Here is a 63,174-nt window from a genome sequence, read left to right as displayed (position 1 = left end):
TTTCTAATAAAAAGAAGAGGTGAGGATTCTGGCATGGGACTCAGTAGTAGAGTGCTTGTCTCACGTGTGAGGCCCTAGATTTGGCGTCCAATACTACAAAAAAGAGGGTAGGTAGCAAGCTCTTATTTTAGATTTCTGAGCATCAGGTATAAAGCATTAAAATAAATTAAAAAAAAATAAATTGTTAAAGAAATAAACTGACCTCAGAATTTTTGTTTGGCATTGTTACCTTGTCTGCCATCCCTAGTGAAAGGCACACCTCAGAGGAAGCACCTCAGACCCTGTCCACAGACACCACCTATCTGCAGAGAAAGCACTCTTGCGCCTTGTGCATCACTGCCGGGAGGGGGTACAGGGACGAGCCTTACTGGGGGGAGTCCTGGGAGGAGACTGCCTCTGCCTCAGCCTCAGCCTTACACCATCTGCTGGCACTTGTAGGTCCCACAGGGAAACCACGCTCTCTTGGATCCCTCCCAGGTGGTCTGGGAAGGCTGCTTCCAGAAGGTCCAGAAGTGGACGGGAGAATTGAGTGGTTTCTGAGAGACTAGAATTAGAAGGGATTAGCTAATTAATCTTTACTTCACCTTTAAAGGAGAATTTTGTGTTCTGTCCAAACATCTCATGAAAATGAATACCTTAATTACATTAGGAACTCAGGCTTCAATTACCACACATCCTCACAACTGGCTGTGGTTTGGGAAGACACCACCCTGGAATGTTATTTGGGGCAGAATTACAATCTAGGGAAAATTTTTGCATAACAGTTATCCTTCGGTGTCCAGCAAATAGACTGGTTGTACTGTAACTGTGGCCCCTTCCATCCATATTTTCTTTCTTCCAGCTCAATACTCCTCTTACATTCACACCCAGAAACTCACTTTCTCTTTTCTCAATATATGGTACAATTCTTTTGGAAACCTTTCCTCATTTTAGAACGAGTCTTTGCTCCTTCTTGGGTTAGCTCATGCTGCCTCCCCCCAAATCCCATACAGCTTATGCAGAGGTCCTTGCTTGCCCTCTGCTGGGGGAACTCTCTGTCATTCTTTACCTCTTTCTCTTTAATGTGCTTAATCCTTCCCTTTCTCCCATCACATTTCACTGTTGCTCGGACTCCAGTTCTCATCCTTGTTTTTCAAGAATTAATCCTAGAGAGTATATAACTTGCTCCATTATTCTTCAGCTTTTAGTGAATAGTTATTTGTATCAGAGTACTGTATTGGGCTCTGTGAGGAAATGACGAGACATGCATCCTTCCCACTGGGGAGATTATATTCTACCTCGAGACAGGACATATAGAGGCTAGACTGAGTAAACGTGGGTGAAAGGGATTTGAAAGATAACTTGAGACATATTTAAGAAAAACCAAGGCTCACAGAATACATGCAAGTGTACTCTAGGCAAAATGTATCAGACAGTACTATTCTGAGGAGATGCAGCTCGATCCAGTCTCCACAAAGAACTGGCAGCAAGTGGGAAAGAGGCAGGAGGGAAGAAAAGGTTCCCTGTGTTTTCCTACTTTTGTCCTACACAGGAGTCACCCAGCTTTCCTTTTGCATGTGCATTTATATAGCCCACGGAAGCATAGAGTCTGGTGCACTAAATGGAATTCTCTTCAACCCTGTGGTAGTGGTGCTGGAACTTCCCCATGAGTATCTCCCTTTAGTAGCCACCCCAGATAGTCAGCAGTTTGCCCTCTCTCCCACACGTTTGTTCTCCTGCCGGGCAAGCATACAGCTAGACGCCAGCTGAAAGCTGGGGACATGCAGCAGACCACTCTTTGACAAGTCGTATTTTTAAGTGTGCAAAATTGACTCCAGATAATGGTACAATTTTTTCTAAAGTTAAGACAGAACTTTCTCTCTAAATGAAAAGGATTAGTGGGATTGAATTTTTCACTTAGCTGCAGTCCCATACAGACCAAGTGACAGTCTATCATAAAGAATGTAGGAATCCTGGTGGATACTATTATCTTGACTCATTGGTATCTGGCTTCTAATTATTTAATTCATAAAGTATACTTTATGTTGCAATGTTTGTTTTTCAGGGGGAGAAAATTCCTCTCATTTTTTGCTGGTTGTGGAATTTTTCTCATTTTAGCAGGTGATGGTTTTAGCATGCTAAAATTGAGTTGGTTCAGCAAGAAATGTAGTTGGTGGGGTTAATAGATATAGGTAACACTCCTCTTCTGTGGCTTCTGGATGTAGGATTTGGGACCTGTTAGATTTTTGGTGGAGGTAGAATAAAGGAGAATTTTCATACCATGAAGGTGGATGAAAAAACGTGTTTACAGTGGAAAAGTACTTGGCAGACTTAAAAAACTACTTTTGAAATAAAGAGGTGATTTTTATGTATAGTAGCTACCTGGCGTCAGAAGAAAGATGAGGCAATGGTGTATTGGTCAGGAACAGTAAGCAATAGAGTTTTACTTGACAATGTAATCCACTCTGATAGTCTTCTCTAAGAAATAGTATGTGTTTAGAGAAAAATTAGTTTTAAAAATTATTTGGATAATCTCAATGACACCAGGCTTTCCCTTTTACATGCTTCAGTTATCTGATATTATTGGGGAATGAAATTCTCTCTACAAGAAAATCTATTAAATAACCATTTTAAAATGAGAAAATTTGTTAGTTTTGAACTGAGAACTCTCCAGCAGTGATTTAGCCGTTCATTGATTCAGCAAAATCATGTTAAGCCCTCACTCCAGGTACAAATGCCTTTGAATGATGGAAAATGATGGTGATGAGGCAGGCGAGGTTCCTGTTTGCTTGGAAGTTATATTCTAGAAGGGAAGGAGCAGACAATAGAGAGGAAACAGCAACAGGATAATTGCAAGAAGCCCTAAGAACTGGAATGAAAGTAACAGAGTGATATGATAGTTACTGAGTGGCTCCTATAGTCTGGAACACCAGTCTGTATTTGTAGTGCTTCAGCTGAACCTCAAGACCAAGAAGGAACCAGCTCTACTAGGATCTATGCAGAACAGTCCTGGCAAAGGCTGTAAGGCAGGGATAAACTTGGCGACTTGAATAGACTAGTTTTGGGGTATACTTTTTAGGGTATGCTGATTCCATCTTAACCTTTCATTAGTAATTTGTACCTCTGATCTTCTCCTGGTGTTCTTCCTTTTCTGTTTACCATCTCTGTGAATCACCCTCAGGTGCCCTTCCTCCCTTCTTGGTGGTACAGCCAGGAAAGAACCACAGAGGTCTCAGATAAATTTGTTGTATCAGTGAAATCAGTCTACACATACCCTCCAAATATGGGGAAGGGCCTGCAAAGAGGAGGCCATGGGGGCTCTTAGGGGTTAACTTAGATAGACCTAACTCCTTTGTCTTTGCCCACATTTTAAAGTTCAGGGCCCAGGTACAGATCCAGATACTTAGAGTTAACATCTTCCACCTCCCGCCTCCCCCATCTCATACCAGTTGCTTTCACACAGGACTGTCCTTTGTTAGTCTTTACACACAGTGCCCTATCTGGGCGTGTCTCTCAGTGGGTTAGTATTAGGATGTACAGACCAGTGCAAGCTGTTCCACTTTCATCATTTTACCATGCACTTGGACTACAAGTAGTGATAGCATTGAGTAAGTACAGACTCTTTTCTGGCCTCTTCTCCCTTGGTCTGTCAAAAGAGGATATTACTATGAAAAGGTTTAAAAGGGTCTGGATAACTTCAAGAGTTTCATTCTTTAAGCCCTAGAAAGTGAATAAATTTATTCCAGAATTGGCATTTTCCAATGAGATGCTGAGTAGATTGAGCACATGTAAAAATTTGTTTAAGGCCCTTGGTATGCAGTAAACATTTAGACATTGCCTGCAAATAACATTTTGTCAATATTGCAGAAAAGCCAACCCGAGCTTTATGCTTGGTTCAGATGACAGAATGTGGTCCACTTGTGACACTGGTGCCCCTAGGTCAGCTTCTGATGGTGCTGCCAGAATACTGGACAGTTGATAAAAGAGTACATCAGTCAAGCAGGTGTGCGTGTACATGTATGTATATAGAGAAATTATCATTGTTAAAATAGTATCTAGTCATTATTTCACAACGGAAAACTCCCCACTTTTCCACAACCACTAGCCAAGTCTCTATTCTGTTTAATATATAAAATAAAATAGTTCAGCTCTCTTGGGACTGTGGGACTTCCCCAGTGCCACAGAGTGTGAGGTGCCTTTTCAAAATACCTCTAGGCTGGGGAAACCCCACTCTGGGCAGAGGGCCAATTTTAGAGCCAGCAACTCATTAAAGAGATTCAGAATAAGGAGCCACAAAGTGACAATTACAGGAAGAACACAAGTAAAGGAAAATAATACCTGAAGCTGGTCCTCTGGCCACGTTTAGAGTTATCTTAATATCTTAGAAAGAGGCACAGTGATTAGTGGATGAAACAATAGAGGAATTGGGAAAGGGCGCTAATCCTCATTTGTGAAAGGGAATGTGTCATGGGCAACAATCTTTGAAGTAGGATAGGACCCCCCCCCCATGACACAAAAAGATGGCTTATGAACTATGAGAAGAAAATTAGTCTCAAAACTTCATAGTCACAACACTTGGGAATAAAAACCAACTATAACAGTGAAATGGGGTTCTTCCAAGTCTGAATCCAGCAGCAGGAATGTCTCTCTCTCAGGTGTTCTGTGGCTGATGGTTCCTTGACTTCCATCTACCCCTGGTGGTGCTGGAGTGCCCATTACTGGTCCCACATTGGAGAGGTGGCCATGCCTCAACTGGATAATGTGATTGCTAAGAGAGTTCTTCAAGATGAAACTAGCTTCCTCTAATCTGCAGCAAGAGCTCTTCCTCTTGACATACAACATATTGTCTCTCCTTTTCTCATAACTTACCTAAATATTTGAAGACAGCTAACCATCCTATGATATCTTAAGTTTTTTCTTGTACAGGGTAAGCATGCCAGATACTCCAGCTTTCCTATTTCTTACTTTCACAGTTCTGGTTACCTTTCCCTCCAGAGTATTTATCTTGAACCTTTTCTAGGCAGAAAAGCTTTGTGATGTTTGAAATGTGCTAAGAGGCTTTGTGTTGACTTCCCAGGGCATCCTGAACTATAGTGGCTGAAAGTTTTTTTTTTTTTTTTTTTTTTTGGTATGGAAAAAAGCTTTCAATTGTAACATTTCTATCTAGAAGGGGGCCCAGTTTCTACTCTGTTTTGTGTTTACATCAGTTCTGACCTCAGCTGTTTGAATCTGCAGGTAGCCGGAACAGATGGGACCTAATTAGCATCTTTGGTAACCTGTCTGTTCCTTTCTGGCCTGTTAGATTCTAAATGCTTTTGACAATCTCATTTGATCCCCTACATTATTCTTTAATATAAAAAATATTTAAAATGTGAATGTGTGAAGGCACTAGTTTTAGAAATATGTGGAGAACTTTGCTATAAAGGTATAATGTGTTTTGCTCCATTTTAGTTGGTAGTCAGGTCCCAAATCCTCATAACACTAAGTCACGCTAAGGCCCTGTAAGCAAGAAAAATTTGATTTTTCGGTTTTTCTCCGGTACCAGGAACCGAACTCACGACCTTGCGCTTGCCAGGCAGGCGCTTTTGCCGCTGAGCTAAATCCCCAGCCCCGCAAGAAAAATTTGAGATAGAAATGTACAATGCACTTTTCCCCTGACAAGGTAAGAAAATTTATTCAGAGCCCTTTTCTATGTCCTCGTGCAAGAAGGAGTGAGCAGACATTTTTAAACAGCCCTGAAATGTGGCTCCGGAATGATGTGGATAAGAGTGACATCAGAGTCACTAAACCTCAGGTGGTACTGAAGTTTTAGGAGGCCTGGATGTTAAGGACCATACATGACTGTCTTTTAAGGTTTCTTTCAAAATAAGCATGTGGCTCTGCACTTTATTTCTGGGAAGAAAAAAGTGTGTGTGTGCATTGACATTTTTAGACATTTAACCACATTTTAAGTCTTTTCTATAAAAAGATAATTTAGGATAAATCATTTAATAAAACCAAATATGTTTTTCAATTTATAATATATCTACATCTGGATATATCTTTGTGTGTTCACAGCTTTTTCTTCTTTTCATATAATTTGTGCACGAGACATGTTGGCTTATAGGTATTAAAGCCTAAACTCAAAGAAGATTTTTAATAGACAAGCCTCTTTGTTCCTGTCTATTTCATTGTTCTCCTAAATCTTTTCCCTTAAGCCCAGGTGTTCTCTGCCCAAGAGTTCACGAGCAGTGTGTGTGGCCACTTTTGCAATTAATAAGGTACCTCAGGAATGGCAGGTTGTGGGTGGCCAAAAGAAAATAGAGAACCTTACATGATGAAGCTGGGAGCCCCAGAGCCTGCTGTCACACAGCCGAGGTTGAATTTTCTGGCCATATCGACTTTAGAATATCTGTATCTGCCACGGCTGATGTGGCAGGTGGGAGCCTGGTGAAAAGCCCACTTTTTAGCTTATCAAAGAACTATCCTATAGATAGCTGAGCATCTGTAGGAGGTTGATGTATTGATGAAATAAGCTTGTTAATAGAAGTATATAGCCTGGGATGTATGCTAACATTGATAATACAATGTCTGTGAGAATGCTTGGGGCTCAGAAAACAAATTCTTAAGTCTCTTACATGAGGAGCCATTTATTTTGTACAGTATTAAGCTTAAAGGGAAGGTAGTTTCAGGATTGGTAAATTCAGTGATTCAACTGTGATATCAAGGTCCCAGTTTTTGTTTTAATATTCTCAGCATGTTAGCTTTTTCCTAGGTTTGTTCACCCATGATTGCAAAATGGCTGCTGCTGCTCCAGGCAGCATATTCCCACCTATTGTCTTTGAGATGAAGAAAGGGACAATTTTCCCATTTGTCTGTTTCTTTATCAAGGAAGAAAAAAATTCCTGGAAGGTTCTCCAGAGACCTCTCCTCACAAGTCATTGGCCAGAATGATGTTGTGTGCTTTAGTCTAAAACAACTGCTAATTTGGAAAATAGAATTATGATGCTTGGCATAAATAAGGACTCATGCCCTAGAACTATAAAGGGGCACCTCAACAACATATTATCAGACAGATGGTGATCAAGAGCAGGGCTTCGGTAACAAAGAAGAACTGGGATAGAAGAGTGGTTGTAAGGAACGTAGACAGTGTGGCAGTGGCAGCGGACTGTTGCCTGCGTGCTGCAATTGGCTCTTTGTTAGCAGTGAAAGCTACATAAGGTTCACCATCACTACGACAGTGTCTTCCACAAGCTCTTTGTGTTTAAATACTGTGTCTCCTTTTTCATTTGTTAAAATGATTTGTGGCATTGAAAGAGAAAAGTTGCTTAGATGATCTCTACCATCATTGGAAACAAAAGAGACATTCCACATGAAAAGTAGAAGTCATGTTTTGGCGTCTTTGTAATGCTAAAAAGAAAAGCTTAATCTTTTCATCAAGATAGAAAATGAAAGCAGGGGACATGGGACACATTAGTATTTGACTGCTCCGCTGCCATTTTCACAGTCTTGCCTCTTTGTTCCTTGCTGATGAAACTTGGTTTCTTCTGGCAGTGTTATGCTCGCTGAATCATGATTATCAAGCTTATCACAGCAGTCTTCCCAGATATGTACATTTTTAGTTTTCCTTAGCATATGATAAACTTCTGACCAATAAGTGGAAATCCTGTGGGAGTTTCTGGGAAAGCATTTGCTTAACTGGTAAACAAGGGACAAAGTTTAGAGGAGAGAGCTTATTGGAACCTCCCCTGGCATCTTCTTACCACAGTATAAATGTGATATCAGGTGCCCGTAGCAGCTTTCTTGACATGAGACAACATTCATGGGGGAGAAACATGCACATTAGAGAATGATGGAATGAAAAACACGGAAAGGTCATGAGTCTTGAGGCCAAGACTGGAACTACTTGCTTTCTAATTTCTGTGTATGGGAGGGAACCGAATAGCCTTAATATTCAAATAATTGAAGTTGGGTATCTCATTACTTCTAATTTAATGGACACTAACTGGTACAAACTGTGATGCGTGTTTATGTTTAAAAAATTATTACAGTGAAAGACACATTATCATGAATCCTGCTCATAATACTTCCCCTTGCTTCAAGCATATTTACCCTTTGTTCTTACACTTTCTTTCATCCAGGTACTAACCAGGCCTGACCCTGGTTAGCTCCTGAGAGCAGATGAAACTGGGCTTGGTCAGGGTGGTACGGCTGGTGGATGACTCTTGCCACTTTCTGAAGCACTTCTGGAATTACTCTTTCATGTCTTTGGTTGCACTGTGGTCACTACCTCAATGTCTTGAATTGATCCAAAATATTTATCTTTTATGGTTGTTTTGATTTTGGGAAAGAGCTTGAAGCTGCAAGGTGCCAGACCTGGTAAATAAGATGGCTAATGATATACTGTAAAGTTTCTGTGATCTTGCCTTTCCACTGGAGTCACGAGGGATCAACATTCACCATGTTTTTTATCACACCTTGTCAAGACACATGAGAGATTTCAGAACTGCTTCAGAAAGTGGTAAGAATGAGAGGATATGCGTGTTGGAAGTGAAGGTGAGTATTTTGAGCATGATTAATAATGATGTATCTTTGACTGCAATACATCTCTAAAACTTTAAACATTAACCATATATTTTGATCACCTTTTGGTGATACTGCAAATATCTTAGCATTTCTCTTCCTCTAACATTTCAGTTATATTTTAACTCTGAGATTAGAACAACTGCATACCAGACCACAGCTAGCCCTTCTGCTCATCTCTCTCAGACTTACACCATTCTGATACACTGTCAACGTTTTAGGATCTTGATTTTCTGCTTTTTTTTCTGAACCTATTTATGTTTTCTTGCCTAACGACTTGAAATTCTTTCATGTCAGAGGCTAGATGTTTTACTCTGATAGGGCCCATTCCTGAACAGCTATAGAGAGGACTTTCAATGACAGAGAAGTGATTGAATATTCTGGCACCTTCCCTTCATCCAAGTTGGCAGGGGAGAAGCACAAGGCTTATCTTTAGTAGCGCATTTGCTACTTGCTTGGTTTTTAACTTGGGAAACAGAAACCATGTATTATCCTACAGAGATCTCTTCATGCTATATCTCTAATCAGGATTTAAATTTTGGCTCCATATCAATATTTTGATTTCTTTTAAACAACTTAGAGTCAAAACTATGTGGAAGCCTGAGATGGTTGCTTGAAACAAAGCGTTTTAGAGAAGCCCTGTTGTGCATTTGAGTTGTAGCTGGCACTTGTGGAGTAAGGGAACTTCATAGCTTTAGGGCTCCCGTGTACATTTTGTTTTGGGGGCAGTTGGATTGCTACAGCTAAAAAATTCCCTTGCATGAGTCTGTCAGTTCAGGGGATTTTATCATGATTCAGTGAAGTGGAACTTTAGGTTGAAATGAGAATCTCATGGCTTTTGTGTATCTTCACTTGTGGCCAGGGTGATATCTTGAATGTGTTAATGTCCACCACAGCATTGCCCATGCCCTGCTGATGGCACATGCCCTTGCTGGGTCACCTTCCCATCTAAAGCCTGTGCTGCTGTTTCTTTCTCTCCAAGCACAAGTGCCTTTTGTGACACGAAGATGTAATTCCAATGCAGTGCTTTGTACCAATAACTGTGGGTTTTCCTTAAGGTAACTGTGGGTGGCCCCTCCATTTATTTTCTTGCTTCCTTTTTGTTTTTGTAAATTCTGCCCTCTACTTTCCCCTGAAGCACATGCTGTTCATGTAATCTGAATGGCCATTTAGAGGAAAGATCAGAAGTTTGTTGTTTCATTACCAACATAAATCAAAACTTTGTGTTCGCACTGCAATCTGAGTGAGTCCAGGAATAGCTTTGGGATTGCTAAGTGTCTGGGGATCACTGACTACACAGACATGTTTTGAAGCCCGCTATAATAGTTTCTACAGCTGTTAACAGTTCGTAGAAGAATGGCAGTATTATATATCAGCGTTTAAAATGTGCATGACTCGCATTGCACAGAAGTCAGATTGGGATAGAATCAGATTTTTTTCTGAAACTTGGCCAGGAAAGTCTTCAATAACTAGAGAAATTCTTTTCACTGCTGAAATCAACATGAAGGACATTGTGTTATTATAATTGCTTATAGCTCACCATGAAAGTTGTCATTGTATGAGTGGATGTACGGGCTGTACTGTTTTGTTTTTATTTATTCTGCATTCTTTATTCTAATGTCCTTTCCTTTTCCCTGACCAGAAAGATTGTTATTGAGCCCTTCACAAAGCTGAAATAATGCAGTGTGTTAAAAAATGTTAACAATTCAAAGAAGTTATAAAAATTTATAAGTTGGCTGAATGCTTGGGAAATTTCTGCATATTTTAATATAAATAGGTAATGCAAATATTTGTTCTTTGCATTGAGAGGTGAGTCTCTGTTTTCCAAAAAACCCTACTATTTAAATTAGATTTGTTTGACTGCACTCAAATAAAGACACTTTCCATTTTGAACGATGCCAAAGATTAAATACCACCATTGTTACCAAATACAAAAAATAAGTTTCAGAGAGTTAAACAATTTCCAGAAAACAGTAGGAATTACTTCATGATTAGAATTCTTACGAAGGTAGCTTGCTTTTTTTGTTTTGTTTTGCTTTTGGCACTGGGTATTGAATCCAGGGCCTTCAGACTGAGTTACCTTCCCAACCCTTTCTAATTTTTTCTTATATTTTGAATCAGTGTCTCACTGAGTGACTAAATTGCTCAGGCTGGGCTCAAACTTGCAGTTCTCCTGCTTCAGCTTTCCAGAGTTCTGGAATTACAGGGTTTTAATAATTTTTTTGTTGTTGAGATTTCCAAATCGAGATTGAGATTCTATGTATAAGAATTCTTTGGATCATCTTTGTATTCTGCCAGTTTTGCTTCTTTTTGAAAATTAACTGACAAGAAAGTTCAAGGTAGGTATGGGATGTATATCTTGGGGCAGGAGGTAAACATAAATAAAAAAATTGAGTATAAATTATAAGAAAATAAAATTATGAGAGGGGTGCCTTTGACTGAATTATGTAATTAAAATATACATGCTTTTTATGACTCCCAGTCAAGGCTCTTTGCAGTAAGGTTAAAATCCAAGGTTCTAGATCTTTCTGAAGTGCTGAGACTCACTCAATGGGAGGCCAGGGATGGGTAAAGTTACAGTAGGGGAAACTAACCCAGTGGAGTGGACTTCCAGAAATGGAATTAAAATGCCGTGGGGATCAAATCCAAGGCCTGGGCTATCCAGTATTCTGAAAAAGTTGGGGGCAGCTTCTTGGGTAGCCATAGGGACTATGGGACTCAGCTTGATGATCTGAGAAAACCTCAGCCCAGACTGGGGTGATCTTTGAAAGCACTGATGAACAATCACACCTCACCTTTCTCTCTTCTTACCAGCTAATGCTTTAGCTTTTAGTTATCAGGTTGAAAGGGGCAAAAGAAGACCCTAGGAAAGGATGGGGAGTCCCAGGGTAGAGCAGGCATATTCCTATGAACTTCACAAACTATGGCATCATGTGGTTTGGACAGGCATTGGCTGCCAGGTCTACCGCCTTCACACATACTGCCATAGGACCGTGAACATCTTCTCTGGGGCCAGGCAGCACTTTATCCCTGGCTGTACCTCTCTGAGGCTGTGGGACACCTGGAAATATGGGCTTCCTTAGGAAAAGTAACTTAAATAAGAATGAAAGTGATAATGTCTTCCAGGGAGAAGAACCAGGAGAATATGAACTTCTGCTTTCTTAAACTAAGAGGCTCTCCTTGATTGAGAAATCTCAGCAGCTGATATTTGTTGAGTGGTTACAAGGTGCCAAATACTCATTTACATAGAGATGTTGGCACCCAGTGGTATAGTCCATGCCTGTAATCCCTTAATTCAGCTCTCAGGGACACTGAGGCAGGAGGATATTAAATTGGAGGCCACTCAGGGCAACTTAGTGAGAGCTTGTCTAAAAAAAAAGAGCTGAGCTGAGGTTGAAGCTCAGTGGTAGAGCATTTGACTAATATGTGCATTGGGCAGAGGCCCTGGGTTCAACCCCCACCACAATAAAAACAAAAACGAAACAGGGAGATGATTGCAGGTAGCATGACCAGCAGAGGGAAATGTAGAAGTGGTCTGAAGGAACACCGTGGACTGGCCACAAATGAACAAGAGAAGATACAGAATCAGACTTAAATTCCAGTTTCTCCAGACCCTCGGGACTCTTGATAGATGCTTCCTCTTCATTAAATCCTTGCTTCCTTGTAAAATATAATGATATCAGCCTGGAATGTATGATTCTCATTTCTCAGTCAGGAAATGGCCCTTAATCAAGGGACTTTGTTTTAGTGTTTGGTTTCTCAGAGTCATGGAACTCTTTGAGAGGCTGAGAAATGCTAAGGGCTCTCTCTCCACAAAAACATATACACATGTATGTATGCATATAAAATGCTTCACACTACACAGTACTTCTGGCTCCGTGGAGGGAGCCAGTCTTTAGTAGGTGGAATAACATCAGCAAGGGTCTGCTAACAGGAAGCGCTTGTAGGTGTGAGCAGAGAGGCTGGTTGGTGGGAGGTTCAGAGCAAGGCTGCCAGGGGCTTCCCTGCTGTAGGAAGGGGAGTAAGCAACTGATCATGTATGTCCCTTCTATGTGGGAGTGAGTACTGGGAATGCCTAGATGTAGGTGTTGGAATCTAGGAATGGGGACTGAGATTTAAGGGTAAAATTCCCATCCTGGAGGCTCTTGGGCCATTGGGAAAGGAACCATAAAAAGGCATCAGGAATTATATAAGAAGAAAGTAGCTGAAACAGAGCTAGAGAATGTAGTCTGGTTCACTAAGGAAGGCCAGTCACCAAAAGTAGAGTCAGAGCTGACTTGTTTGGGTTTAGGATGACTGAGCAAGATTTTCCTGTTTCTGAGATGATCAGCAGTGGACCCTGGTAGGGACTCAGCCCTTAGGTAGGCAGTGAGGGCCTGTCACTGAAGACTGTGTGTGTGTGTGTGTGTGTGTGTGTGTGGTAGCTGAGGAGGGACCTGGGAAAAGGGTTCCAGTTATTACAATAATGTTCCCTCTCATCAGTTGTGAATGTACCTGCATTACCCCTTTCAAATCCTTGTAACATTTAATTTTGAGATCAGAGAGTGTTCTTTTGTTTTTGTAGTTCTATTATCTTGCATATTTGCCTACTTATTTACAGTTACCTTTGTTCTGCCACTGAGAGTCCATCAGCCACCTACCTCTATTCTTTTAAGTGGGATACCCACGGATCAGCAGGTATTTGCTTTCTCAGGGAGATAAAAAGTTGGAGCCAGGCCTGGTGATACTTGATCAACACCTAGGAAGCTGAGGCAAGAGGACTGGAAGTTTGAAGCCAGACTTGGTAACTTAGTAATTTGTTAACTTGAGAAGAGCCTGTCTCAACATAAAATTAAAAAAGGGCTCAGTGCAAATGTTCTGGGTTCAATCCCCAGTTCTTAAAAAACAAAACAGGTTAGTAGCATTTGTTAATCCATCAAATAATTCTGAAATTTTACTGATCTATGAAGTTTAAATGTTGGAAACTACTGGATTATATTATCCTTAGTTTTGTAGGGCAGATGAGAAAGAAATATTGATTAAATGAGGCATTAATTGTGTCATACAAAGCTGGGAGGAACCAGTTGGCTGATGGAGCGAGTAGAGATAGCAGGGTTTCCATTCTCACCACAGCATTGCAACCTGTGATGGAGTTCTGTTACGGACAGTGGTTCTGAGACTTCAGTCATGAACATTTATAGGCAATTGATTAAACTGCCTTAGAAGCTCAGTTTCTTAGTGGGAAATTTAAGATGTGTTATTTGCAAAGTTACAAGCACAGTGATGATTGGAAGAAGCAAGAAGTGAGAAATGAACAGTATTCTGACAAAAAGGTCAGGCCAAATACTGCCTGACAGCTTTTGTGCTTAAAAAGATGAGAGCTTTTTTTTTTTTTTCTCAGATTAGATTAAGATTACAAAGAGTATAAGGTGGGTAGGAGTTTTCTCCTCTTTGATTGCTATTTTAGTAGATTAGTCCTCACATTTACCCTTTAGTCCAACAGAAGGAAACATAATATACTTTAGAATAAATTCTAGGGCCAGAGATTTAGCTCAACTGTGCAGTGCCTGCCTGGCAAGCTCAAAGTCCTGAGTTCAATTCCTGATACCAATAAATAAATAAATAAATAAAGAGACTTCTACGTGAAGATAATTTAAAATATAATTGTGCATGTCCTGGAATATCCATGGGGACTTAGGTGAATGTGGTTCAAAAAAAAGGAATAGGGGATGGCGCCCGGAAAGACAGGCAGCAGGCACCCGGGAAGCGGCATGGAGATGCACGCTGGCCCTCGGGCCGGCCGACGCCATGCGGTTGAGAACCACCATGCCACAGAGAGGCACCAACACAAGAGACCCACCCGGAGAGGCGCGTGAACCATCCTGACATGGAGAAACCTCTGGGAAAACATGCCACACGGCGGATCTCTCTTGGCCGTGCCCTTGAGAGCCACAAAGGTCTGGAGTCGGGAGGAGCAGCTGATGAACAAGGACTCAGAGAACACGAGGGTACTGATGCCTGACGACTCAGAGGTCGAGCTGACTGGGGACATGAGAGCCATTCGGGAGCTGGAAACCAGGAGGACCTTGTGCAATAGCCGGGGAGACCACCCCTGGAAGCCATTCTTCCCCTAACTGTACAGGCTGCGGTGGAGGAGCGAGTGGAGCTCCGGAGAGGTCTGCACCGTGACTTCATGGATTACGTGGGTGCCCAATACTCAGATTCTGTAGAACTCGCTTCATGGAGAAGGTGGAGTCCCGCGAAAGCATGAGTATAGAGGAAAAAGTGGATGGCCCGTTGCTGTACCCTGGTGCTGGTTTCTCCGTCTTTCTTTTCAGTCCTGGCCTTCCTTCCAGCCCTCACACCTCAGTGAGGGGAGTCATTGATGAGGTAACCCGCTATTTTTCGCAACCCTTGGGCTGTAACTACTTGTTGGATCTTTCTTGCATATCTTTGTTTTCCTGAGAAACCACTTTGAGGATGCCAACATGTATTGCAGCAGCCACTGATGATTTCCTACCAATTTGTCCATAACTTTGTAATGTTTGTATTGTTCCTATGCTATTTTGTAAATGAATGTATGTTTGTTTTATGTGTTTTCAACAACACCCATTGAGAATAGTCAATGATTATCTGATTGATCACTCATGTATAGCTCTATTTGTTTTCCTTAGAGACCACTTTGGAGAAACCAGGGTATAGTACAACTACCATTGATAATTTCCTGCCATTTTTGTCTGTATGTCACTATTATTTGTCTATTTGTTTTCCTGAGAAACTATCTTGAAGATACCAATAGATACAATAACAACCATTAATAATGTCCTACCACTTTGTCTGTAATTCGTTGAATCCCCCTATTGCTATATTGTCCTTCTTTTACTCTTCAAAATTAAAAAAAAAAAAAAAAAAAAAAGGAACAGGAACCCAGGAATGAAAAGATTCTCATCAAATAGGATAGAATCAATAGGTACACAAATTTCCTTATGAAAAAGTTGATCTCATCCAGGTATAGTGGTGCATAGCAGTAATACTAGGACTCTGTGAGGTTGAAGCCAGAGGATAGAAAGTTGAACCCACCCTGGAGCAACTTTATGAGTGAGAAAGAGCCTGTTTCAAAAGAAAAAAGGGGAGGAGTCTAGTTATGTAAGCTATATGATCAAAATATGAATATTTAAATTTTTAAAACTTTATTACAGTAAATGAACATTGCCACTAATCCACTCAAAATATTCCCCCTTGATTCAAACACTTATTCCATCATTCTTGCTGCTTTCTGAAGTAGTTTTGGGTGTTCTCTTTGATGTATTTAGTTGTGCTATGATGACTGCCTCAATGTCTTGAATTGACTAAAATATTTACCTTTCACGGTTATTTTGACTTTGGGAAGAACCAAAAGTTGCATGGTGTCAAATACAGTGGATAAGGTGGATGAGAACACACTGTAATGTTTTTTTTTGTTGTTTGTTTTTTTTTTGTTTGTTTGTTTTTGTTTTTCTCTGGTACCGGGAACCAAACTCACGACCTTGCGCTTGCCAGGCAGGCGCTTTGCCGCTGAGCTAAATCCCCAGCCTCAAATTTTTTTTTTTTTTTTTTTTTTTTTTTTTGGTTTTTCTCCAGTACCAGGAACTGAACTCATGACCTTGCGCTTGCCAAGCAGGCGCTTTTGCCACTGAGCTAAATCCCCAGCCCCTCACTGTAATGTTCTTAATCTTCTTAATGTTCTTATGTCCTGGTTTTCTGTTGGATGGCATTTGGCAGTAGCTTTCACTGTATTTTTGATCACACCTTATAAAGGCATTCAGGAAGGAGGACATCCAGAACTGTTTCAGAATGTGATAAGGACAGCAGGATAAGTGTGTCTAAAATAAAGATTTTTTTTTTTTCTTTTTGAGACAGAATCTCACTATGCAGTGCAGGATGGCCTTGAGCTCACTTTGTAGCCCAGGCTGGCCTCAAATCCACAACAATCTTCTTGCCTCAGCCTCCCGAGTGCTGGGATTATAGATGTGCCCCACCCTGCCCGGCCTAAGATGGGGATATTTTGAGGGAAAAATAACGGCAATGTGTCTTTTATTGTAATAAATTTCTCTTATTCATATGCATACCATAGTTTTTCATCAGTTCTTGTAGTTTAGTGCGAAGGCTCTGGGTTCATTCTCCAGTACTGAATAAAAAGTGGATCTCTACAAATGTGAGATAAGCAATTACTTGAAGTGATGTAAAAATTTAACAATCACAGGGTCTCATAATTCTAATGACTATGTATGGGGTGTGCATGTATGTCTATAGTAGTATAAAGTAGTGTAGTGAGAGAGAAGCAATCATGAGGGACATGTAAGTGAGATCGTGCGCCTTGGGGGAATCACACCTGTTCCAGCTCCACTTCCTATTGGCTCCTTGATTCCTTACCATCTCTCGAAGTCCACACTCTCTGGCCAGGTGAGCACGCAGTTCCTTTCAAAATGGTGAGTCACTTTAATCTCGCTTTCTTCTTAGTAATAGTGAAGGGTGGGGCTCGGGTAGAGGGAAAGAATGAAGTGCGGGAGTAATCTGAATCTTGGGAAATGGCAACATTTATTAGAGATAGAAAGTATTAGAAATGAAAAAAAGGATATAAATAAAGCTCTCTAGAAGCTCTGAAGGAGAGGGTTATCTTTTGGGGGCAATGAGGAAAGTCTTTGTAGAGAAGATGACGTATAAACTGGGCCTGAAAGGATGGATGGGGTTTTGATAAGTAGGCACAGGCAGGAAAATATTCTTTGAAGAGGCAAATAGCCCAACAGAGGTGTCACAGCACAAAATGCAAGCCTGTTCTGGGAAAGATAGGTCATTCAGTGTTGCTGTAGTTAAAATGAAGAGGGTGGGTAGATGCCAAGTAATAAGAGGCTCTAAATGCTAGGATGGGATTTCATTTGGTGTACACAACCCACCAAATATGCATGGGCATGTCTTAAGGCTTTTACTTTCTATGGTTTGATTTTTTTTTTTTTTAGCATCTGAAGTCTTCTAAGAATGGGCTATTACACTATTGATAAGCCAATTATTTGTGTTTTAAAGGCAAGGGTGTGGCCAGCTTCAGGAGATTCAGAGGATCACAGACATCACTGGACTTTTGACATATTATATGTAGTAATTTCTTTTCTTTTTTATTCACCCATTTTTATCCCCATGGTTAGTTACACAGTAAGTGTAGAAGATTGTGTTTTCATAAATGACCAAATCAAGATCTCCCATCTACATACTCTCTTTACACAGTGTCTTTGACATTTGTCATTTTAATGAGCCTTGAGCCTGAGACCCAGTGCCCGATACCCACAGTTTAATTTACTCATGGTTTCAGTCCTTTGTCATGGCTCCAAAGCAGAGACATCACAGTAGAAGAGTGTGGCAGAACAAAACTGATTAGTTCATGGCAGCAGAGTAGGGCAGCACTGCCAGCAGAGCAGGGGACCAGACATAAACCCCAAGGCCAGGCCTCCAGGCCACCCAGACACACCTAGAAGTGTGATCCCCTAGTCTCCAGGGCAGACTTTCAAAGCAAATCAAGTTGAAACTTCACCCTAATCATCAACTTGTCTTGTCCTGAAGTGATTTCTATGTTCTCCTCCTTAGGTTGGTACATGACCGCAGTGGTAGTGACCCCAGTTGACTTTCAAGGCTAGGCCATAGACACCGTGAAGCTTCCTCCTGGTTCTTGTGGGGTACTCACCTTTGGAACCTTAACCACAGTGGAGGAAGTGAGAGACCTCTGTGCTGTCATGAACCCAGGCAGTGCCTACCAGAAAGGTGAGTGAGACATGCTCTTCGGTGATTCTGGTGCCCAGAGGCTGAAACACTCCCATGCCTTCAAGTCCTTCCTGCTGAGTCCCCAGATACTGCAGCAAGTCATCTTCATAGTATCCCTTTCAAATTCTTGACACATAAAGTCAGTGAAATAGTAAATGGTTCTCTTTGCCTCTTGATATGGGGCAATTTGTATTTACATCGGTAGTAACTTGCTTTAGTCACTTTTCTCATTGCCAGACAGTACCTGACACTTGGAACTCAAAGGGAAGAGGTGTTCAGGCTATGGTTTTTAGGTGTTTCGATCCATAGTTGTCTGGCTCCAAGGTAGAAATGACATGGGGGAAGGGTCTGGGTGGAGGAAAGCTGCTCATGTCATGGTGACCAGGAAGCAGAGAGAGGAAAGGGAGGAACCAGAGCGGGAGGTGCACTCTTCTAGGTCACAGCCTTAGTGACCTGCCTCTTCCCTCCAGTCCCTACCTCCTAATAGCACATGCAGTTTCCTCATCCTAACAGTGGAGGAGTCCACTTAGGAGTACAGTGGCCCCTAAGCCAGTGGCCTTCCAAAGACCTGCCTCTGAGGTGTGAACATTTGGAGGGACATTCTAGATCTGAACGTAACATAACTGTAACAGTGAACGGAGATACCCTTTGCTGGTTCATCTATTTCTATTTAGCAATAACAGAATAGCAGGGAGGGGAGGTAGGGAATTCCTAATTGTTGATGCCTGGTTGGGTGACTTATATGTATTGCTTTATTTACTCTTCTAAACAGTATGAGGTAAATATCATCAACCCTATTGTAGAGAGAACTGAGGTTCAGATAGATTAAGTGATTTCTCTAAGGTTACATGGTTAGAACACAAACCTAGTTTTCCTCATGGCTCTATAGTTAAAGGACTTTTCCCTACCGTGTGGGACACCGTACTAAATGTAAGCCTCTAAATTATCATAAATAGTAAATTTTGACACCAACCCTGTTCTCTATCTGATAGCCAGGTGCTAAGTATCTAGGTCAGGAGCTAGGAGGGAGATGAAGAGAGAGGCATATTTCCCAGTTCTAGACCATCTTGGCTAATTGGTTTACACCTGAAGTCCCAGTCAAATTATTAATATTTCCACATAGTGTCACAAGAGGCCCATTTTTGATGATAAATTACAGCGTTATAGGTGGCATTTCCCAAACTTTCAGAAGGAAATAGGGAGACGTATTTGTCTTGCTGAATAACTGTGTGAAGTGGCAGGCAGGCAGTGACTAATGGCCCAAAACAAGTAGTAGAATCTGTTGAGTCAGTAAGAACCTTGTTCATTGACTGTTCAACAACAGCAAAAGATCAAATGGTGATTTTGTTCATCGTAAATGTATGTTTATTGCACCTCATTTGTGTACCACAGTTAAACAGCTTTAAAATCTGAATGGACAAAAAATAATGAGACTTACCCAACAAACAAAGCAAACCGCAACTGTACTGGTCATCTCAATTAACCTAATTAGTCTGTGTCTAGCCAAAATAGCAAGAAGAGTCTGTGTCTCTTTTGAGGAAAGGGTGAGTAAATGAATTTAATTCGAGGACCAAGCTGCATTTCTCAACAGTGTGATCCCCTTACTATGGATGTCAGACTTGCTGAGGGCTGGAGGAGGCAGATTAAGACTGCAGATTCCTGGGCTCTATATCTGCCTATAAAATAAATCATTTTCCAAGGGGGGCCCAGGACTCAAGCATTCATAGCAAGTTCCCAGGCAATTCTGCTGTACCCTTTAAAGTTTGAGGACATCTGAGATGTTTAGAGCCCAGGAAACATTTAGAGCCTAGGAAGGCCCTAGAGGACGTTCATTGATTTGGGGATTGTTGTTAATTGGTTTGTTGATTTAAAAGTGTGGATGCATCAGGAATGTGGCCTGGAGGACCTGCCCCAGGTGCAGCTTTAAGCTCTGTCATCACTGTGGAAAGAAGATGAAGTTGGTCTTAATTCCAGACTGCTTCCTCACATAAATTACAAGCCCACTCGCCAGGATGAGGAAAGAGTTGCCTTTTCTTATTACAAGGAAAGAGGATATATTTGCACATTAGTCTTTTTCTCATTATTACCTCTGTCACTGGGATTAATTTCATCATGGATTTACCAAGCACTCTTTAGCAATACTAACAAATTACAAAAAAGGAATCAGATTCTTTCTGGCCGATATTGAACAAAGTTGAGCAAAGGGGCATCCCGGAGATCCAGGCATATGAAGATAGAACATCTCACTTTCTCAGGATGTTTGTACAAACAGAACTTGGCATCCATTTTTGAGGTCATCTAGCCCATCCTTCTTATGGTCCAGATGAAATAACTAAGGCTCTAAATAAGGAAATGGCTGGAATAAACCCTAACTCTTCTGCTTCCTTTCTCTGTCATCTTGGACAAACCACTTTTGATGCTTTCTCTGAAATTCAGGATAACAGCAATGCCCACTTTTGTTTTCAGGCAAAAGAAATGAATGTGGGGAGCTTGCAAGTGGTGGCTGCCCTGGCCCAGGTGCTGCTCAGCTGAATTTGCAAAGCTAGTTAATGACACAGCCAGGAACAGTCCAGGATCTCTTAACTCCCCTGCATTTTCCAGAGCATGAAAGTTCTGTAGAATTTCAGAGCTCAGTCACATGAGGTACCTGTGTTTCCACCTTGTCCAGTGCTATTTTAAGTTTTTGCAGAAGTTCCCAGGGACAATGAGCAGTGGCTGGCTGCCTCCAGCTGTACAGTCTGTTCTTAGGGGAAGGTGGCCTCTGCCTAGACTGGATATCTTTCTGTGCCCCAGATGGCCATGTATCTGTTCCCCAGAGTGCCCTGTGTGTCTAGACCCCTCCCTGTTTATAAACCACTGGGGCTGTGATTGGGGGCTGGAGGCCCAAGATATCCAAGACATGTTCCTCAGCAGGCAGTTAGCTACCTGAGGATTGTGACGTGGGGAGAGGGTGAAGATGTGGTTTTGAAACAGACTGCCTGGTCCCACCAGCTCCTGGTGTGGAGCTTAAATTAGCTACTGACTGCCAAGACCACTCAGTTTCCTCATTTGCCAAATCATAAGTAGAATACCTACCTCCCAGGATTATTGTGAAGGTCAACAAAGATATTCACAAAAAATAGTCTGGTCCATAGTCTACAAATGGTAGCTTATTGTTTGTTTGTTTGTTTGTTTTTTTCTGCAGGGAGCAGAGCAGGGATTATTGTTAACTTTTAACAGCTTCATGAATTTCTCGGAGAATTAGAATTCAGAGAACTTCTCTGTAGAAAAGACAGACATCAAAACTAAGAATTGTAATTTGTAATGCAATAATATTTTGAATAACCATAGAAAGGTAATGCCAAAATTGAAAATTGACTGAAAATAGTGTATGGTCAAGGAAATTGGTTATAACTCTACAAAAGAAATAATGGAACTGACTTCCGTGCTTTCCTATTTTATGACTGCCTCTCCTTCCCCTGCCTCCCCACTTCTCCCTCAAATTATGCTATGGCTGTTTAAGAAATTGGGGTAAAAATAAGTACACTAGAAGTTTTATCCATGTTTATAAGCCTATAATCAGGAACTTGGAGGAAGTTTTAATTAATAATGAATTATATCAATGGAATTAATTGACACATACTATTAAATAATAGGAACCTGCTGGCCACAGTGTAGTAGGCAAGTGAAATATATTCTTGCTCAGTCACAAAATGAAGTAAAAACTTCTAACTCTCTTTAGAGAAATTGCTGTTACTAATTAACTAGTGTGGGTGTTGACTGACATGAAACTCTAGCCCCTTAGTACTTCTATAATGTTAGATGGTTACTATATTAGTCAGTATAAGCCAGGTAATGCTGAGGTAACAAGTAACTTCAAACCTCTCAACGGCCAAACCATTTATTTCTTCCTTAAGTGATACATCCCCATCAGTTTGCCTGGGTCCTGGGGACCAAGACTGATGGTGCAGCTTCCATGGGGCATGTTGCCAGTCATCATGGCCCAGTTAACCAACCATTGGTAGACTGAGCCCAGTCTTCTGAATACTCCACCTGGAGGTGGTACATATCACTTCTGCTCAGGTATCTCTGGCCAAAGCCAGGACACACCCAACTGTAAGGAAGCAGAGAAGCACAGTCCTACTCTGTGTTTGGCAAGAGAACAGAAATGTTTGGTAAGGAGCACAAGTACTACCATATTTCCATATGTGTCTTCCCAGCCATCACTCTCAGAAGGAAAAGACTGTGATTTAGTCCTCTTTGGATTCTCCCAAATAGTAGGTCGCTGAAACAAAATAGGAAGCAGGGCCAAAATATTTGTTCTTCTCTTCCCTTTCTTCTTTTGGCACCTCTTTCCATTCAATCAGGATTTTGACTCTTGAATTGATAACCTGGATGATCCTGGACCATCATTTAGCCACTCTAAGCCTCAGTTGTTATATCTGGAAAATGGAGATCTCATTAGTCCTTTGTAAAGATTTAAGGTGGTATGTGTGGAAGCCAATGGTTAGTTATTGCTTCTGGCTGTTTCCAGGGCCCTTTCATATCTGTCATGGCTGAGCTGCCCCCATCAGGCCTTCAGTCCTAGTCAAGGACCTAGTTCTCTTCTTTTAGTTCCATATCAAAACTCATCTATCCTGTATCAGATTTCATCAGAAGTTGCTTTTTTACTAAATAGGATGAAATAATCCCTATTAATTGATTAATTAATTAGTTACTATTAATGGGTTTAAAAGTCCCTCTCTCCTAAAATTGCTAGCTCTAAAGGTAACTCACCTAAGATAAGCTTATGGTAATCGTAAATTCATAGTATATATATCCAAAATGAAAGACACTCTGGAGGTCATCCAATTTGATAGCTTTCAAATTTACTTTTTCCTAACTGAAAGATAATCCAGATACTTGCCTGTAAAAGATAAAGGGGTGTGATCTGACTGAGAGGAGGTAGACAGCATCTTCTTGCTTGGTCCTTGGCCCTAGGGTTCCCTAACCAATGCATTGGTTCCCAGCTATGTCCACTGGTTCTAGGCCAACATTCTGGTGGAAGAGAGACTGAGGCCCAGAGGGAGGGATGTTAGACTCCACAGACCAGCCAGCACAGGACTGAGGTGAGAACCCAGGTCTCTTCCATGCTCCTGCGCTCTGACAAACTTGCCTGAGAGTGGCCAGAGCAGAAAGGGTTGTGTCTGGTGATTCATGGAATTTACTCATCAAAGGCAAAGCAAGTTTTTTTTCTTCTTCTAAGGCTTTGGGTAGCTAGACAAAGATAATGAGATAAAAAACCTTTTACCTCCAAGCCAGCAGTTTGAATGTAGTACAGGCTGTTAGTTACTCCAGGCCATTATTGTGTGATGAGTTATCAAAGGCCTATGTGAAATGTGTGGGATTTTTATGAGCTTGTTTTTATTATCATAGAATGTTTAAAGGTCCCTTATGTACAAAGTGCTTTGAAAGTTCTAATGGAGCTCCATAATCAACTGTATAATTATGAAGATCAAATTGTGCTGAAAAAACTTATGAGCTATTTTTGATGAAATTAGTGGATGAACATAAAGAATAAAAAAAGAAACTTTTGTTGTTGTTGCCCTTTTTGGCCTTCTGGGCACAAGGAAATCTCCCTTTTTGGGGTGAGGATGGTGAGAATAACTTCCACTCTGATAAGTTTTCTGACTTTGGGTCACCAGTGATTTCTTCCCCCTAGGTTTAGCATGCGGGATGGATGGATATACACTAGATTTCAGAACAAAGTTGCCCTGGTGGCCACTCACCTCTTGCTAAGGAGAGTTACTTTAGCTTGTGTTTACCCCTGGGCCAACAGATGCTTGTCTGGAGCTGGTCTGGGCCTCACCAGATGTCCTTCTGTAGCGATGCCTGCTGCTTTCACTTGCTATACTCAATTTTCCATCTTCTCTAGGAAACTGTGAGGTTAGAAAAACAATGGACCGTTTCCTTCCTCTTTCTTTAAACCAAGAGGCTGAAAGGAAGGCTTCATATTCATAATTCACAGGCTAGAGTTGGGGATAATGAAGGTCATTAAAGTTCAAATATAATAAAACTTGAAATCCACGGGTCTTAGTGAGTTCCCAGCCCACCTGGGGTCAAATGGAACCTGTTCCCTTGCGGGTCCTCAGCTTAAGCTCTGGCTTGCCTCAGCTTCTCTTAAGTGTATCGGGCTGATGTTTGGATTCTGAACTGGCTAAAAGGAGCTCAAGATTATGGGCATCAAAAGGGGAAATTGACAGAATTTAAGTTCAGTATGGGCCAGTTTGACCCTCTAGGGCTTTGCCTCCCAGGGTCATCTATAGCCATCAGTATTATTGGGTGTGACAGGAATACTTTTTAAAATTTTATATTTAAAAGCACTCCCTGCTAAACAGTTAAGATGGTTTTTCCTGCCATTTAAAAAATTTCCTCTCTGTAATATCCTTTTGCCGTGGACTGTTTTTTTTTGTGGTTAGACAACTTGTGAGCAGAAAACCCTCAGTTGGTGAGAGGTATAGATGCACAGTCCAGCCATGTTGCCTCATCACACCAAAAAGGAGAAGGAAACCACCTTTCTAACACCAGGGGCCCACCCTGCTATTTGTGCTAAAAAGCAGCCGTCATGATTTTTACTAGACAGACCTCCCTGTTGCACCTGAAATCTGCAGGGGAGAGCCAGATGTCACAAAGCTGTAGCAGTGTGAGTGTGGGGGCAGTGCAGGAGGGTGCAATGATAAATTGCATCAGACCACAGGCACATGACTTACATTATAGTTTAAGGCTGAGATCCATTATTTTCTTATTGTTAATTTCTTACTGTGCCTAAGTTATAAATTAAATTTTATTATAGGTATATATGTATTGGGAAAAAATAGAATATAAAGGATTTGGTACTAACTGCAGTTTCGGGTATCCACTGGGGGTCCTGGAACATATTGGCAATGGAGAAAGGGGGAGCTACTATACAAATCTGCCTCACAAAGACCGGTGGAGACAAGACACATCCAGGAGGGTTAGAGACAGAAAAGGTGCAGCAGGCAAGCTGGCAAAGGAAAGACCACTGGGGTGATAAAAGACCACTGGGGTGATAAAAGACCACTGGGGTGATAAAAGCAATGGCATCTCCATTGCTAGCTCATGCTTAGCAGATAGGGATTCCACCTGAACATTTCCAGGAGGAAAAATCATTCCTCAGTGTCATTCACATATCAACTATTGCCAAATCTTAGCTTGGAAAAAACTATCATAATTCAATCATATGGGCAGCCAAGGTGGTCTGGTATTGTCCCTAAAACATTGACAGATTAAAGCTAGTTGAGTATAAGATTTATGTGTCCTACCAAAATAGGACAGAGAAAAACAAAAACCAGAAAGATTATTTAGCCACTGTAAGAGACCAGCAGGATAATAATATTTATATTGCTGTATAAGGTATTTTAATTATAAAAAAATTTACATTTTTGTTTTTCACCATTGAAAGTATATGCTATACAAAGATTGCTCTGTTGTTTTCATTAAGCATGAAGAAACTGAACTTGACTTATTTATCCTAGTCACACAGTTAAGTTTTGAGCTTTTAGGAGTGAAACTTAGATGTACTAACGGTTTTGAATTCTCATAAAATCTTCATGTTGATCATAGCAGTAATAGTAAGAGTATTTATTGAGCTCCTACTGTTTCTTTGGCATACTGCCAAATACTTGATTTACATTTTTTTGTCATAGTTACTTTATGAAATGAAGCTTCTCAGTTCCATTTATAGTTGAAAATACTTCAACTCACTGAGTAACTTACTCCAGGGTCTATTCCTAATGAATGGAGTTCTTACTCTATGTTTCTCTTATTTTATAGGTCATAGTACTTTCTTTATGTCTCATTCTCATTAGTTACTGGGATTTGAATTGATATGATTCTGCTTTAACCTTTTCATGAGTATTGGCCCATGTGATAAATAAGTAAAGATTATTTTAAAATAGTGCCCAGTTTCTCTAAAAGATGCTTTTGAGAATTGCCCTCTGCATTGTTTATGCAGATGAGAAGAAATATAGATTTTTCACAAGTTAGGTAGAGACACAGGAAAACAAAACCAATCCCTTTCTTATGGTTGATTACAGTAAAATTATACATGTGCTTTGGATGACTTTGGTCTTGGAGGGAGGTGTGTGCTAGACAGGGTCAACCTTTGTTTTCACCTTAAAGCTGGGATGAGGCTTCAGGTTAAACCCAAGGGAAGAAGCCATGACTGCTCATGATTAGTCTGAGCAGAAGAGTTTCCCACTTCTCTGTGAGATTGTCTGAGACCGAGCTTTCAGCTGTGTGCACATCCTCCTGTGACTTTCAATGTGGTTTGTGTTGAATGTAACAATCTCTGCCCTTCATAGCAAGATCAGGTTGTAAGTGGTGGAAGAGAAGTTGTGAACTGATCTTTTATGCAGAACATAGTTCACAAGTCTGGACCTCAACCGTATCCCCATTTTAAAAGATACATTAACTACAATGACTTCCCTATATGTTAAAGCAGCTGTTAGTTCTTGCCTCAGTGTTTTTTTCACATTGCCTTTGTGATCCTAAATGTCTTTGAAGATTGTGGGCTTGATAAATAAACAATAATTTTCAAAAATAAATGAACATCCCAAATCAAGTTCAGTTTTAAAAAGACCCTGCACTAATTCTCTGTAAGTACATGGAAGTGTGGTATCAAGAATGTAGCTGGTTGTTTATTACTATTTTGTGCTAGCTAACTGGAAAACACCTAAATTTAACTAGTCACTCTGTGGTGTAGGCTTGATTAACCAGCCCATGACATTATTTCCCTCTTAGACTGTCTTCAGAGTAATTATAATGACTTACCCATCAGTTCAAGCTAATTATGACCCATTTTTTTGTAGGGTTCCTCTCTGAAATGTCCTAAAAATATCTTACCATCTTGCACCAATCTTCTAATTCACAATGGACACTTTTAACCAGGAACATTTAAGCAATTGTTGGTTTGGTTCTCTCAGAGGAATAGATAAATCATCATGCTATATGATGAGAGAGGAAATGACAGTTTTATCTTTTATTCAGGTAGCCTAAATTTACATGAGACCACAAAACGTTCCTGACAGGATGTTATTGATTACGTTTACCCAGCTGGGGCTTGAGGTGGGTCTTCCTGCCACATCACAGGGCACCTTCTTTCTTTCATTCTTGTCAGGCTTTCTGGATTATTAAAATAGAGACTTCAGGAGCTTTGGAAGATTTCCTATTAATTATTCTTTTAATTCAGCTCCCTTCCCTTTGTGGCAATCAGTAACAGTATCCACTCTTGTTGGATGCTTTGAATGACAGCTTCAAGAAACTAAGTGAAGATCAAATATTCATTGTAATAACTAAGTTTATTGAATCCTGGGCCTCCTTATAAATGATTGATGCGCATTAGTTCACATAATCTTCACAAAGACTTTATGAAGAAGGGACTATTTTTATCCTCATTTTACAAGTCAGGAATCTGAGATACTCTGACTTACTTAAGGCAAAGGTGGGCCTGCCCTTCCTCCCTTCCTTCCTCCCTCCCTCCCTCCTTCCCTCCCTCCCTCCCTTCCTTGTTTCCTTCTTCCCTTCCTTCCTCCTTCCTTCCCTCCCTTTCTTCTTCCCTCCTGCCTTAGTTACTTTTCTCTTTGCTGAGACAAAGTACCTGACACCCAAATTTAAAGGAGGAAAGGTTTATTTAGCTCATGGTTTGTAGAGGTTTCAGTCCATAATCGACTGGCTCCAAGGCAGGGTGGCACGTGGCAGAGGGGCAACAATTCATTGCAGCGGAAGACAGCAAAAGCAATGAGAGAGAGAGATTGAGAGAGAGAGAAACTCTCAGTCCCTTACATTGTATGCAAGCTTACCTGGCCTAGGGTGGGTGTAGCACTCATACAAGTAATCCCATCATTAGACCATGAATGAATTGCAAACTGTAGAAGCCTGTCCCCATGACTGCATGAGGCTTTGGGGGACATCTGTATGCAAACCATAGCACCTCCCTCCCTCTTCCCCCTCTGTCCCTCCTTCCCTCCCTCTCTGTTTTTCCTTTCCTTTCCTCTTTCCTTATGTTCAAGTAAAATGTATTAACTGAGCACTTAGTGTGTGCCAAGTTAGCAGTATTATGGGACTGGAGTTGGCAGTAAACAAAGCAACATCTTGGCTTCCACTGAGATTAATCACTGTCCTACATTACCCCCAAACTACACATCTTTGTTGAGTGTGAGGAGCTTTCCCAGACTAATTTTACCGAGTTTCTAAGCTTTCTAAGTGATAATCTCAATTTGCTTTTTCATTTTAATACAGTTAGTTACAAAATTCAAAGTTTTATGTTTGAGTTAATTTTTGTGCTTTGAAACCTTTATGTGCCAATTGGCAATCTATTTATATCATACACCTTAGGAGCCTCGGTGTGCACCCTTGCCTCCGGTGGGCAGATAGAAAATTCAGTGCAGCTGTTCTTCTTTAGACTGTATTTCAGGGAGAGAGATACCTATGGGACTCACTTCAAAGAGAGGTTTGATTTTTCCTAATAAAAGCATTAAAAAAGCTTCATTTTAAACAAAAATGGTTATGAAGCCAAGGTAAAGTTTCCTGAGTAAGTCTGCAATTTGAGAGTGGAGTATTTAACCCCAAAAGCCATGGCCCTAATGACTTTGGAGTCAGCCTGAGCTTTATTAAAACTTTCATTCCTGGGGAAAGTTTGAGATAACTGCAGTCAGTTAGGTTCACCTTCACTTTCCTTGTCAGCATCCCACTGTCACAGTTCTCCTGTCAGGTGATATAGGGCAGCCATGGGTGAGTTAGTTGTTTTTTTAATCTGATGTAGAGAAAGTACAACTGGGGATATTCTTGGGATATATTTCTATGTTTTGAGGTCACTTCCAAGTTGTTACTGGTTGCCCCAGTACAGGGGTGCATCCCAGTACATCTTCTAGAAAAGTTTCTGTTGTTTACTGTGCCAACTCATCTGGAACCCTGACTGCAGAATTTGGGGTAGAGGCCCTGTCTTTACAGAGGTGGCCTGCTGGTCCCACACTGGGGTTACAACAGTGAAGAGGAGGAGGAATGTTTGGCATAGACAGAGTTGAAAGCTACTCAGTATATAATTCTTCCAAATCTTGTAGCTCAGGAATGGCAGAAGCATGTAACTTCCCCCAAAGTTAACAATAATCCTAAAAATGCAAATGATATTACTGTCAACAAAACCATTAAATATTTTATTGACTATATTAGGAGGACATTTATCTTACTGTTATATTAAATATTGTAAATTGTTGTCATAGAAAGAATATGTAGCCAAAAAAGTAAAGATAAATAGTATGTACATAGGTATGTCAGGCAGTTAATAAAAATAATGTCATGTTATCTTTTTGGATTTTGTTAGACTTGTATCTGTTAGCTTTTAAAGTTTATAATTTGTTGTGGTTCTTTAAATGCTCAATAAATATTTACTTTTGTACCTAATTTTATTTGTGATCTTGCAGTATTCTGGCGGAATGCCTAATTATTAAGTTTCTGTCTTTTCAATGCCTGAGTGCACCATATGCAGGAATAATTTGATGCTACACAAAGCAAAATGTGTGTTGAGTGTGTGGGTGGTTCTGAAGCTCACTAGCCTGGACCTTTCCTGAATCACTTGGCCATTATGATTTTTCACTGTCAAATATAAAAGAACACTAAAAATTGAAGTTGATTTCCTCTGTCTTCTCTGTATCATTTAAAATATTTGGTGTCAGTGTTTCCCAAGCACTAAAATATGATATTTCCTTTGCTCTCTGTCTCGATCAGGGTAAATCATTCATGCTATTGCAAAGAGCCTCAACAAAGCAGTGGCTCTCACATGCAAAGCCGATTTGTTATTTATACCATTGGCACTCAGGTACCTCCAACCCCTACCAGTCCCACTTTCCTTCTAGTGTCCTCCACTGGTCACTCTGCATCTGGGAAGTCAGTGCTGTCAGAGAAAAGAACATGGCAGGCTGTGATCACAGTGTTGCCGTAGAGACCAGGCCTGAAAGTGGTATGTGTCATTTTATCCTTAGCCCATTGGGTATAATCAGCCATACTGTCTCATGTAAGGAAGCTTGGAAATTTCTAGGACTGTATGTGTTCTCTTCTAGAAAGATGAGGTGAAACATGCCTATAGGTGAGTAGCACCAGTCTCTACCATCAGCTTTGTTCAACATGCAGACAAAGACATGTTTTTGGTAGATAGGAATGGTCTCACAATGACTGCTGGAATAGGAATTGCCACAGTTACCAAATACTTGTGCAACTAGTGTCACTGTGCTTTGGTGAAAAGAGCGTAAGGCTTGGGATCAGAAGGCCTAAATTTGTATTTGTCCTAGCTTAACACTTGTTAGCCATGTGATTTTGTGAGAGACAATCTGAGCATTGCTTTTATTAAATGTAAAAGACAGATGATAATAACATCTGCCTCACTGCATATCTTGATTTCAGGGTTAAGTGAGATCAAAGGAAGAGTTTATTTCATTCAGATACTGTACAAATATAAGAACTTCCCTCCTTGGTATGGTTTCCATTCTTACTGCTAAGATAACATATACTGCATTTACCTGACTCTAAGACTGATAATGATACTAATGCCTCCATTATGAGGAGAATAAACATCATTTTCTACCTTCTTCCAAAGACTAAATATTTATTATTTTTTGAGAGAAAAAGCTGAAGATGGAAAGCTTTCCTTTCAAGCCAGCATTAACAAAAAGGAAGAAAATTGTCAGAATCCCTAGGTGTTGACTTAATCCTTAAAATTCAGTGAGAAAATTTTTAGCTATCCTTAAAGTCACTTCCTTCATAATACAGACAGGAAGCTATTAGGGCAAATGTTAGAAGTGTGGTCTTGTGAAATACTTTCTTTGAAAAAAAGAACAGTTGTAGTATCTTGAATTTTCATTGAGTTGGTATCATGTAATAGTGTATTAATGCAGCAGCATCTTAAAAATAAAGATATTTTGTATTAACTATTTATTGACTGTCTACATCTTAATTAAGACAAACCAAAAAGGATTGGCAAGTTTTATCAGTATATTTTTATTGGAGTCTGGTCTCTATCTTGAGTATTGAAAAAACCTCTCCTGGGGCTGGGCATTTAGCTCAGCAACACAGTTCCTGCCTGGCAAGCGCAAGGTTGTGAGTTCGATTCCTGGTACCAGAAACCCACACAAAAAACAAAAGAACGCCCCCCTCAAAGGAAAGAACCTCTCCTAAATGTGTAACAAGCACAGTTTAATTTCCTCAGTTGTTTCAGTAGAATTCTTTTCTTTAAGGGAAGGCTAACGTGGCTGGCAATAAGTCAATTGATTTTCTGAATTTACATCTTAGTCATAAGAGAGATATTAATCTTAAAAACTGAGGCTTACTGTGAGGACCCAAGCTCTAAAAGCTTGAACCTGGGATTTTCAGCCCATAGATATTATGTCAACTCAGTGAGTGGAAAGGAATTGTTCATGAGTATTGTCCTGCCGAGGAGGGTTGGGTTTGACCAGCAGGCACTTAAAAGGAAATATTTAGGATAGGAGCCAGTGAGGAGCAAGGGTTAAGTATGTTCCTCCCCCACCTCCTGTTGGACCTCTGAGAACCTAATGATAAGATAGAGTGGGATGGACTTAGAGCCTTGTGCCATGCTTCTTGATGAAGCATGAAGCAGAAAGGGATCCTGATAGATAAGTTTCAATTCCAGCCAACCTGTACAGCAAGAAAGCATTAAAAGCAACAGGAAGGTCTAAGTGGAGATAGTCTAGGCATTATCTCAAAAGGCTTCAGCCCCAGTTGATGACAGAGTGCCAAAGATTTTCCATCCCCCTGAGTTGACTGAAAGGCCTTTTGAGTTTACCACTTTTTCAACACATAAAATTTAAAACTGCTGCAAATGTGAATCATCACATTTCTAATTTTCTTTTTTCATATCTAGAAGTCAAGTGGCCTCAAACTCTGGAGTTATCTGTGTGATCTTTGGAATTAGCAACCTGAAAACAGAGCAGGGAGAGAATGTGTTAGCCAAGGATGCCATGGTGGTAGGTACCAAGGATCAAAGGAGTTGCTCCGCTGGAAGCCAGCATGGGTAGAAGATGATGGCAGGACTGTCTTCAACTGGTACTCAGTACGTGAGTTGTGTTCATTGGTATTTCTGATCAATTGATGTCTAAATCTCATGCTTGTTAAATATTTTGAGTGTCTCCCCTACCTTGATCTGAGGCCTATTTTTTGATGCTAGGAAGTTTTGAAAGCCTCCTCTCCCAACTTGGATCATCCCATAAGGACAAAGAAGAGGAATGGGGCATCTTGATTTGACTGGTGATTCCATCCCAAGGAATATAGAATAAACCAGCATAACTAAGTTGATCTTGATTGTTCAATTTAAGTTTTCCACTGTCATTTTGTGAACTGACTTATGCCCACAGTGGACTGGAAGACAGCTCCATTTTTGCCATGTAACTGCTACCATGTGAATCGCTGCATTTAAGCTTTCTTTTCTCATATCTGAATGACACATGTGCCCTAATGTCTTGAAAGTCATGTGCTTGGGGAAATCTAAGGGAAAATGTGTCCTGTGATGGTAGAGGGTGGGAATAAGGGGTTAGTATGATGTTTCCACAGTGGGTCTGACTTAATAGCTAGCAAAGGAGAAATTCACCTTTCTACATTTTAGGAATTGAGAAAAGCTATCAAAGTCATAACAAATGAGAGACTAACATGCCTCTTTTACATGGGTTAAAAATCAGGGTACTTTGAATTCAATAGAAAAAAGCAGCAAAAAGGAGAAGAAAAAAGCAGAAAAAAAAACCAAAAGAAGAAAAGAAAGGAAAGAAACGGCTTGTTGTTCATAGCTTACCACATAATTAATAAAATGGGCTTAAATATTCTTGTAGGAAAGGGATTTATCAACATACCTGATGATTAATTTTTTAAGGTTTTAAAAGATAAATATTTTAAATCTCTATATGAAAGTAATAGGCACATTCAAAGGAAGTTAAGGAATAATCTTTATGGAAAAGTTGCTTGCCCCTTAAAAAATATTTTCTTTGCCTACACAGAGTAGGATAGGGTTTTGAGTGTCTCTAGTTAAGGACTCAAAGACCTGGGCAGTCAATCCAGAGACAAGTTCCAATAGTTTGGTCTGAAATGTCCCCTGGAAGCCCATGTGTTGAAGGCTTGGTCTCCAGCCCATAGCACTCTTGGAAGGTGGTGTAAATGTTAAGAGGTGGGGCCTGGTGGGAGATTTTAGGTCACTGAGATCATGCGATGAAGGTGATTGTTGGACTGTGGTCTCTTTCTTTCTCTGTCTTTTGTATCTTAGCCACTAAGTTAGCAGCATACTGTACCGTGCATTCTCTGCTATGATATGCTGCCTTGCTTTAGTCCCAAAGCAATGGGACCAGTTGGTCAGGGACTAAAAGTTCCAAAACTCTAAGCCAAAGTAACCCTTCTTAAAGAAGGAGAAATTTTGTATGTATGTATATACAGGATAGATAACATGGTTGTTCTTCTATCTGCTGTTTCTATGCTGAAAGAAACTGTCAATGAGTCTTTGGTTGACCAGTATTGCATGTCTATATCTGTTTTCATGAGAAGCCACTTTGAAGATATCAATATGTAATACAACCACCATTGTTAATTCCCTACCACTTTGTTTGGAACTCTGTATTGTCTGTATTGTGCTTGTGATATGTTGTAAAATGTTGTATGTCTGTTAATGTTTCCCTCCTTTTATCCTTAAAATAAAAAAAAAAAAAAAACAAAAAACAAAGTAACCCTTCTTGCTTTATAGGGTGCTTGTCTCAGGTTCTTATAGTAACAAGAAGCTCATACGAGCTTCAGCAGATAAAGGATGTGTGCCTCATGTAGAGGCAGTGTGAACATTATTAAGCTTGGCATGTGTGTTTGAGGAGACTGGTAGAGGCTCCTTCTCAGGAGGGTTTGAAAACCAGGAAACATTTTCATTGATCTGTTTGGAATTTAGACTACTTCAAACTGAGCAGAGACAAGAAGAAAATGAATCAGCTGGGTTAGCTCTTATAAACGTCTTGGGTCAGTTCCGATCTAGGTGTGGGGGTTCAGGTAGAGTGTCAACTTTACTGGCTTTGGAATCTGCTCAGGCGGTTGGTGGGGCATACCTGTGGGTGTGTCTGGGTGGGGCATGGAGGTGTGACCTTGGGGTCTATATCTTATACCTCACCCCTATCTCTCTGGCACTGTCCCCCTGCTCTGCTTCCCAGTTGCTGTAAACTAAGCAGCCTTGTTCTGCCACACCCTTCCACCGTGATATTTCTGCTTTGGAGACAGCAGACCATGGACTGAATCCCCTGAAACTGGGAGCCAAAACCCTCTTCTCTTTTAAGTTGTGGGTGTTGAGTACTGTGTTCACCAACAAGAAAGTTGACTAATACAGAAGACAGGAAATTGGTACCAAGAGAGGGATCATTGCTGTCACTGTACCTGACCATGTGTTTTAGAAGCCTTTAGAACTGGTTTGTAGGAGAAGTTTGGAAAGGTTTGGAGATGTGGGCTAGGGAAGTTGTAGAATACTGTGAACAGAGCTTGATGAATGATTCTGATCAGAGTTCAGAACATCAGAATTCCTATCAGTGATATTCTGATAGAAATCCAGATAGTAAAAGGTAAGATTAGGAAGTTTCAGCTGGGAACAAGGACTCATTGAAATTTGGGCTAGAGATCTTGTATATTACTCTCTGGTAAAAAAATTGTTTACATTTTTCCCATGCCCTGAGACTTCACAGGAGACTGGAGAGTAAGGGTGGTGGACTAATGATCTGGCAGAGGAAATTTCAGGATAGCTCAATGTTTAGGCTGTGGTATGAGTACTGCTGACTGCCTTTAGCTAGATTTATAGTGAGAATTGTGGGTAAAAGACAGAGCAGAACAATTTGAAAAAGTTAAATTTTTCCCCAGGAGGAACCTTTCTGGCACTGTTCCCCTGCTTCACAGGCCATGAGCTAGGCAGTTTTGCTCAGCCCGATTCTTTAAGCGTGATTTTTCTCACTCAGAGACAGCTGAATCCCCTTAAAACCTGAGCCAAATTAAATCCTTCCTTCAAATTGTAGGTGTCAAGTATTGTGTCCAGCAAGGGAAAACTAATATACCAGCTCATCTTTAAATATGAGTTTCCTGTATTTGAAATTTAAAGTTGTAGAAATGTTGCTTTTAACTAGTGATAACAAAAAAAAAAAAAAAAAAAAGGAAAGAAAAAGAGGCAGGAATGGTGAACATGGGGGATTATCAATGATGTGGGACAAATGAGATGATGGTCTCGTCAGTCTCTTAAGCTCCATTTTGATTTTAAGAGTTTATGTTTTCCAGAAATTCCACTGGTTGGTATTCCTTGAGATTGCTACAGAGTACCATCAATCTGATAATGATATTCATCACAGTTTGGGAACTATTCAGAGAATTTGCTGTCCTAAAAATGGCTTATAAAAGTTCTTGCTTGTGTATATGTCTGGATCTCAGGATAGCTTTTTGAACTCATGTAAGATTAGAGCCACCTCTAAGATGTACAGGGATCTGGGAGAGAATGTTTGTGCATGCATGTGTACATGGATGCATGCGTGAATGTGTGTATTTTGCAGGGTCCCTGTCTACATAAAAATTTGATTAGAAAAGGTGAAAGTCATGGACCCAGGAGGTATAGTAATTTATCAATGAAGATTTATCAATGCAGAGTTAAGATAACAAGTAAGGAAGTGGTATTTGCATATATGTTTATTGTTCAGTCATTGTACATGGTCATCAGGCCACGTGGCTTCTGAATAAAGTTCAAGAATTACTTCTGTATGCTCTTTATTATCAAATGCACCACTCCTGGCTAACTTTCTTTTTTTTTTTTTGGTTTTTCTCCAGTACCGGGAACCAAACTCACGACCTTGTGCTTGCCAGGCAGGCGCTTTTGCTGCCGAGCTAAATCCCCAGCCCCAAATTTTTGTTTGTTTTTTGTTTTGTTTTGTTTTCCGGTATCGGGAATTGAACTTGCGACCTTCGGCTTGCCAGGCAGGTGCTGTGCCGCTGAGCTTAATCCCTGGCCCCTGGCTAACTTTCTATCTCTTACCATGGGAAAGAGTGAGGGATATGCTCTTATTCACAGTGCCGTAGTTCTTTGGAGCCTGTGTGTATTGAAGCCATATGTTTGGGTCTTTTTGCCTCTTTCTGTCCCTAATAACTGCTTGTTTGGTGCTGGTCACATCATTGTTCAGGGCACTTCATGCTCCACTGTGCTATCTATGCACACTGGCCTCCAAGCACTCTCTGAAGGGTTGTTACTGTGCTTCTTTGTTGATAATTATGAATGTAACTTTTATTTAGAGTATGCCTGAAAATGGAACACTAATTCATTTTCTGGTCTTGTTTAACTTATTGTTTGCGACACAGTACAGGTGTACGTTAGCTGGGCTGGGGATATAGCTCAGCAGCACAGTGCCTGCCTGGTGAGTGCAAGGTCCTGAGTTTGATTCCAGGTACCAAAAAAAAAAAAAAAAAAAAAGTAGGTCAGCATATTTTTCAACCATGTCTTTTCTTGAATGCTATGGGCTATAATTATTGCATTCCCAGTGATCTATTTCAGTGTTGACAATGGGAGAGAATCCTGTGGGCCTAGCAAGAAAATTGTTCCTATTCTCACAAAAAGACTAATCTAGAAAGTAAAATATTATCATCATATTAGTCAGGTGAGGAAAACATCTGTTGTAAAGATCTAGGGCCATTTGCATTGTAGAACAAGAGTCTGCAAAACCTAGGCGATAAGTGAGGTCACCCCTGACCATCTAATATGTAGCAAGGAGCCTTTGATGGGAGTTGACCACCCAGGGGCCAGCAACAAAAGTGAGAGGCACACGGTATGGAGGACTCCTGCTGCTGCCACATCACCCTCAGGTTCTACGTATAGGAAGCAGTACTTTTCTGGGGACACTGACCAGCTCACGTAAGGCTGACTCAAACCCAAAGGATGCAGTGAGCCCAGAACCCTGAATAGCCCTGTGTTCAATATGAGTGAGTCTTTTCAAATTAGCGTGTTGGTACCACTCTGACAACTAGATCTTATGAGATTGTACAAACCAATCATCACACTGGTTAGTGAAGGTGATTTGCGCACCAGACCACAATCTTAGAATAGGGCCTGACCACAAGCCCCAGACAACCATAAAAATGTGAGAGTAGGGGTTCTTTGGGAGAACTGGTCAATCCCACAATGGGGAAGATGGTAGAGAGTGCCAGAAAAGGAGAAATGGGGGCTAGGGCCCATGCAGTTCCCATTGTGGATTGGAGACACTTGTCCAAATGGCACTATGAGCCCTGTGTATTGCTTACATCCTGTCACTGAGATAGCATACCGGATGCTCACAGCTTGGAGGAAGAGAAGTTCATTTTGGCTCACAGTTTCAGTGAATTCAGTCCAGGGTTGCTGGCTTCGAGGCAGAAAGTGCACAACGGAAGGGCCTTGCAGAAACCTGCTTATATCATGGTGACTAGGAAGCAGAGAGAGCAAATGAAGCCATGGACTAGGATATACTCCTCCATGTCATGCCCCCAGTGGCCTGCCTCTTCTGACCAGGCCCCACCTCCAAAGACATGAGAATTTTGGGGGACATTTGAAATCCAAATCATGATCCCAGGAAACTGAGGAAAACTTGGAAAATTTTTCAGATTTCCAAAGCATAGGGATCCTGTGGTCTGAATAGAGCTGTTAAACAGACTTTAGTCTATGAGTGGTACTGTAGATTTGGAACCATTGGAAGGACATGTGTAAAGCACATCTAGCCCTATTGACTTGAAGTTGGAGATACTTCAGCTATTCATTTTGTAATACTTTGCTAGAGTAAAGTGGGGCAATTTTACCAAATGAAAGCAGTTGTGTAATTTTTAAGGAAGTGTGTGTATGTGTGTATCTATGATACACATTTGTGCACACACACATTTATATATAAGTGCATTTAAAATAAGCATATAAAATAATATGATAGCATTTACATTATGTTTTATAAGTGTACATATTAATATACACACCTTTCATGCCTATATCTCTTCTATTTTTGTAGATGCATGTGACTTCACTCATTCAATTAATTTTTTTATTCATGCAACATATTTATTACAAAGCAACTGTTTTCATGTATACAATCCAGTAAACTTTTCAGTATGGGAAATAATGACACTAAGATGACATGAATCTTCAATTCTTCATAAGGGAAAGATATAGTGTACTTATGCTGATTACTAATTCTCTTTTCAACCATATTCTCTCTATAATAAGTTGATGCTTTTCTGTAATTTAAGAGATTTCTTAATTTAAACCTACTCATCTAGTTTGAATTTTTCCTTCAGAATATAGAACTTCTTGGTATATTTTCAAAAGAATACTTTATAAAGAAAAATTATTCAGCAAATAAAGGAAATGAAAACCCCAATGGATATTGTGTAAGAATAGAATTGTATCATTACCCATGAAATATTTTTTCCTATAAACAAAATGAGGAACCAGACTAAGGAGCATTAAATACACTTAAATATGCTGAGGCCCTGGAAATTTTAACTAATTAGAAATACACACATCACTGCATATGATTAAGGGGTATTAACTTTCTCATTCTGTGCATTGACTGGAATTTTGAGAAGTGGTACCAAAGATAGACTTTGAACTTTGTGGCTCTGAACTCAACAGTGGCAGCAAGTGTCACTTTAAGATGTCTCATAGGACTGGCAACCACATTTCAGTATGAAAAGAGGACCTGATGGTGAGGCAGAGGTGAGGATAGGTCTTGTGGGCTGGGCAGTGGAGGAGTGGATACTGTGGGATGTAGCTCAGATGTGGGAGACACACATTCCTCACTGCACAGGGATTGGTTTGCTGATGGACCTCAGCTGAGTCCTTTTCTGGATAGAGTGCACAATCCTTTGACACAATCTGCAGCCACCCTTAGGAGTCATCCCAGCTCCAGGGCTTCACTTGGTATCAGCTGAGTCCTTAGTTGTGGACGCATCATGGTTCAACATCCAACTTTGATGAATCCCACTTGCTTTGCTCGCTCCTAGTTGTTTTAAGAGTATTTCCCAATAAGCCTTCTGCATGCAAACCTCAACATCTGATAGTTTCCAAGACACCTGATTCAAGCCAGGGTCCAGCTTTCCAGGCAGAGAGAAACTTTGATAAGTAATGAGATGTCTATTTTGACCTGGTTATTGAAATCAGGGCCAAGTGAGGCAGAAGTTTGGAAAGTATTGTGGTAGACAGACGAACAGATTTGGCGAATTAAGAGTGAGCATGGAAGACTAGGGCAGCAATACAGCCAGTTTAGGTCAAAATATCAGTTTCCTTTCTGTTGTCTCAGAACCAATATCATAATAAAATTAACTGAAAAAAGCAGGTTTATAATGTATCATTTTAGATGCAAATCCCATCAGCAGTGGGCCATGTCTTTTAGCTTTCTACTCAAGAATCGGATGAATCTGAGCAGATTGTCACATAAGGAATCTATACATAAATTTGCAAAACAGCTGGTATTTACCAGTCGTTGGGTCTTGTTTTTTTAACATTTATCCCTATTTATGGAAAGTCTATGTACCAGAGATTAGATATGTTATCTCTGGGTCTTACAACTTGGCAAGGTAGTTGTATTTCCCCAGTTTTAGGGACATGAAAAATGAGGCTTGACTAGGGTAAGAGCCCAGGTTGGGCTCACGATATTGCTTCTCTTAACCCCCCTTGCCTAACGAGGAAGTAGGAGAGATGGGATTAAATCCCAGATTTCTTTAATTTAGAGGCTCCAGCCATCCTGGTCAGATGAGCGAGTCCCATGGAGCCCATGATCTGGGCCTCGTGCTCCACAACTCTGACTCATCAGTCCTGAGTGGTGACCAGGACATGTGCTTATTAACCCTCTCAACTCATCTGTTCAAACCAGAGCAGCCATTCAACAGCTCAGCAATTGACATGAACTACTTTCCCTTTAGTAAAAGTGACCACAAGGAAAAACTTCTATTTTTATTATATGCAAAGTCCTTTTATGTATTACATTGCATTAGGTTCAAAATAGAGAGTATTATAAGTAGCAGTGAGCATTATTCCAATTCTACAGATGTGGGGACTGAGGCTCAGAGAAACTCACATGTTCACACTCACTCACCTCAAAAGGGCCCTGAATTCTAGAGCTCCCTTTTATGTTTTGTGTTGTTCTCCTCCCCTGCCCACCCCGCCGGGATTAAACCCAGGACTTTTGCGCTATGCTACATCCCGGCCCTTTTTATTTTTATTTTGAGACAGGATCTCACTTAGTCACTATGTTTCCCAGGTTGGGCTTACAGTATTGCTTCTCTTAACCCCTTTTTTTAAGCATCTGAGAGGGCATGAAGCTCTATGGAGAATGCATCTTTTACTTCCTTTGACCTTGGCTGAACCAAAATGATCTGTAAATACACCTAGTTGAAAGAATCATCAGGTGAGAAATAAAAATGGCACATTTGAAGTGATTAAAAATGAGGTTGACTTCACTGTATCTGGTTAGATAGACATCACTCCAGTACCCTCATAATCTACTGTAATTATCTCTGATTATCATTCCACTCTGTTGAATGCTTTCTGCTTTTATCAAAACCTGATCTTTTCCTCTCCAGTCACCTGGAGGGCCCTTTATCTAACCCCTTTGGACTATCACTTAAAGTAGATTGCTGTATCTCCCCAGCGAAAGAGCCCAGGTTACTGAAATAAGCACCTTCCTTAGGTACTCCAGTTTTCTGTATCACTGTTTACCCAGTACTTTGTACTTAGATAAGTTTTAAAGATTTAAAAAAAATTTTTTTTTATCTCCCTAATGTCATCTCATTAAAACAAGACTTATTTCTAAGCACTGTAGTTTGTTTGTGTCCCTGACATTTGTTAGCACCACAGACCTGAAGGAGAAAAGAACAAGGATGGGGACTTCCCCAGAACTGCAAAGGTGGAGTATGCCAGGTATCACAGGAGATGGGAGAGGGGAGCAGTGTAGGAAGAGAGGGAAAGGGTAGACCAGGAATACAAATGCCCTTCGTGAGAAAATGCTCTCTTTCAGCCCAGGCTGTCATTGTGGCTTCTCTACTGAGAGAAACTTCTCCTTTTTTGCAGAATCCATGAAAGTGAATTGTGTGTGAGGGAAAAATGACCTCATACATTATTCTGCTTTCCATGAAGTAAAGAATCGTGGTGGAAAATTTACAGGGAAATCAATCTGATTTCTCTATTTCTCTTGCTGTATGATTTTCAGTATTACTCAATCCTCAAATTGTCACTGTTGAATATGTGCTTATATTCCTCATTTGTATTTTCCAACCACTTTATTTAGTGCCTTGCTAAATATAATGCCCCCTTACCCTGGGTCTTTTTTTAAACAGATGAAGGAGACCGGAAGTAGTGACATAATCTCTCTGGATTGGGGCAGTAGGTTAATAATACAGGCCCAGGCTGGATAACAACTTAGACCAGCTCTTTCCATAACTGTGCTCTAGGTCATGACTACTGGATCATTACCCCCTTAGCTTAAAGAGATTATCCAAGGTTAACAGTTTAGTTTTACAAAGCAGGTTGGCAGACCACAGTCAAGGGCCAACGCCAACCTGCTGCCTGTTTTTCTACAGTCTATGAGCTAAGAATGGTTTCTGAGTGTCTATAAGATGAAGAAAAAGTCAAGATAAGTGTAGTATATCCTGACTCGTGGGAAGCTATGTAAAATTCTAATGTGAGTGTCCATAAAAGCAGTTGTATTGGAACACAACCACATCCATTCATTTTTGTATTACCTATGGCTGCTTTCAACATGTTGCAATGAATGAGCTGAGTGGTTGCAACAGAAATTCAGAAAACCAAAAATAGTTATGATATGTAAATCACCTGGCTGGAAAGGCTAAAAGATTTACTATGTAGCCCTTTCTAGAGAAAGTTTACTGAGCTTGAGATCAAACATTCTGGGGAGAGGGGCACAGTGTAAGCACTGGATGATTTCAGTCATGCTTAGGGCCCAGTGTTTGTCAGTGATGGGGAAAGGGTGGACAGCTGATGTTGGTATAGGAACATTCTCATCTTCCCGAGGGCAGGCCCTGTATGAACCAGTAAGTACATTAAAAGATGGCTTTTCCTTTCTTTTAAAAAAGCATTTCTTCATTTTTGCAGTTATAGGAAAGAAAATGAGACTAAAAAATTTCGTGATCTTTTGAAAGCCACACACCAGTAAGTGGTCTTTGTAGGTTTAAGTCCAGACCTCCTTCAGATCCAGGGGCTTTCCAGGAACCCCATGTGTCTGCAGAGAGACAAAATTTTTAATGGCAGGAGTCCTCTGCATTGACAGCACACAGGGCATCGCTGGCTGCACTGCTCTAGGGCACACCTTTCCTGGTAGCACTAACAGCCTGTTGACTCATATCTCACTCACTCAGGTATGAGTAGGGTTGCCAGATTTGGCAAATTAAAATATAGGATGCCCAGTTAAATTTGAATTGAAAACAAATATAATATGTGTGTATGTGTGTGTGTGTGTATGTGTGTGTGCATCCCATGTAATATTTGAGTCTATTTCCATGAGGCATACCTAAAGAAATTACATTAAAATTGTTTATTACCTACACCCCTTATGCCCCCATGTCCACAGACTCCTTCACTATTGGCATATCCCATTAGAGAGGTATATTTGTTACAATTGGTGAACCTACATTGACACATCACAATCACCCAAAGCCCAGAGTTTATATTAGGATTTACACTTATAAATGGGTAATGGGTTTGTGTGAATATATAGTGACATGTATCTACTATTAGAGTATCATAACAGAGTATTTTCACTGATTTAAATTTCACTGCACTAAAGTTTCTTTGTGCTCCACCAAATTCATCTCTCTAACCCTGGAAACCACTACTTTTTTATTGTTTCTATAGTTTCTGTCATTTCCAGGATGTAGATGGAATCATGCAGTATGTTGCCTTTCAGATTGGCTTCTTTCACTTAGTAGTATGCATTAAGTTGTTGTCATGTCTTCCCGTAACTGGGTAGCTTATTTCTTATTAGAATTGGGTAAGAGTCCATTGGCTGGGTGCACCACTGTTCATTTATTTATTGTAAGTTTTCCAAGGGCAAGCCCTGTACGCATGCTTAAGTAGATAAAAGGAGTCTTCTTTCTTTGCTTCCTTTCTTTAAAAAAATTTCTTAGATTTTCAGTTAATATTTTTCTTTTCAATATTGAGCTAAGTCAGGCAAATGTGTTGCCAAATAGTACAATTTACTAGCAACTGTTACTTTCACTGTGCAACTGTCATTATCATCCTATAGTTTTGTTTTGTTGGCTGGCTAAAACTTACGATCATTCTATCTCATTCTCACAGTGTTGGAACTATAACTCAATATTTAAAAAAATTTTTATTACAAGTGCATTTGGATTTCCAGCCAACCTTTGAATAAATGGCACATGTAACACACCAACAGCTGTTGTAGAACAAAGAATAACTACTTTTTTTTGGTACCTGGAATTGAACTCAGGACCTTGTGCTTGCCAGGCAGGCACTATACCACTGAGCTATCTCTGCAGCTCACAAAGAACAACTACTAATGTTAACCTGGTAAGATAATATTTTAAAAAGTAAAAATATTCAGTGGTAAAATCCTAGAATAGAGAGTCTGCTGGTAGGAGAAGGAATCTTGGTTGCTTCCACTTTTTGGCAATTATGAATAAAGCAGCTATAAACATTCATGTACCCGTTTTGTGTGGACATAAACTTTCAGCTCCTTTGGGTAATGCTGAAGAATGGCATTGCCAGATAACATAGCTTTCTAAGGAATGGATAAACTGTCTTCTAAAGTGAGTGTGCCATTGTGTATTCTTACCCATTACTCCAAATTGCCAGCATTTGGTGTTGTCAGTGTTCTGGATTTGACAGTCTAGTGGGTGTGTGGTGATATCAGTTTTAATTGCATTTACTTGATGGTATATGATATGAAAATCTTCATTTGAGAGCCAAATTTAACTAAGTGCCCTTCATTTTTATCTGATAACCCTATGTTGGAGGGCAGGAATTAGAAATTTTCTTTATTCTGTATTTGTCTTTTTCCTCCCACCTCAGCATCATGGTGCCTTTGGTACCAGTGATGCCCAATCCATTGACTTTCAAATATACTTATGTACTAGAATTTAATGAGAGCCAGCTTCTTCCTGGCTAAGTGCTGGCTCCCATCTAACTGACAAGACAGACATGAGACAGATTCTAATACCTGCTAACATAGTAGGACAAATCAAGAGCTATAGGAGTTCCAAGAAGGGTGCAAAAATTGGAAAGAATTTCAAGAGTATATAACTCCCAAGGTGAGTTTTGAAGTAAGAGTGAGAGTTTATTAGATCAGGCCAGGGAGGGAAATCAGGGAGAGAGAGCAGCATGTGACAGGTTATAAGTGCAGAAAATGGAATGGTGCAGGAACCATGCCATGAGCTGGGTGATTGGTACACAGGTATCTGGAAAATGGTTGGTATTGATGAATAGTGATTCTAAGATTATAGTAGAAAATGCACCCTCCAGTCAGTATACTTCAGTTGCCCAGGTAACAGTTCCTGTTGCAATTCCAGTTGCTTCTATCTCTTAGAAATGGCTGGTCACTGTGATGAATTGCTGGTCACTCTGATGCATATTTTAAGAACCAATCAGAGCAGCCACTCTGCTTCTTGCTGGCAACACCATAAAAACCTTTCTTTCTAAGCCTTTGAGGCCTGACATTTTGAAGGATAACTAATTCCTTGTTAGTGCCTGTCCAACATTAAATAAATCTGCCTCCAAATCCCGGGTGTTGTTTCAGTGTTGTTGTTTGCTGTTGCATCTGGTTGTGTTGGCTGGGAAGACTAACTGTACTAATGTTTTTAGTCACTGGTCATGGCTCTTGCAGATGGAGTAAGGACCTCTTCAGGTCCTGATGGGAAGGTGTGCTCTCAAGATTTCTTGAGTTCCCCTCGGAGGTATGGAGGAGGATTCTCTCTCCACTTGAGCAGCTCACATTGGACCCCAAAAGGAGGAGGATGCAGTCTGTCTGCCTATCTGTCTGCCTGCCTGATTCTGGTAAGACCCCCGGGGCACCCCAGTTAGTCTTTCTGTCAGTCCTACTCAGCTTGAGCAGAAGAGGAGTCTGATCAAATCTTGTTAGTCAGGACTACTCTCAAGAGAAGGGAGTTGGAATGTTGAACTTCTGAGAGCCTGTTAAATGAATGTGTGAGTGAGTGGAATGGACAATGTAAACAATAGGCTGCTCTATCTGTGCACCAAGACTGGGAAGCACTGGTAACAATGGATGACTGGACCCTCACCTGTGGTTCTGTGGCAATCAACATATGGCATCACAGGGGCATTGCACCCTCCTTAGCTAGATTGTGCCTAAGTCCCCACAAGGAGCACAGACAGGTGGGCATATGAATGGTCTCTTGCTCTGAGAGGCACCCACCCTTTGTCTGTTGTGCCATTGTTCAAGGGTACATAACACACATGTAGGAAGTCAGAGATGGGAACTAACTAGTCAAAACCCACAGCCCCTGACTGCAAGAAAAAGGGCTTTTAGGGAGTTAAAAATGAAACCAAACCACTCTCTGCATCTCAAAGAAAAAAAAAGGAGAAAAGAGGCCCATTCTTCCTGAGAATTCTGTCTCGGCTCCTTTGTTGGCTGCCACAGTTGCTGCCAACACCTGTCTTCCACATTTTGACTGAGGAAAAATTGTACTGTCAGCCTTGACAAATGAGTTGCCATGGCCTTTCCAAAAGTTGCGACACCTAGAAACAATCCAGTGAGTGCTTCTCAAAGATATCAAAAAACAGGGGGCTGAGGATTTAGCTCAGCAGCACAGTGCCTGCCTGGCAAGTGAAAGGTCATGAGTTTGATTCCCGGTACCGGAAAAAAACTGAAAAAAACAACAAAAAAACCAAAATCAAAGATATCAAAAAGGGAGGCAAAAGACTCATTGACCATTGTTACCCAGAAACCTGATAAAAGAAAAGTATCTGATGTCCATAAGAAAATCCAGGGTGATAGATGGCCACATGCTCTGGATATAAGTTATAAGGGCTATGGGCACACACAAAAAAAATAATTTCCCCCTCATCTGCAAGACACAAAGAAATCTGACTATCCAGGCCCACCTCAACCTGAGCCTCTCCTCTCCCTGTCAGGCCTGGATGGACAGGACAGACTGAGCTCTATCATATTGGGCCCCAGAGAGCCCACAGTCACTGCAAAAGTCAGGGGCAAACCTGTGACTTTCTTGGTAGACAAAGGAACAGAATTCTCTGCCTTCAAAAGTTCCCTCTGTCAAAAAATTACCATCACCAGGGCAACAGGGACTCTTGCCTCTCACCCCTTCTTCCAGGCTCATACTTGTGGCCTGGGAGGACATCTCACCAAACATGAATTCCTGTATAAGCCAATTCCCATACTGCTCCTAGAAAGAGACCTTCTCTTCAAGTTAGAAGCAACCATCTCCTTTTCACCAGTCAGCCTCCCTCTCATTTAACCCTGCACTTTCAACTTTGACTGTTCCCTGAGAGGAAGATGATGCCTGCATCAGCCTGAAACAGATAACCACAATTCTGAAGTTCTGAAAACTCTCCTCCCAGAGGTATGAACTAGACTCTCCTCTGGGCCTGGATATTAGGTTAGTAATATCCCTTAGTTATTGCAGGCTGATCAGGTCCACCATCTCCCAAAAGAGTGTACAGGGTAGGCTAAATAAAGAGAAAAATGGAGTGATTTCAGGGCTCCAGGAGGATCAGAGCCCCCTCACAAAATCTCAGATTCTTTCAGGGCTAAGACCAAGACCTTCTCTTGGTGGCCTATATTTATTTGGTTATCAGAAGAAGGGAGGGGCATACTTAAGAAGAGTGGAATCACTCAAGGACTTCAAGTAAGGTAGTAAATTAATCCACCCAGGCGTGAGATGCCTGAGGCTATATAGTCTTTATCTAGTTGAGATCAGGGATCCAGGTGTCCTTGGCTGTGATCTTGTCATATCCTTTGAGGCTTTCCAGCTTCATCCCTACAGGTCTTAGTAGGGATTAGTGACTCACAGAGGTTCATTTACTATGAGTCCACTCTTTCCAGACAAGGAGCCTAGGCCTTGGACAGATTCACAAGTGAACATGAAAAGCCAGTTGGTTAATTTAAGTCCTTCTCAGGTCTGCTTCATAGTGGTCTCCATCACCTGGACATCAACAGTGCCACCTCACCGTGACCCCCATTGCTGTCAGACGTCACAGGAAGCATAAACAGGCATCCAATCACACATCAACTTGATAGACTGTTAATCACCTTAGGCAAGATTTCTATGCTGTCAGTAATGCAGCCATCACTTTGCATTCTGTGGTTCCTAACCCATACATGCTTTTTGGAATGTTGCTCAATTGCCACAAGGGTTTGGGAACTCTCCCATTATTTTGGGGGAGGCCCTAGCAACAGATTTGGCTTCAGGACAGCCTGTTTCTCTGTCCCTTGCAGCTCCATCAAGTCCCCCAAGAGCGAAAAAAATGCGGATTCAAAACTGCAAATTGTCTGTAGCCTGTCAAACTGCTAAAGTACACCTCTCCTGCCTGTAAAGCCAGTTCAAGACCTCTGAGCTGCCAATGCCACCACAGTTGACCTCTCTATTCATTACCTTAGTCTTCTGCCACCTACAGCCTACTGGTACACCTGCCTGGACCAAAAAGAATGCCTTCTTCTTCCTTTGATTGGCTCCTGTCAGCCAGCCTGTCTTTGCCTTTAAGTGGAAGAACCCCAGTTCTGGACTCAAAAGTCAATTGACCTGGACTCAGTCTCCCAGAGGTTCACAAACTTGCTTACCCTCTTTGTAGAAGCCCTCACAACTGCCCTTGCTAATTTCCCAGCACGGAAATCACTACATTTCTGATTAATGACACCCAAGCTGCCTGCTGGAAAGGCACAAAAGCTCTACTGTAATATCTGGCAGAAACTGGTTGCAAGAAAGAAATGCAGCAAATTTCTTAGAGCTGCTGGCTTCTATAGAATCTGGATCCTTGAGTTCACCAAAACAACGATGTTTACTTAGACTTTCAGCCCCTGAGAGAACCCCATGGCCTACCTGTTCAAATACTTAGATCCAGTCACTAAGGGCTGTTTCCCCTCTTTGCCTCTGCATTCTAATAGCCTCTGTCCTTCTGATCAAGAAAGCTGACAAGCTCACCTTAGGCCAAGAATTAGCTGTCCAGGTGCCTCATGCTGTACTGGACCTCCTGAATAACTGTGGATCACTCAGTCCTGCCATATACCTGCCCACTAAGCTGGGCCCACCATACCATGACTGAAAGATAAACCCCCTGACAGATGCTGAGTATACACTGTTTACAGATGAAGGTGGCTCTGTTAGGAATGGAGTCTGACAGGCTAAATATGCTGTGATCACCTTGGACAAAGTTACTTTGACCAAAGCTGTCCTGCTATTGCTTCCTGCTGCTGTTTGGAAACTTGCCACCAACAATGCCAAACCTGTGCTTCTAGGCCCCCTCTGGGGATCTGATTGACAGAAACATCAACCCCAGCTAGAAAAACTATACCCAGTATTCCCAGAAGATCCATTGTAATCAGAACCAGACCTGCCCCCCACTGTATGTTCTGCAAGCTCAAGTGACAGCACTGGCATGCATACCCTGTAGCCAGCTCAGGCTTCAGCATCTGTGTCACTGACCCTGACCTCCCCCCCATTAAAGATATACAGATAGACTTCACAGAAAGAAGTAAAGCCTTACAGGGGTTACAAATATCTGTTAGTGTTTGTCTGCACCTACTCAGGTTGACCCAAGATATTCCCTATCCACACAGAGAAGACAATAAAAGTTTGTATGGTTCTGCTGTGAAAAATCATCCCTTGATATGACCTACCCTTTGACCATTGGCAGTGACAATGGCCCTGCAAATGCAAATTCCCACGAGGAGTTTGTGGTTTGTTTCCCTTATTATAGGAGTTTTCCTCAAATTGACTCTGACAAGGGAGTAGAGGAGTTATTCTGATGTAGGAGGATGTCCAGTGTGTCTTGGACATTCATCAAATCTTTATCATTTATAAGGGCCTCACTGGTTATTTTTTATTCTCTCATGGCAACCATCCATAGAGCTGGGGTAAGTATCCTGAAAAGGCACAAAAAGGGGAAAAATTCGTTGAAGTGTACAGCAATCCTGTGAAAGGCTTTGAGTGTGTCATAACTAGTTCCATAAAAATTTAGGTAAAAGACCAGCTGCACCTGTAGACACCCCTGCACACATATAACCCAGGTGCATAGTAATTACCTCTAGAACTCTTACAGTTTTAGAAATCCAGCCATTCCAGAATTTACCTGGACTAGACAGCTCACTCTGAAGAGATGATGTACTCAGAGCCCTACTCTGGTTACTCTGGATGCTGACCAGTCCACGCATGGGTGAAACCTGAGGACACTGTTTACAGGATTGCTCTATACCGCAATGCATTATTCCCCTTGATTTTTGTGCCTTTTCAGGTTGCTTACCCGAGTCCTTGCTTTCATTTCAGCTGTATGGATGATTGTCCCAAGAGAATAAAAATAACCAGTTTCAGTGTTTCTGTTTGCCTTAGCAAGATCAGTCTTAGAAACTAAATTCTGCAGGTCCTGAAAAGTGGATGAAGCCACCCATGGTCTTTGTTCTTGATCCAAGACACTGCCTACCAGGTCTTATATCACTGACCTAGCAGCCTTTATGATCAAGCATATGTTCTTGGAAAGTGCGAGTTTGCTTCAGGTTAATCCCATGATATAGTTGCCACATCCTTGACTGTGGCATAAAGGAAATATCATAGAAAGTTCAGCATTCAGTTACTGTATTTAAATATTCACATTGGTAAGAGGAAGATGCTCATGGCCTGCCAAGGCCTAAGGTTGGGCATTTTTCTATCTTGAGGCTCTAAATAGCCATAAGTAATTGTGTGTGGTAGTTATGGTTGATTGTGCCAACTTGATTGCTCTGGAGCCATGGGAGGAATTAGTAACACACACTTTTAGGTGTGTCTGGGTGGGTCATGGAAGTGTGACCTTGGGGGACTATATATATGATCCCTGATCCCTTTATCTCTGGCACTGTTCTCCTGCTCTGCTTCCCAGATACCATGAACTGTGCAGCTTTGCTCTGCCATGTCTGTTCACAATGATGTTTCTTCTTTGGATCCAGCCACCCATGAACTGAATCCCCAGAAACTGAATCAAATTAAACCTCTCTTCCTTTAAGTTGTGGTTACTGAGCATTGTGTCCCAGAGACGGGAAAGCTGACTAATACACTGTGACTTAAAGAACTCTGGTGTCAGTCAACCCTATCTTCATTACATTAAGCTCATGCATAGGGGCTCCATTCTAGACAAGATATATATGATACCTTTTATTTTTTCTTTAGGTCTTGTCTACTTCTCTACTTCTCTATCTTGCTGGGTTCCTCAGGAGGCTGCACAGTATGAACAATCCCTGTGGATAACTTTGCTCTTCGGAAGAGTAGAAGGCAGGTTAGTGGCTGTGTCTGTGCTAGGTCACTGTAAGTTTACTGTTTCCCTTTACAAAAGCCACAGCTTCCATCACACTCTTTCTATAAATTGTTGCCCTCTCTGGTTCTAGTAAGCATCCCTGACCCTCCTCAGCTGCAGGCTTTACATAATAATGGCTCCCACTCTTGCCTGAGTGGGGTATGCATTCTTCCTTCTTAGTTTTAATAAACACTGTTCACACCTTCATAAATAGTCTCTTCAGGTACATGGTTTGAATGTGTCAATTGCTTCACATTGGGCCCTGACTGATACAGATGGGCTGAGGATTACAGCAATCATTCATTTGCTCGTAAACTTATATGGATAGAAATGATCAATTCAAGGACAGCTCCTACACTGAGTTAGCAGGAATTATGAACAACAGTCTATTATGTAAAGAAAGCTTGATAATAAACTGTAATTACAATTTAGTTATGATCTCTAGGCAGTATCAGGTATTAAACACAAAGCCAAGCAAATTATTCACCAGAATTGCTATCTTTTGCGGGTACAGATATGATGCCAAACAACTAAACTCTGATGTCAGTGAGATCTTGTTTTGAATTTGAGCTCTTCTAGTTACTACCTTGTGGTTGGTTTTGCAATGAGTTATCTTACCTCTCTGACTCTCTCAGTAATATAAGCTTCCTTTCCTTGCAGATTAAATGAGGTAATGTTAATAAAGCATGAAGCTTGCAGCCTGGCACATACGATTCATGAGTCTACCTAGTACATAGTGTTATTGAAATGCCTAAGTCACGCTTACAGAGGAATCATTTCATTATGTCCAAGAGTTAGCCATGGGGTCTACAGCAGTACTTTTTAGCAGAATCTTCTGCAATGAAAAACTTTTCTATATTTGTGCTGTTCTACAGATGGGTGTTTAATACTTGAAAGTTTAATACTTGAAAGTGTGTGACTGAGGAACTAAGTTTTATTTTACAGTAAGTCTCTGACTTAGGAACATTCAAGTTGCAAACTTCCACAAATATGAACAGACCTGACATTACAAACATTCATAGATATGAGCAAATTGTAGAAATACTGTATTGTAGCTCACAAGTCTACCTTACCATTTCAAGGCAACTGTAAAAGTAAAAATAGTTTATTTACAGTATTTTTGTGTTTATTTGGTTTTCCTAATGCTTTACATTGTATATTTGTGTGAAAAGTGTATAAAACTCATTTGTTTTTACTTACAAAAAATCAAATTTATGAACATTCTCCCAGAAAGTAACTCATTCATAAGGACTTACTGTATTTGATTTGATTTCAATTAAAGTAGCCATATATGATTTGTACCTGCCAACCTAAGCAATGCAGTTTTTTGTTTTTTTTTTTTTTTTTAAGGAAAGAAAGGTTTATCTAGCTCACAGTTTGTGGAGGTTTCAGTCCGTAATCAGCTGGCTTCAAGGCAGGGTGGCAGGGCACAGGGGCAGCACTTCAAGACAGCAGAAGACAGCAAAAGCAGCAAGAGCATAGCAGGGAGAGCAAGCCTCCTTTCCTCCCTTATATTGTAACCAGGCTGTTCACCCTGGGAGGGGTCCTTTACACCCATACCATGCCCTCCTCTTGCACAGGTTCAGGATGTTTACAAAGTGAGAACCCTGGCCTCCAGCTGAGTGGCTTAGTTAAGCTTCCAAACTTCTCAAGTTGACACAGTGTATCAACAATTACAAACACTAAGGCAGATGAGGAGGCACCTGGCAGTGATGGTCCACAGTATGAGTCACCTACTACTCTACACCAAAAACTCCCCAACTTCACTTTTTTTTTTTTTTTTTAAGACAGCATCTCGATGTGTAGTTCAGGCTTGAACTCATTATGTAGCTCAGGGTTGCCTTGACCTTGTAGCAGTCTTCCTGCCTCTGCCTCCCGAGTATAGGATTACAGGCATGTGCCACCATGCCCACCTTGCAACTTTACATTTGAGAAGGTAGAGCACAGAAAGGTCACATTGCAGACTAAATTTACTTTTTGGAAGCCACAGTTGGAACAATGGCTCAAGGATGCACCTCATAACATTTGGATCACAGTGACTATGACTTGTGCACAGGTTATGAAGGGAAATCTGATGGGTCCAGTGCACCAAGGTCAAGGCTCTGCCTGGCCCTGGGCTCCCACATTGCACAACCCGAGGCGACACCATTTACATGGTGGTGTTCTTTGCATACACTGACTTAGCCATTCTAGCCCAGCACATGAATGCTTGTGTTGCTGTTATCATCACAGAGTCCGAACTCCCTGAGGTTGGGGACAATACCTTACACATCTCCAGGTCCCTATATTGCCCAGCACAAGACCTGAAAGGCACAGTGGGCATAAAATCACTCATTTTCTGTGAATGCTTGGTCTCCTCTATGTGGCTGTAGATCCTACAGTCCGAGCACGAGGCCCAGGGATGATCTTCTCCCACCAGCACTGTATATACCAGTGGCCCATAAGGATACCATTTGCCTCCCATAGGTCTTGCACTTCAGTAGTGGGCGAAGCCTGGCTCTCATGCCCTCCCTGGCCTCTCCTTCCCCCTGGGGCTCCTCAAACTGTTGCCAGCCTTCTCCTTCTGCATTACATCCTCCCTGCAGTCTGCCGAGATTCTGGATCCTGTGCCTTGATGTGTGCTGCCCGGTGTCTGTCCAGCACCCTGGATGAGCATGTTTAGCCCTGTATCAGTGGCCTGGACAGCACTACCTCTCTGATACTTTACCCTTAACTGTGCAGAGCAGTGGTTCTCTAAGTGCAGGGCCCACTCATCACCTGGGACCTTGTTACTAATGCAGGTTCTCAGACTTCTCACACCCAGTGATGAGCAGCTGTGGGTGGAGCCCAGCTTCTGGGTTTGAAAAGTCCTCCAGTGGTTCCTGATGAGACCCAATGGCGCAGCTGCTCCCTCACTGAGAGAAGAGCTTGCACAGCCCTTCCAAGCCTCACAGGGGAAAGGCAAGGACATCGAGATGACTTGTGGCATAGCAGATGCTACCACCAAGTACTTGCTCTTCTGTCGTTTTTTTTAAAAGCCCCTCATCAATTGCCGGTGTTCAGGCATTGCGACTCTAAGCTCCTATTCAGGAATTGTACATGTTAAATTGTAAAAGTTCTCCCAAGAATGAGAAACAGGATCTTTTTTCATTTCTGAGCATTTTTACTCTCTGCCATAAATTGTGGGGGTCCAAGTTCAAAGAATGAAAGAGGTTATACATTTTGTTGAAATGCAAAAGACCAAAAATCTAATGCTTTACTGTGTATAGTAGGTTCCTGGAATTCTAGTATTAGACCCAACACTATATTTCATCTGAGACTAACAAAATAAAAGCCAAATATTCAGCCAAACAGGAAAAGCATTACATGTTAAGACCACCAGGCAGTGTTCCTTGTGTCTGAAATTTATGTCATTGGTAAAGAGTCCCATGCGTCTCACTGGATGGAGTCTTGCAAGCATACATCTTTACCCTTTTGGTAAAAAAGGCTGAAGGAGCAGGTGGAACAGGCTTGTGGGTTCTTTCCTCCATAGGGAAGCGTCTCAGCAGGAGACACCCACAGCAGCAAATAGGCTGAGGTTAGAAAAGACGAAGCCAGAGACTTTCTGTCTGCCTCCCCAGAGCCCAGAATGAAGAAAACAGGAGGGAAAAGTCAAAGCCCAAGGTCAGGAGGCATGTGAAAGTAGCTAGGAGGAAGATGGGCAGAGGATCCTGGGATTGGTCAAGCCCATTGGCTGAGGAGCCTCCTCACCTGACTGGGTGGTTTGGAGCTAGAACATAGAACTTGCACCTGGATAGGTCAGACAAGGGATGGGCCTGCGGGTACGGGGCTGGGGGTGGAAGTAAGGTGTGGGATTCTTTGCTGAATGGGGGAGGTGGGAGCCATTGGCTAGGAGTCACTCATACAGATGTTGCAGGGCTCAGGGGTGTTGGCACTCTCTCCCTCATAGGTGTCAGCATTGTCTGCCCTCACCCTACCAGCAGACCAACAACCAGGACCCGCGAAGGACTCCCATGCTCATCATCACCCTCAGAATGTTCTTAGTGCCTCCTGGGTCCAAAGCTCAGGCTGTAGGACCTTGCAGAGTGAGGACAGGGTGGATCTGTCTCCTCCATTACCTATATCTCCATGGTATCTGCCTGGCATATAGTGGCTGCTCAAAATATTTGTTGAAGGAATGAAGGAGAGTACTGCCTTTTGCTTTTCCTCTTAGGCACCAATAAATTGTTGTCAATGTGGACCTCTAATCAACAAGCTGGAGAATCAATTGGAGGCAACACTTCTGCGGCACTTTTATTTCTTTTGAATTCTTCCCTGGCCGAGTTCTTCAGGTATCTGTGCTCAGACACATTTGGAACTTGCTGGACTGCTTGCAAAACTTGTAGAGGAGGAGAACTTGTTGCCTTCTCAGGAACTGCTTTAGTGTCAGCGTGCCTGGGGTAAGCAGGAGGTGGCCATGTCAGTCGAACTGGGCATCTGGCTGGAGTGCGGGAGCCAGCAATGTAGATTTTGAAAATAAACATAAAAATAGCAATTCGTTTTGTAATATCACTAGTTCATTTTAACGAACATGAACATCAATAAGATCAAATCAGAGTATTGTTTAAAAATGGCTTTTGCACTGGAAAAAGCTGATAGATTGTAGTTTATGTAAATCCACATAATATTTATAATTAAAGGGGGAACATTTTAGATTTTTTCAACCAGATTATAAGGACAATTACATCCATTCTTTTTTCTTGTTCACTGAGATAATAATATAAGGACTTCTCTGGCCCTTGCCCTTTGGAGTCCATGGCAGACATGGTTCATCGACACATTGTCCCTGCTGGGCCTCCTGGTGCTCATATCCCTTCATGCTACACTGCAGCAGGGATGGGCCACTGACACTGACACTGAGATGAAAATCCATTTTCCACCTCAGAGTTAGACATATTCTTTTAGGAGACTACTTGGGTAGTCTGGGGAAAAAGAAAAGAAAAATAGGCTGTATAATAAATAGGCGAATGTATTTGGAGATATAGGATTTTCTAGCTAGAAAAGACTTAAAGAGAGGTCCTATTTTCCTCAGATATAATTTGAATATACACATCTCTGTACTGCACTGGATCTGCTGAGTCTTCAGATCACCCCTTCCAGGCCCACTGTGCACTCCTGCCCACACTGTTTTGTTCCCTCCAGAAACTGCTGCTGACTGCATTACTGGGCTTCTTTGCCCTTGGTTTCCTGTTGGAATTGGCCAGTTGGAGGCAGCAGCAGCAGATCTGGTAAGCAGACTACAGTGAAAGTGGGGTTTTTATCTAGATTCCCTTCTCCTGGGGAAAGGTGGACTATCTGGTCTCAATACTGCAGGTTGTAGAACCTACCTCCTGGAGGGACCCTCTCCTTCCAGTTCTCTCTCTTTGGATGTAACTCCTGTTTCTCTTCGAGTCTAGGGAGAGTAAAGGAGTACTTCTGTTGCTAACTCCAAATGCTACCCAATTCTTTTTTTCCTTTGGCTTTCCTACACCTTACCACTTCTCTGAAGGGTCCTTTTATCACAAAATCTCCTCCTATTACACAACTCAAGGGTGGCACTGTTTTTTGCTCTGAGCCTTTCTGATGTAGGTATGAAATAGTATCTTGATGCCTCTCTCTAAAGCTTTCTTCCTAGAAGCAGTTGCTACAGGGATAATTTAGGACATTACTTTTTAAGGCAGTTGTTTAATCTCACTACATTACCAGACACCAACTCAAAGCCCTCCAGGATGAGTCATTCTATTTGTGTGGGTGGGGTTAGTAAACTCCCTGAAGTGTAAAAAAGATTGTCTTGATAGTGGCAACAGAGAATTTTCTCAAAAGTCCAAGTGCACAGCCTCAAATAAAATAAACCAAAAAAATGTCAATACATTTAGAAGCTTTCAGCAGTGACCCACAGCTCAGCCCATTGTTTCTGGGCAGGATGTGGTCAGAATACTATACACGGTTAAGAAATTTCCCTTCTGAGCCTCTTCATCCTGTAGCTTGGTGTGGATAAAATCAATTCCAAGTGATACAAAAAGTCAAGGTTTCATGCAAGTAAAATTAGTAGAAGAGCTTTGGAAGAATCATGACAGCATATTAATTTTCTTTATCCTCAAAAATGGTTAAAAATGGCAGGACTCACTTCCTTTATTTCGGGTACAAGCAGAGAAGGATAACTTTCTATGGCCTTAGTGATAGAGGGCAACCTTCTTGGGTGTTTGCCTATCTGCTGTAATGCTTGCAAAAGTGCTAAAAGCCCCTCCTCCCTCAGTCCCTGAAATATCTTTTTTTTCTAGAAGTTCTGTCACAATTCCAGAAATTCCTATTTCTTAGCATGAAATCTTAAGAGTATTATAGAAACCCTTGGCAGGATTAAGTGTATATGAGTTAACCTATTACCACCCAGTAGGCCATGCAGAATGGGGAAATTGGAGCCTTGATTAGGAAGGAAGGAAGAAAAGGTATGAGACATCCAGAATTACTCAGGAATGGCAGACTTCTATTACAGAGAGCATAGTGGAAGGACTCAGGTGACCATAGAAAGCTCAGGATGCCTGAGCATGCCTATATGTGATTAACACTGTCATCAAAGATGAGCTTTGCTGAAACATGGCAGTCTATGAAAATCTTCGCTTCAGAGTTTAATAAATAAATTTCCTTTCCTGCTTCACTTATAACATCTGAAAAATATCCAAGATAGGAGATTGCTGAGGGATACCTAAGAGTATGACTGTTCTTAAAGTGGTAAATAGTTAGTATACACAAGAAGCCAGCATGTCAATCATCTGTCAGGCTGACTGATGAGTCTCAGTGAATAGAATGGCGCTGTTAGTTAGCAATGGCCTTGTAGGCTTGAGTTTAGAGGTGGTGTATATGCCCTATATTTACCAGCCCTACCAAGGGGCTTTTTTTTTTTTTTTTTTTGCTTCAGTACATAATTAAAGGCACTTTCTGGATGTCTTTAGTACTGCCTTCCTTGGATTTTGCTGTCTTTGGATCAGTTCACAGGGTATAAATGCATACAGTTTTTGATCTTTTCTTAGGCCACAGTGGGACCCGAGTGGCTCTAAAGTTGAACTTAATTCAGAGTTGGTAAATTCATCAACCCAAGGAAGTCAGAGATAGAGGTCTGCCTGATATTAAGCCATCACTCATCAATCCATTTAATTCCTTCGAGTTTGGGGAGAGACTATGCCCTCCAAAAATCAACTCCTAACACACTCTAATCTCTCCCTCATATATCCACCCCACCTAGAAGAAAAAAACCAATTTTTTAGGAGACATGTCACAGTGCAAACTGGCCCCCAGAGACCAATGAGTTCCATGGCTCACTCACTTCTCATGTCGGGGAACTCCGCTCCGCAGCAAGGGGCGCTATGCTAGCTGGGAATCCCCACAACAGCAGAAATCTTTGTGAGGCTGAGTACAGCATACTTTTCAGATTAAGCATACAGCCTTGTTAGGAGGAGAGAGTTGGTCTTGCCTCTGCTGAGAAGCAAAGCCAGTGCTGCGAGACATTTGGGCAGTTGGAAGGCTATTTCTGGAGGTTAAAAGCAGAGAGCTGAGCTGGAAGTGCTGCAGACCCTAAGCATGTGTGCCCAGCCTTCCTGACTCCAGCCCCATGGAAACTCTCGGGGTCTGGGTAGCTGGAGGTACATGGCTGTATCTTTATAACTCAGCTCATTGTTTAGGGGCAAGAAGAAAAGAGGCTTGGTGTGGCTTTCAGAGGAAGTAAGGTACAAAATTATTCTCCCCAAACAACTGAATAAACCACTTAGACTTTTCATGACTCAGAAACCACATACCCCACAGCCAACATGCATTATCTATTCATTTTTGTCTACAAGTATTGATTGAGAACCTATTGTGTGACTAACACTCTACTCAGGTTGAGAACGTAATGGTAAAACAAGATTCACTCTCTCCTCTCAAACGTGGATAATCCCAGCCTAGTGTGGCGGATTCTATGACACAGACAGCTGTTTACTCCAATAGTAAGAGGAATATACTGAATTTTGCCAGTAATCTGATTGTGTGACCTTGGGCAAATCAATTCCCTTCTTTGAGCTTTAGTTTTTTCTTATCCATTTCAGGGAAATTACATGTGTTATAGGATATAATAAAGTAAGGTTTAGTAGCAAGTTTTTAGCTCTTCTTCAATAATGGCTAGCTATGATTTGTGTTATGCTTTTTAGATAAATGTTAGTAGAGAACTGCTGAGGGGGCATATCGAAACACCCCACTTCTGGGCAAATGTATCTACTATTAGGGCCAAGTCTAGAAAAAGTTTGAGTAATTGGAAATACTATGTTTTGCTTCTTGCCAGAGAGCCTCTCTGTCCAAGTCCCTCTCTACCTGTTGTTACCTGGAGCCAGTGTGCTCTGGATATTTCTCTGATTTTCTTTTGTCAAAGTTGCTTTCAGTATATTGACAGACTGGAAGGAATCCAAGCAAAGTTGGCTCATCATGTTGTCATTGATTCAGAGCATTGCCCTTCTTAGAGATATTCACATCTTACCCAGAGAATGGTTTTACTTTGGGTATCAGCAAAAACTGTCTCTTCTGAAAGTAATTAAAGTGTTGGGTATTTGTGTAGAGAGAGACAGACAGAGATGTAATAGTCCCAGAACAGACCTGTGAATTCCTAGGAACTCAGTTTATACCACAGAGATTGCAGTACAGGTCTGTGGAGAGAGGATGAATGATTCAAGCACAGGATAATTGCCTATGGAATGAAAAGAAATATTCCTGCCCTTCTGCATACACATATACATTGTAGAATTAAGACTTAATGTGAAAAAGGTGACATAAAGTTTTGAGAAGTAAACATAGGGCACTTTCAGACATAAGGGTGCATCAAAAGGCAAAAACCTAAAGGAAGAGAATTATAAACATGATTATATCAAAATGTTACTCCTCTGTATCAACAAAGATACATTAAACAAAATGCAAGCTGCAGACTAAAAGAAGATATTTGTGATACCTGTACCTAGCAAAGAATACAAAATGAGTTTTTAAATATGGTTTTAAAAGTTTCTACAAATTGATAGAAAAAGAAAATCCAGAAATATAGGCAAATACTGTGAAAAAACGCAATCTTATTCATATGAAGGGAAAGTCAAATTAAAATCACAGTGGGAGTCAGACACAGTGGCACACACCTATAATCCCAACAGTCCAGGAAGCCAAGGCAGAAAGGTGGCTAGTTCAAGCCCAGCCTGGGCAGTTAGTGACAGTAAGACCTTGTCTCAGAAATAAAAAGTAAAAAAGGGGTATGGATGCAGCTGAGTGTGAAGGCCCTGAGTTCAATCTCTAGTACTGCAAAAGCAGAAACAAACAAAAAACCACAGTGCTATGGTTTTGTATCCCTGAATCTGGCAAAAGCAATATCTGATAAAACCAAATTTGGGTAAGGATGTCGAGAAACAAGCATTCTCACACTTTCCTGGTGGCTGTGACATTGGTAAGACTTCACTGGAGAGCACACAGGCAACAGTTGAAGATGTATATGTCCTAGTGTGTAACGACTCAACTTGGTGTGTAACCTAGAAAATCTCTTGTAGATGTGTACAGAGAGCAGGACCAACTGCTCACTGCGTCATAGTTTGTGAAAGCAAAACGTTGGAAACCAATGAAAAAGTGGACAAATGAGCTGTGAATCAGTCATACAATGCCATTGAATAGGTAGATAAAGTACATGAGACAGAGAAGAATGCGTCAGTATTGATTGATCTCTAAAAGATAATACTGGAACAGAAACAGCAAACTATAGAAGCTCCTGAGTTATATTATTTAGATAAAAATTTTAAAACACACTGTCTTTGTTACTTTTCTCTCATTGCTGAGACAAAATACCCAACACCCAAAGTTAAAAGATGAAAGGTTTATTTAGCTCACAGTTTGTAGAGGTTTTAGACCATAATCGGCCAAGGCAGGGTGGTAAAGGCAGAGGGGGAAACCATTCATGGCCACAGAAGACAGCAAAAGCAACAAGCAAGAGCAAGACCATCCTCTTTCTGTCCCTTATATCATACCCAGTCTGCCAGGATTAGGACAGTGCCATCCAGTCAGTGGACTGGTCCAGCAGTCACCCACCCTTAATCCCAGCACCCTTAATCCTAGCATTGCACCACCAATCAATCACACACTCTAGATTCAGCCACCTCCTAAAAACCCCTATGACCACATAAGGCTTTGGGAGGACATCTAGACACAAAGTATAACACACTCCAAACTATATTGTTAAAATTATCTATATATTATTTAGTATATGTGATCTATTACTGTAAATATATTTGCTTGTTGTATGTAAAATATATTTTTTAAACACACATACATATTTACCTAAAGTACATAGTGAACATATCAAAAACAGGTGTGGAGGGGGCTGGGGATTTAGCTCAGCGGCAAAAGCGCCTGCCTGGCAAGCGCAAGGTCGTGAGTTCGGTTCCCGGTACCGGAGAAAAACAAAAAACAAACAAAAACAAACAAACAAACAAAAAAACAGGTGTGGATTGGCCAGTACCCACCTGAGGACAGTTTGCAGATGGAGCAAATGGAAGGGAGATGCCATGGTCTGATTTTGGAGAGCTTTAAACATGATGTTATTTTTAAGTCTAGGTGGTTAGTGGTACATATACAGGTGCTTATACATTTTCATTCTTGATTTTTTTAACACTTAAAAACAACAAATGAAAAAGAACTGGTTCTCTTTGTTGCTTATGGTTTTCAAATCAGCTGTTATGGTTGGTCTCTAGATGTACTCCCAAAGCCTCATATGGTCATAGGTGGGGCTGGATGTACGGTGTGTGATGCTGAGATTAAGTATGTGATACTGGGATCGAGGATGTGTGATTACTAAATTAGTCCACTGGTTGGTTTGGCGTAGTTTCAGGTGTGGATAATGGGAGGCCCTCCTTGAGGATGAGTGCTAGAATATGAGGTACAGAAAGAGAGCTTGCTATCATTGCTTATCACATGCTGCTTCTTTGCTACTTCAGTGTTTTGCTGCACACCATGAACTGTTTTTCCTCTGTGGTGTCCCTCTGCCATGCCACCCTGCCCTGGAGCCAGCCAACTATGAACTGAAAACTCTATAAACTGTGAGATAAGTATACCCAAAACCCAAAGTTAAAGAAGGAAAGGTTTATTTATTTAGCTCACAATTTGTTCATGTTGCTTCGTGGTGGCAGAAAACAGCCAAAGAAAGGGAGGGACAAACCTCTTTCTGTCCCTTATGTTGTATGCAGGCTACCTGCCCTAGGGTGATGTAGCCCTCACACTCACACCCTTACTCCTAGCCAAAACTATGCCAAACCAATCAGTGGACTGATTCATTGATCTTTGATCCCAGAACCACACATTCTAGATCCAGCCACCTCTGAAAAGCCAGGCCCCCATGACTGCATGAGGCTTTAGGGGAACATTTAGTCACAAACCATAGTACTATCCAACTAGGTAATGCATAAGGAGCCTATTTATTCCCTACTGTACATCATAGATCTGCATGTAATTTAACTCTATGCTGTGATCCCTCTGTTTCTCTGTCTGTCTGTCTGTCTGTCTGTCTGTCTCTCTCCTCTCTAAGGCTCATATGTTGCACAGGATGGCCTTGAACTTGACCTCCTTCTGCCTCAGCCCTCTGAGTGCTGGAATTAGAGCCATATGCCACCACTTCTGGCTATATTCTCTTCTTTCCTGGAAAATGGGCACCCTAGGACAGGGAAGCCCTGAATGAGTATGCAGTTCCTTCCCTTTACAGAGGTGCTGGCTAAGGGGAGCAGGGGCCTCAAATGCCGTCCATCCTCTGCTCCCTTAGCCATGTCCTCTGGCACAGGCCCACATCTGTTGCATGACCGTATCCAACCAGAACAGGCATCTTTTGCTAATTTGTGTATCTGGGGAGGCCCCTGTTTTTAATCTGACCAGGGAACAGAAATGCCCTTTTCTTCTTGCCTAGAGGCATAGTGTAGACAGAAAGCAGACCTCATCTAGGAGATTAGGGTCATGCCCAGGAACCCCCAGCCCTATTAGGGTAGGTGTTGAACAAGTAGTTGATAATATGGTTTATAATACTCTCACTCTGCCTGGGATAAAAGATGGAATAATAATTTTTTCTCTTTAGACTCAGATAACTACATTCCGGTATTTTAGAGCAGAAAGAGAAGACTCAGAGGGTGATGGAACTAGCAGTGGGAAGGGGTATGTATATGGGTCTGGTGATGTCTGAGTTGGATTTGAAAGGCTGAGGAGGGTCTGCAGTGGGAAATCTATTCCAGGTGAAGGAGGCAGTCCGAGGAACTTTCCTGTAAATGGCATTGGTTGTTTTTTGTCCTCCAAGATGGAATTTTTTTTCTTTT

The 63,174-nt window shown here is 41.3% G+C and overlaps 1 long non-coding RNA gene across 5 annotated transcripts; it reads left to right on the top strand.

Annotated features, from left to right (window-relative positions):
• The first annotated feature begins 16,462 nt into the window (after positions 1-16,462).
• Positions 16,463-55,338, top strand: LOC102021688. Of its 5 annotated transcripts, none has more exons than XR_261148.1 (5): positions 16,463-18,309; positions 32,219-32,407; positions 45,204-45,373; positions 50,710-50,815; positions 55,026-55,338. It is a non-coding gene; the product is annotated as an uncharacterized LOC102021688 (long non-coding RNA). The 5 variants fall into 5 exon arrangements; XR_261149.2 differs by lacking the exon at positions 55,026-55,338 and adding an exon at positions 54,762-54,989; XR_261150.2 differs by lacking the exon at positions 55,026-55,338 and adding an exon at positions 51,494-51,907.
• Positions 55,339-63,174: the final 7,836 nt, after the last annotated feature.

This window comes from Chinchilla lanigera, unplaced genomic scaffold (genome assembly GCF_000276665.1).
Source record: "Chinchilla lanigera isolate Chin_1 unplaced genomic scaffold, ChiLan1.0 scaffold00024, whole genome shotgun sequence".
NCBI classification, from domain to species: Eukaryota; Metazoa; Chordata; class Mammalia; order Rodentia; family Chinchillidae; genus Chinchilla; species Chinchilla lanigera.
This window is presented reverse-complemented; position numbering and strand designations above follow the sequence as displayed.